The sequence below is a fragment of the Phragmites australis genome, chromosome 15, assembly GCF_958298935.1.
Source record: "Phragmites australis chromosome 15, lpPhrAust1.1, whole genome shotgun sequence".
Classification (NCBI taxonomy): domain Eukaryota; kingdom Viridiplantae; phylum Streptophyta; class Magnoliopsida; order Poales; family Poaceae; genus Phragmites; species Phragmites australis.
In genome coordinates, this window is record NC_084935.1 from 29,855,272 (window position 1) to 29,925,036 (window position 69,765).

The window sequence follows — 69,765 nt, forward strand, 5'->3', positions numbered from 1 at the left end:
CGCACGTACCCCGTGCTGTGCTGTGGTTCCATCGCCGGCGCCGCGATTGTGGCCTACGGTTTCTACGACAGCGCTTCCGTCTTCAGCGTCAGGAGCGCTGCCGGCCATCATGCTGTGGGGAGTCTACCATGCACTGGTCTCGGTGGTGCTGATGTACATGCATTGCCGTGCGGGAAGCTCTCGTCGACGTCGGTCGGACTTGGGTCGGCTTGCCTCTCTCGTGGTCGTGGGTAGCCGTTCTTGTCGCCTACTTTGGCAACATGTGGATGGCGATCGCCTTGGCCTGTGTTTTCGTCGTCCTCATCGCTGCCATCCTTACCCTCTCGGCGTGGCTTGTTCGCAAATACAGTACAGTGCCAACTGCTAATCATATAGATCAGATTACATCAGATTCCTGCTCGTTAATTAGGTTGATTGATCACTTAATTTGATCTTGATATATAGTGCCTACATGTTCATGTTCGTTGCATTGCATTGCATTGATACTATAATAATATATACTTGCCTACTGTGGAGCAGAGCCCATACACACACACATGGTTTCAGTTTGCTGCCCTCTAGTCTTGTACGTGCCTTAATTCTTGAATCCGTAATCAGCCTTAGCTTAGCCAATTGTCGAGCAGCCGTCAGGACCCCTGCACCGCACAGCAATGGGGTTCTTGTCACAACTCATACTCATTGCAAAAATTCGGTTCCTAAGTGCAAATGTGCTGCTCGTTGTTGCAAATGTTCAGTTTCAAAGAGCTTCTAGCTAGCTAGCTTGCATCGACAAAAGGCGGCCGGCATCGCAAGATTTCTCCTTTGGAATGCTGAAAGCCTCTGGCGATTTGCAGTTTTTTCGTTGATTTCCTACTTATTACCCATTTCGATTGGAGATTATTTGTATCTCAAAGCCTAAGATAAAAGTAGATGAAATGCAGTTCTATCTCGCATCTTTTGGTTCTGCCTCTCTGATTGGATGTTGAACAAGGGGAAGACACGTCATTTTTCCTTTCTCCTCCCTAGGACCCTACCCAAGGCGATTGCCACTGCCAATTTTAGAAGCGATTGATGATTGTTATTATTTGGTTCATGTGGATACTGAATATTCAATGTGATGTTTACCTCGGGATATTGAGAAAAGAATGATTTGTTTACGGTACATAGCAATGGTTTGATTAAGTTTTAGGCAACGCAAGTTGATGGGAGTAAGGTACATGGTCTGATAGAAATCAAATTAAAAGAGCACCTATCTATATATTTCTGCAAGACCATTGAGATGACCAGATTCATTGCTTTCATGTATACTTTCCGTTATTGCTTTCAATCAGCATTTGTTTATGCATCTGTTATCTTCTATTCATCTATCTTTTCTTTTTTGAGAAAAAAGAACAAGAAAGGTCATTTGCAAAAATGACACATCAAAGCCAGCACGATGATAAAGGAAAAAAAGTTCTGAAACTCTTAAACTTTGTAGAACAATATATTATATAAACAATATGTTATCATGTGGGTACTTTTTTTATCCGTGGTACCGCACGGGCATCTAACTAGTATGGAAAAAAAATTCAACAGAATGTTCCATTATAAGACCGAATTATTCCCGTCAAGATATTGACAAGTTCAGTAAGATAGATTTTGAAGCTCCAAAGATATAAGAATCCAATGTTCTAGTAGTAGCAGAAGATTAGAAAACAGTTACTGCTGATAAAAAAAACTATAAAATAAATACATACATACATAAACAGAAAGATAAACAAACTAAATAAAAGAGAGAAGCTTACCTGCCACAATTCTGACGTCATCCTGTGCGGAGGAGGGGTTAGTTGGTTTCCGATTATATATTTTCCTTGTTAACCGGATAGGATTATAGGAATTGTATCGTACCATATACTATCCATCTACCGCTGCCAGATCGATCTATCGTGTGCGAGGGCCGGCCATCGGCGACCGGACCGGAATCATGACGCCATCGGCGGCGGCGCCATTGACAGTTGGGGAAGTGAACTCGCGGTCGCTCTTACCCCGTGCTGTGCATTGGGTATTGGCTGTCTACTTGCCATCTGTTTGTCTCGCCATTGCGGCGGCTGCGGCCTACTGCATCTACGACCGCGATTCCGTCGTCTTCCCATGGTGCCTGCCGGTGCTCATGCTGTGGGGAGTCTACATGGCGCTGGTCATGGTGGTGGCGATGTACATGCACCTGTTCCTGCCGCGCGCGCCCTTCGCCGTGCGGGAAGATCTCGTCAATGTCGGTGTGTTTTGGTTCGGCCTTCCTCTCTCGTGGATAACCGCTCTTGTCGCGTGCCTTGCCCACGCCTGGATGGCCATCACCTTGTGTTGCCTTTTCGTCATCCTAATCGGTGGCGTCCTTGTCCTCTGGGTGCGGCTTGTTCGCGAATACAGTGATTAGATTACAATACTTAAATAGATTAATCGATCACTTGTTGTGATCTGGATCGTGCCTATAATATGTTAGTTGTTTATTCTTGAGATGACCAGTTCTTGAGACGCATCATCCATGGTTTTATCTCCTCTACTCTTGTACCTACGTACCCTAATTCTTCAGGAGTATGTAATATTTTCAGCCCTATCATTTTCGTGTTCTTCCATAAGATCATTGGCTGCTTGGATTTACATATCCAACATATATTATCCCAAAAAATGCTCACTAAATTTGGGGAACTCTTGTCTCGCCTTCGTTTTCTGCTGTGTCCATTTAATTTCTATGTCAATGTTCTGCTTGCACACTCCAATTTGATGAGACTGTTATACTTAATTTAGACCATCCTAATGAAGCCTGTTCTGTGCAATGCCTGCAATGTGCATGCAATTTAGAAAGTAAAAGGTTATCATATTTGTCTGGCAACCAAAAAAATTCCCATGAAAAGGAACAAAAAGAGCTCCCATCCATCCTAAAATAGTAAAATGAAAGCATCTGACTGGCTGCAATGCAGGCCACAGAAGAAATGGTAAACTCAACTCCTACGGTTGAGGCTCACACCTCTCTCTCTCTTTTTAGAATCCTGTCTCAAACTATTTAGGCTGACGAAAACAAGGATAAAAGGAGAACACAGGGCTCTAGTGAGAGGCAAGGGACGCAAGAAGTCGCCTAATTCTATAACTGAATTAGGCGCTTCTTCGTCCCACACTCATTTAATTCTTAATATAGTACTAATTTTTAATCCACAGGAACTAAGCAACATTTGATTCAATTATGGATGGATTGGTAGGCCTCTTGAAAGTACGGGTGGTTCGTGGGGTCAACCTTGCCTACCGCGATGCAAGAGGCAGTGATCCATATGTTGTCCTTAGACTAGGCAAGAAGGTATGTATGTGTCGTTTCTTTCTGTTTATCTATCCCGTATTTTTTGGCACCGTTCCGTAGTATTTGAATTTTGATTGGAGATAGTGTGTCCTCATCTAGCTGATGTTCTGTTTCGTTCTGCAGAAACTGAAGACAAGTGTGAAGAAGAGATCTGTCAACCCTATTTGGCATGAAGAGCTAACTTTGTCGGTCACAAATCCTAATGAACCAATTAAGCTTGTGAGTAGATTTTTCTTGCCATTCCATCTTGTCATTCCTTTTGTGAGTGCTCACATTTATCTCCATCTTTTCCTCCTTTCTTGAAACACATACAGGAGGTGTTTGACAAGGACACTTTCAGCAGAGATGACCCGATGGGTGACGCAGAGATCGACGTAGCACCCTTGATGGAAGTTCTGAACATGGACCCGGAGGACATTAGGAACGGCGCCATCATAAGATCGATCCGACGGGATATAAAAGGGGGAGTGCACCCTGGAGAAGAGGACGCACCCAGACAAGCAGACAAGTTTGACAATTAGCAAGTCACGACATACGAAGCACGAAGCCGAGCACAAGCTTAGTGAGATCGGCGCTTGAAGACCGAAGCTCTAGATTTAGACAAAAATCCTTATAGCACAAGAGATCCAGAGAAAGGCATTCCCAGAGCATTAATAGCATACACACAGGAGTAGGGTATTACGCTCCGTGCAGTTTGAACCTGTCTAAAATTCCTTGAGCATTTACTCCCTCTAGCATCTGATCATCCGCCCTGCCTACATCTCTCATACTCGCATTAATTTCACGTACGAGGTAAATTCAGAATCATCCTCCCGTTCGAATCTCAAAGGGGGTCTCTCAGGATCCCCGCTTGAGGAGTTCATCCTCCGACAGTACTCGTAATTGAAATATCTTGTGTGCTATTTTTTCCTTTGGGGAAGATAATAACACATTGGTTTCTCTATAGCTGAAAATAAAGAGATAGTGACAAGTAGAGGTGCAATATTAGAAGCAGAATGAGGATTATATTTTTGGCACACAAGAAATGCAGTCATCATTTTTCCATGGATTTTAACATGCGCACGGCGTGATACAAAAGAAGAAGAATGTGCAAGAGAATGGTTGCAGCAGCTGCTCAAAAAATGTTTTTTTGTTCTAAGAATGTCAAAACTCATGTTGAGTTATGTGTCGAATATGTGTACAATGTTAATTATAGATAGACCTGAGTTATAATTAGGTATGAATAGAAATAGAGTTGTAGTCAAACTTCTATTTCTGGACCTTTAAATAGAAAGCACCATTGTTGCAATCGCAGATTGATGAAAACAAAATATGAGGAGGAACATCTGTAGTCATGCCCCGAGAATGTACGCAAGATGACCGAACCTTATTAAAAACATCGTGTCTCGTGTGTTGATATTGTGTTTGGCTTCTCGATCTTGATGATGTTTTCGCTAAAACCCTAATAAGTGATATCAGAGCTATGAAGAAAGATTAAGGAAAGACACGATAAGATGTTTCACACCATGCAAGGCTTGCACGGGTCCAGGGAAGGACATGGCATAATGTGGAGCATGACAGCGATCGACAATTTAATCAGTAGATTTGGACACTTGGAGGTGGCAGCTCAAACCATCCGATGAGTTTCATCAACATGGATCCGTCCAGATGTGGAGATTGGGTTGATGATTGTTGGATGGAAGACGTCGCAGACAAGGCGGCAGCTTCGACTCGCGATCTGATTGATGAGTTATCAATCCAGATCGGAGCGGCTATTATGTGCTCAAGGTGAAGCAACGATGGTGATGGCGAAAGACATGTTGGACTTCGGAGGTTCAGTGTGTGGCCTGGTCGGGCGAGCTGGACGTGACCATGGGGGTGCACAGAGGGTGGCCAGGCGCAGCGGCAGGCGTGGCCCAGTCCAGATCGGACGAGGTGGCCTCGCGGCCCAGGCAAGGCAGCCTAGCGCGTGCCCTAGACGATGTGAAGGTAGGCATGACCCATGAGGAGCGCCTCGGTAGCTGAGGAACGAGCGTGGCCTGAGGTGCAGTCAGTGGCCCAAGCAAACACACTCGTGAGGCACTGGTGGGTAGGGATGAAAACGAAAATATACATCTCGTTATTTTGGTGTTCGTTTTCAAACTTTTTCAACCACAGTAATCGAAAATGATATATCGAAAAAACAAAAATGAAATGAGAAAGCTCTGCGTAAATGATTTAGGCCATTCCGATCTTTTTCGAGTTCTTCCGTTTTTGGCTGGGAATTACCGCTGAAAATTTCTGGTTCTCCTTCCTGCGGTCTACCTCAACTTGGGCACAACCCATGGCCTAATAGGTAATAGGCTTCCCAGCCCTAGGCTCGCACCCGCCTAGCCTCTCGTGTCCAGTTATCTATTCACCCGGGTAGCTGGGTTGATGATTGACGATTAGCCCCCATAGCACAAGCGGAGTCACTTCTAGAAGCGCGTCGATGACACGCTCGCTGTGCTGCACAAGCACGGTGTGGCTGGCAACCTCAACGGTGTCCTGACAGGGGTCCTCATAGAGTCGTGGCTTAGCCGCCTCTTCTTCAGCGATGACCCCCAGTACGTCGGCCTCATGTACACTATCAAGAACGATCGCGCCGATGTGGGGTTCTGGCATGTGGGCATGCAGCTGGCCGGGATCGCCTTCGTCATGGCGCTTAACGTCGCTGCGACAAGCATGATGTGCCTAGTCATCGGGATGGTCGTGCCGCTTTGGCTCAACAATGAGCAGCTAGTGGCCGACGATGACATGATATATGGGCTGGCTTAGAGCTATGGTTCAGTTATATGCAAATAAAAGTAAATTTTGCAGAACTATAGATAGATTTGCAAAACTACAGATTTAAGAATGTGTATCACAAAGCTACAGAGATTTAATGTACCAATGTTTAAGAACTTGTGTCGTAAAACTACAGATTTAGCGCATAATGTATCACAAAACTACATATTTAGTATGTCAATTTATCACCAAACTACAGATTTTAGCTGGGTGAAATACGTAGTTTTTGCTAAAGATTGATATATTAGATATGTAGTTTTGTGATACAACTTTTTAAATACGTAGTTTTGCGATAAAGGGCACACTAAATCTGTAATTCTATAGTTAAATTTTGTGATAGTTTTGCTAACTCACCCGTAGTTTGACGGAAGTTACTCATAGAGTAAAGTTGCACAAAACATTGGTACTCATAGTTTTGCTAACTCATCCGTAGTTTGACGAAAGTTACTCATAGTTTTACGGTTGGGGAAGTGAACTCCAAGCCGCACGTACCCCGTGCTGTGCTGTGGTTCCATCGCCGGCGCCGCGATTGTGGCCTACGGTTTCTACGACAGCGCTTCCGTCTTCAGCGTCAGGAGCGCTGCCGGCCATCATGCTGTGGGGAGTCTACCATGCACTGGTCTCGGTGGTGCTGATGTACATGCATTGCCGTGCGGGAAGCTCTCGTCGACGTCGGTCGGACTTGGGTCGGCTTGCCTCTCTCGTGGTCGTGGGTAGCCGTTCTTGTCGCCTACTTTGGCAACATGTGGATGGCGATCGCCTTGGCCTGTGTTTTCGTCGTCCTCATCGCTGCCATCCTTACCCTCTCGGCGTGGCTTGTTCGCAAATACAGTACAGTGCCAACTGCTAATCATATAGATCAGATTACATCAGATTCCTGCTCGTTAATTAGGTTGATTGATCACTTAATTTGATCTTGATATATAGTGCCTACATGTTCATGTTCGTTGCATTGCATTGCATTGATACTATAATAATATATACTTGCCTACTGTGGAGCAGAGCCCATACACACACACATGGTTTCAGTTTGCTGCCCTCTAGTCTTGTACGTGCCTTAATTCTTGAATCCGTAATCAGCCTTAGCTTAGCCAATTGTCGAGCAGCCGTCAGGACCCCTGCACCGCACAGCAATGGGGTTCTTGTCACAACTCATACTCATTGCAAAAATTCGGTTCCTAAGTGCAAATGTGCTGCTCGTTGTTGCAAATGTTCAGTTTCAAAGAGCTTCTAGCTAGCTAGCTTGCATCGACAAAAGGCGGCCGGCATCGCAAGATTTCTCCTTTGGAATGCTGAAAGCCTCTGGCGATTTGCAGTTTTTTCGTTGATTTCCTACTTATTACCCATTTCGGTTGGAGATTATTTGTATCTCAAAGCCTTTGATAAAAGTAGATGAAATGCAGTTCTCATCTCGCATCTTTTGGCTCTGCCTCTCTGATTGGATGTTGAACAAGAGGGAGACACGTCATTTTTCCTTTCTCCTCCCTAGGACCCTACCCAAGGCGATTGCCACTGCCAATTTTAGAAGCGATTGATGATTGTTATTATTTGGTTCATGTGGATACTGAATATTCAATGTGATGTTTACCTCGGGATATTGAGAAAAGAATGATTTGTTTACGGTACATAGCAATGGTTTGATTAAGTTTTAGGCAACGCAAGTTGATGGGAGTAAGGTACATGGTCTGATAGAAATCAAATTAAAAGAGCACCTATCTATATATTTCTGCAAGACCATTGAGACGACCAGATTCATTGCTTTCATGTATACTTTCCGTTATTGCTTTCAATCAGCATTTGTTTATGCATCTGTTATCTTCTATTCATCTATCTTTTCTTTTTTGAGAAAAAAGAACAAGAAAGGTCATTTGCAAAAATGACACATCAAAGCCAGCACGGTGATAAAGGAAAAAAGTCTGAAACTCTTAAACTTTGTAGAACAATATATTATATAAATAATATGTTATCATATAGGTACTTTTTTTTATCCGTGGTACCGCACGGGCATCTAATTAGTATGAAAAAAAATTCAACAGAATATTCCATTATAAGACCGAATTATTCCCGTCAAGATATTGACAAGTTCAGTAAGATAGATTTTGAAGCTCCGTAGATATAAGAACCCAATGTTCTAGTAGTAGTAGAAGATTAGAAAACAGTTACTGCTGATAAAAAAGAACTACAAAATACATACATATATAAAAAGAAAGATAAACAAACTAAATAAAAGAGAAGCTTACCTGCCACAATTCTGACGTCATCCTGTGCAGAGGAGAGGGAGAGGTCAGTTGGTTTCCGATTATATATTTTCCTTGTTAACCGGATAGGATTATAGGAATTGTATCGTACCATATACTATCCATCTACCGCTGCCAGATCGATCTATCGTGTGCGAGGGCCGGCCATCGGCGACCGGACCGGAATCATGACGCCATCGGCGGCGGCGCCATTGACAGTTGGGGAAGTGAACTCGCGGTCGCTCTTACCCCGTGCTGTGCATTGGGTATTGGCTGTCTACTTGCCATCTGTTTGTCTCGCCATTGCGGCGGCTGCGGCCTACTGCATCTACGACCGCGATTCCGTCGTCTTCCCATGGTGCCTGCCGGTGCTCATGCTGTGGGGAGTCTACATGGCGCTGGTCATGGTGGTGGCGATGTACATGCACCTGTTCCTGCCGCGCGCGCCCTTCGCCGTGCGGGAAGATCTCGTCAATGTCGGTGTGTTTTGGTTCGGCCTTCCTCTCTCGTGGATAACCGCTCTTGTCGCGTGCCTTGCCCACGCCTGGATGGCCATCACCTTGTGTTGCCTTTTCGTCATCCTAATCGGTGGCGTCCTTGTCCTCTGGGTGCGGCTTGTTCGCGAATACAGTGATTAGATTACAATACTTAAATAGATTAATCGATCACTTGTTGTGATCTGGATCGTGCCTATAATATGTTAGTTGTTTATTCTTGAGATGACCAGTTCTTGAGACGCATCATCCATGGTTTTATCTCCTCTACTCTTGTACCTACGTACCCTAATTCTTCAGGAGTATGTAATATTTTCAGCCCTATCATTTTCGTGTTCTTCCATAAGATCATTGGCTGCTTGGATTTACATATCCAACATATATTATCCCAAAAAATGCTCACTAAATTTGGGGAACTCTTGTCTCGCCTTCGTTTTCTGCTGTGTCCATTTAATTTCTATGTCAATGTTCTGCTTGCACACTCCAATTTGATGAGACTGTTATACTTAATTTAGACCATCCTAATGAAGCCTGTTCTGTGCAATGCCTGCAATGTGCATGCAATTTAGAAAGTAAAAGGTTATCATATTTGTCTGGCAACCAAAAAAATTCCCATGAAAAGGAACAAAAAGAGCTCCCATCCATCCTAAAATAGTAAAATGAAAGCATCTGACTGGCTGCAATGCAGGCCACAGAAGAAATGGTAAACTCAACTCCTACGGTTGAGGCTCACACCTCTCTCTCTCTTTTTAGAATCCTGTCTCAAACTATTTAGGCTGACGAAAACAAGGATAAAAGGAGAACACAGGGCTCTAGTGAGAGGCAAGGGACGCAAGAAGTCGCCTAATTCTATAACTGAATTAGGCGCTTCTTCGTCCCACACTCATTTAATTCTTAATATAGTACTAATTTTTAATCCACAGGAACTAAGCAACATTTGATTCAATTATGGATGGATTGGTAGGCCTCTTGAAAGTACGGGTGGTTCGTGGGGTCAACCTTGCCTACCGCGATGCAAGAGGCAGTGATCCATATGTTGTCCTTAGACTAGGCAAGAAGGTATGTATGTGTCGTTTCTTTCTGTTTATCTATCCCGTATTTTTTGGCACCGTTCCGTAGTATTTGAATTTTGATTGGAGATAGTGTGTCCTCATCTAGCTGATGTTCTGTTTCGTTCTGCAGAAACTGAAGACAAGTGTGAAGAAGAGATCTGTCAACCCTATTTGGCATGAAGAGCTAACTTTGTCGGTCACAAATCCTAATGAACCAATTAAGCTTGTGAGTAGATTTTTCTTGCCATTCCATCTTGCCATTCCTTTTGTGAGTGCTCACATTTATCTCCATCTTTTCCTCCTTTCTTGAAACACATACAGGAGGTGTTTGACAAGGACACTTTCAGCAGAGATGACCCGATGGGTGACGCAGAGATCGACGTAGCACCCTTGATGGAAGTTCTGAACATGGACCCGGAGGACATTAGGAACGGCGCCATCATAAGATCGATCCGACCAAGCAGCCGGAACTGCCTGGCAGACGAGAGCCACGTCTGCTGGAGAAACGGCAAGTTTGTCCAGGACATGATTCTCCGGCTGAGGAACGTCGAGAGCGGCGAGATTCAGTTGCAGCTGCAATGGGTGAGCATTCGTGGCGCCAACTAATCCATGAGATCCCTTTGGAGATCTTGGCTCTTCTTGCTATTGCTACGGCAATCGTGTGCAACTAATGAGAAGGAGAGAGGCTTCATTCGATGACATGTTGGGATGCTGTGCTGCACTGGGAAATGAAGCGTTTCCGTTTCAATCACATTTTCACCTGTTGTGGATGTCGGATTGTAGCCCAACCAGCAAAGGGGTCAGGGTAGTCAATCTTGGTAGGGAAAAGGAAGGAAAAATTGAATCCAGGACATGATTTGTAAAGTCTGGGACAACATAATTGGAAACAAGTGGTAGGAACCTGTTTGGCAGAAACATGTCTTTGTTTGGATTGGAACAGATGATTGTTACTATCATGTGGGACAATGGAATCGTAAATATTCCTCCAACAAACTCCTGAACTTTCTAATATAATCATGTGCCCATTTATAGTTCTTGTTGATATAGTGTTGCATTAACGTTTACTCTGATTCTTTCCTGTAGTATAGTATTTCTTGGACAATCTTGTTTTTATCGGTGCACTCAGTCCAGGCCCAGCTTGTTGCCGTGGCTCATGTAGTGGTGTGCTTGGTTCCAGGCATATCTATGGATGGGATATGTCAATTCAGTTTTCGGAGGTATTTAGTTCAAGTGCAGATATTGGTGGAGTGGTCAGCTTCCAGAAATATTTTTCTAGATGTTGGATGAGTTTATTTATAAAAAATGTTAGATGGAGTTATTCATGTTCTAGATTAGTTTTATTCTTACTGATATAGTATATTCTGGTTAGTTAGAGCAAATATATTTTTTATTATTATATTTTAAATGATATTATCTTATAAACTGTTTATCTGATTTGCGATCCGATTGTAACATTATATTCATTACAATTAATTTAACTAAATAATATCTCACATGATTATATTTTGATAAAAAAACTAAATATTAACAAGCGAGTCTCATAAAATTTTAACTAATCTTATCCAAATTCTATCCATCCAAACAAACTAGAAATTAGATCGTCTTATTTATACTTATAAAAAAGAAAATTAGATCGTTTTATTGAACAAAACCATAAATAATCTTATCTCATCCAAAGTTATCTTCTAACCAAACACACCTAGATTGAGGAGTCCGGTGCTGTTGTGATCCCTTGTGAAGTGAAAGAAAGGCTTGCACTGACGTTACCACTTTTGTGTGTATGATCTGGAGAGTGAAGCCGTACCAGGACACGAGGAGAAAGAAACTGTTTTGTTCTTGCATCATTGCGCGGAGGGCCGGGCGCAAGGGTCGTGGTTGGGGTCGCCGGTGCTGCCCAAGGGCCGGGCGCTCTCCACCGCAGGCGCGGCGATAACCAATCCAGTGGCCATTGATCCGCGTCTTCCCTTATCCTCCCCAGCTCGCAATTCCCTCCCCACCCAAATTCGCTATTCCTCCTCCTCGTGCCGAAAATAATCCATCCATTGCGGGGAACGAGAGGATGCCATCACGTTTCGACATTATCCGCTGATTAATCTGCGCCAGTGCACGGGCGCAATGCGACAATTCGATCGATATTCCGAAGTCCAAACCCCACCTCCCACCTGTGCACAAGAGTACAAATCCTCTCCTGCTCCCCTGTTTCTTGGTTTCCCTCCCCATCTTCTCCTCTTCCCCCATTCTCTACCCGTGAGCGATCGATTCCACCCGCGACCGGAGCGGCGGCGTCGGCGGGGTGACAGCAGCGAGACAAGATGGCGAGGAAGCCGCTGGACTATGAGGAGCTGAACGAGAACATCAAGAAGGTGCAGTACGCGGTGCGCGGAGAGCTCTACCTCCGTGCCTCGGAGCTCCAGAAGGAGGGCAAGAAGATCATCTTCACCAACGTCGGCAACCCGCACGCCCTCGGCCAAAAGCCGCTCACCTTCCCACGCCAGGTCACCCATCTCACTGTCTGACTACTCTTCCATCCACCCATCCCCACGGACGGAATTGGTTGTTTACCCCGTGCCCTGTGACTGCATGCGCAGGTGGTGGCGCTGTGCCAGGCTCCGTTCCTGCTCGATGATCCCAACGTCGGACTCATCTTCCCCGCCGATGCCATCGCGCGGGCCAAGCACTACCTCGCCATGGCGCCCGGCGGTCTAGGTAACATACCATACCGTGTTCTCGTCAAAGATTGCTTCTTTTGTTGATCCTGATTGAACTATCATATCCTGCGCAATATTGTAACCCTATTCTATTTTCGTCTGCCTGCACAAATTGATACTTGATAACATCATAACAAACCTAAAGTTTTGATTTTTAGACTTTAGTTGTGTTAATCGAAAAAGAAGCAACTTTTACTTGTATATGCTATAGGCATATGAAGAATGTTCTGACAGGTTTTATCTAATCAGGTGCTTACAGTGATTCTCGTGGTATCCCTGGAATTAGGAAGGAAGTTGCTGACTTCATCCAGAGGCGTGATGGATATCCGAGGTCAGATTGGATAAGGCTATTAATGAAACATTCATCAGAGCTATACACCATGTTTTTTTTTTCTGGTCACGCTTGTTTCTCACACTTGTACACTGCATACTGCAGTGATCCAGAGCTCATTTACCTAACAGACGGTGCCAGCAAAGGTGTGATGCAAATGTTGAACGCTCTTATCAGAAATGAGAGGGATGGGGTATGATTGTTCTTGGAAAGACATATCTTTAACCCCCAGATGTCTTGCTATCTATACCAAAGAGTCAAGGCCAATGTATGCCCTATGTGATTTGGATGTATCTTTCTTGGCAGATTTTGGTCCCTGTTCCACAATACCCACTTTATTCTGCTGCCATTTCCCTCTTTGGTGGTTCTCTGGTCCCCTATTACTTGGAAGAAGAGGCTAACTGGGGCCTTGACTTTTTCAATATCCGACAATCAGTGGCAGAGGCACGGTCAAAGGGAATCACTGTAAGTGTTTTGATTCATTCTGCTAGTCAAATTTCTCCTCTCATTATGTAATTCCTGCAATTCACGTATATGACTTGATGAGCTAGCCTGTGCCCATCCATAGTTCCATATAAATGCAGACAGATAGCAATACCAAGTAAAACAGCGACAACATATCGTTGATTAAATCTAATCTTGTCGACTCATTTCCAGTGTTGCGTTGGTTCAACAACTTATCAATGTTTTGTCCAATGGGCTTGAAAACATGCCCCTTGGTTTAACAACTTTTCATGCGAGTAAGGTTGACCAGATAACCTAACAACTAACAGTAGCATGTAGAATTTTTTTCTTAATGATTTGTATTGATTAATACACTTTGTTTCAGCTTCTCACAGTTCCTGTTTCTTTTTTGTTTTTTGGGATCACTGGTGCTGCTCATATAAAAATTTGGCATGTACCTTTTTTTGTGTATTCAGCTTTGATGATATCTTTTTCACACCTATGATGTTTTAGGTTCGAGCAATGGTGATTATAAATCCAGGAAATCCCACTGGCCAATGCCTTAGTGAAGCAAATATAAAGGAACTTCTGCAATTTTGCTATCAGGAAAACTTAGTTCTGCTTGCAGATGAAGTGTATCAGCAAAACATTTATCAGGATGAGCGCCCATTTATAAGCGCAAGAAAGGTAATTTTGATTTCTGACCGATGATGCTCTCTCATGAACTCATGATTACAGCTTGACCCAAGACTACAGTTTTCATCTGACAATCCTAAAATATCCAACGAGCACTTAAGTCTTTCTCAATTTATTAAGTACCACATGCAAACAATTTATTAAGAACTAATACATGAGATTATGTCTCTACCGTGGTACACAGAGATTGTTCGTCGTTCCTCAACTAGCAGCTGTGCTGACATGGCCTTTCTCAACTTGTTCCAGGTTTTGTTCGATTTGGGCCCACCATTAAGTAGGGAGGTTCAACTTGTTTCTTTCCACACCGTGTCCAAAGGGTACTGGGGTGAGTGTGGACAGCGTGGTGGATACTTTGAAATGACAAATCTTCCTCCCAAGGTAATATGTCACTACAGCATTTGTCATTATCTCAAGGAGTGTAGATAAGAAAAGATGTCATACATTCTTCATGCCCAGCTGCAAATACATTAGAAAACACGCAACATATTTACCTGTCCATGCTGCTGACTTTTGAGTTTATTTAGTGTTTACTTGTAGATACCTTGCAGAATGCAATTTAGCCCAAAGTCCATCCTACTGACTAGATTGTTGTTATTACAATTGTTGCACCAAGATATTCCTTTTACCAGAGTCGTCTTTGTCATATTTTGGAAACTGTAGGGTAGCAAATAACGTCTATTGGAGTTACATTTATGCCACTGCGACATTCATTTACAACTGCTAGCTTTGTCCAGTCTCGAAACTGTAGAATAGTGTTGAATAGATTCTGAAAACCTTTAAGCTTTAACAGTTAAGATTTAGCCTTTAAACAAACTAGGCACTTAAACAAGGCTTATGCTAGATTCTATAGTACAAAAATGCACTCTGAAGGTCATTTTCTAAATATGCTGGTCATGGTCTGATGGTAATCGCTCTTTTGATTCAATTTGAGCTAACAGACAGTAGACGAGATCTACAAGGTTGCATCGATAGCACTGAGTCCAAATGTTCCTGGTCAAATCTTTGTAAGTGAACACTCTTCATGGTTTCATTCTTTTTTCTTTTGATGTTCTTTAAAACTGTACTCTCTGTTCTGGGATGACATACATTTGCATCACTCCCGTGGCCTCAATTAGATGTTTCCAAACTCAAAATATCGTAATGACTGATTTAGTCCATGGAGCATCAAGCAAATTCTAAAATTTCTATGGATCGGAACTGTTATAAGAGTTAGAGTAGATAATAGATCAAAACAAATCTTTTCTTATTTTTTGTGGTCATATTTGACTGGTGACGAGTGCATTGGTTTACATTAGCCTGCAATGCTATACTTTGAGAAGCTATGCATGTCCTCTTTTGACTACATGTCTTGCAAAGATTAGTATATGTTCATTTTTCATTCTTTTAGACCTACGCATGATCATTAGTATTGTATTTCCTTCATTCAACCAGAATGGTTCTTAAAACTAATTCAGTTCCAGCTATACTGATCTGTTGAAGTTATGCTACTTCACTTTGCTAAGTTATAAAATGGTTCTGAATAAGTCTGATTTTTACAGATGGGAGTAATGGTTAACCCTCCTAAACCTGGAGATATCTCATACCTGAAGTATACTGCTGAAAGGTTAAGCATACTGTCCTTAAAAAAATTCCAGGCTTTATGAACAAATAAACCTATGCAAAATACTGAATATTTATTTCCATTATTGTACGTCCTTAAGTTTGATGTATGATGTGGTTTCAAATAATGTTGCAGCAAGTCCATCCTCGAGTCTCTGAGGAGGAGAGCGCGCATGATGACAGATGGTTTCAATAGTTGCCGAAATGTCGTGTGCAATTTTACAGAAGGTAACATTAAACCTCTTTTGTTGGTTTGCAGCAATGGGACTGCAATTATAGCTTAATTCTTCAATACTTTTGCAATTATGTTGCTGCAGGAGCTATGTACTCTTTCCCCCAAATACGCCTTCCACAAAGAGCTATTGAGGCAGCCAAAAGAGCCAGGAAAGCACCAGATGTTTTCTACTGCCTCAAGCTTCTGGAAGCAACAGGAATTTCCACTGTTCCAGGCTCTGGTTTTGGTCAGAAGGAAGGGTAAGTGTATGATGACTTGTCTGTGATGTATGAAGTTTCATAAATTTCTAAGAGATCTTAAGTCTGAACCAAACATGAAGCATGACTGACAAGGAATATAAAATCAGATCACGACATGAATGGCGTGGCATTCCTTTTTTTTCCTAAAAAAAAAGAATGAAGTGTAGTACAATGTGCTTCTCTTATCCTTCATCCATTCTGTTTACTTATTATTAGTAGGGATGCAAGTGGGTATACAATGGGTAGTCTTGGGTCAGCACTTAGTTCATTTTTTCCTTAATTTAATTGGGTGGAAGTGAATCTTTTGTTCAATTTTTTTGAGTTTTGGGTCGACCCAATGACCCAGAAAATACAAAACTTGCATCCCTACTTATCAGTAACTCTCTGGAACATCTTTCCTCAATTGTGATGTGATTAGTAAGTAACAGCAGAGTAGGAAATCTGAAAAGAAATTACTCAGTTGTGCATAACTGAACTGATGGATTGGGTTTGTTTCTGTTGGGTGGGTGGGCGCAGGGTGTTCCACCTGAGGACGACCATCCTTCCCGCGGAGGAAGACTTCCCGGCCATCATATTGAGCTTCAAGAAGTTCAACGATTCATTCATGGAGCAATACGAAGGCTACTCCAGGATGTGAAAAGAAAAGATGGGCTGTCAGATTCTTCCGTTCAGTCTCGGCGCCTGTGAGCCAGCAATTCTAAAAGGGGACATTATTAATTGAAAGTTAATTAGCTGTAATATGTAATTCTCTTAAAGAGAAAGAATTGCTGTCTTTGATATGTATAGGGATCAAAGTTTCTGAGGGAATTATTGAATAATCCATCCACCATTTATTACTATACTACACCGTCTTGTAACTGCCTGCTGGAAGATACATGTTGGACCATTATGTGATATACTACAAGAGAGATGTATGAAATTTTGTTTCTCCCTCCAGTCCAAAATCGTTGCTTTGGGAGGTTGGCTTTGTTTGGAGTCGGAGAGATGGGCAAGCCGTGTCAAAAACCAAGGATGAACTCATTGCGAATTCCTGTTCTGCGTGCATGTAGGTTAGACGATCAGTAGTTCTCTTCCTGGTGTCAATTGCTGCAGGGCAGGTAGATCAATAGAGTATTATTGTAGGTGAAAACACATACAGCTAACTGCATACATAGATGCTCACGCAGGCATTACATAGCTGAGAGTAGCTCATTTGCAGCGAAGGGCTTGTTCACTTCTGACTTCTGACTTCGCTGACAGGCCTCCATGTATATATATGTACCTGAATTGTCAACTCTCGACTCCTTGCAGTTCTGGGTCTTGAGTTTATCTACACATTTTTTAAGTATAATAAATCATGGCTGCTAAGACTTGGCCGACCTTAATTTTCTTTCGAAACTGTAGGAATCATTGCTGCCTGTTAAGTAGTACTGAAGTGACTAGTCTGAAAGAGGACATTTTGTTTTCTGAATGGGAACAAAGCTAGCCTCGTTTGACAAGAACGAGTCCGCAGGCCCAAAAGACCGGCATATGCCAATGTTAGCCAGCCAGTCGATCAGTCAGTTGGTCAGGAAATGAGCTCACTCCCAAGAAGAAGAAATTAACAATATCTATATGCCACTCTTGACACAAGCTAGACCCGTTCCAGCCCGAACAAGTGAGAAATTTTGACCATTCACATATGAGTAGCAACGGCTATATATACATAGGCAGTAAACTAGTAAAAAGAATATACATGAATGCAGCTCAAAAGGAAAAAAAGAATATACATGCATGAATGCAATATATATTACACTTTGAGAGTAGTTAATAATAATAATAATAATCTAGATTGCACGGTCAAACATGTGAAAATACGTACGTACACACATATATACATACACATAGACACACATCCATTGGTGCATTGCTGTTTGCATTGCAATAGCAAGTCTAACGTGTCCCTGTCTGTTCATCATAAATAATTAAAGAAGAGCCAGCAAGCAACCAAAAGAAAGGAAAAGGAAAAAGGAAAAAAATTAAACAAATGCAGTGGCGAGTGCCCGTTGTGCTGGTTCCGTCGATCGGTTCGGTTGCCTTTATACGCATACCGTCGGGTTCGGTGGTAACAGACGCTACGATACCATCCAGCTAGCTTAAAGTGATTTAACAAAGCTAGAGAGAGAGCAGCGTCACATCGCATTTCTTGGAACAGGTAGCTAGCAATGGGTGAGGAGGCAGCTGCTGCGCCGTCGCTAGGCGATCTCCACCTCCCTCTCCTCCACGACGGAGGCAAGCAGGAGCAGATCACGACAAGGAAGAGGTGGTGGTGCGGGTGGCTGGAATGGGACTCCGAGGAGGCGGCTGGGCAGCTGGCCTTCGCGGCGCCCATGGTGGCCACCGGCATGGCCTACTACGCCATCCCGCTCGTCTCCGTCATGTACGCCGGCCGCCTCGGCGACCTCCAGCTCGCCGCCGCCACGCTCGCCAACTCGTGGGGCACCGTCACAGGCATCGCGCTCATGGTACGTAATGAATTAAAAGCGCCTCCTCCTCAACTCAACCAGCATCTATCGATTCTTAATATAGCTAGATTGCATTTGAAGTATCAAGCATGTCCTCTTCGTCATTCGGCCGGAGACAAGATATATACCTGCCTGATTTGCTTGTCCGGTCCGATGCTATGTCAATTATTAGCACCTCGATTTCCCTGGTAATTAACTAGACTGAGTACTTCCAAATTCCAGAAGAAAAGAAAAGAGAGGCGTTGTTGCTGCATGCTCCACTGAATCGGCGCCATAACAAGCCAGCCTGCAGTGTTGTTGCCTTCCTCCTTGTACTTGTCTCCTTTCTCTCCGGCCCCGGCCCTAGCTTATTCTCGTGCAGCTGCACTATAGAGAGAGATGGGTGGGCCCACCATCCAGCATGTACTTGTCTGAACATGCTCACCACAAATGATGCTGGCTTCTTAATCCATCTTCCTTGTTGGCAAATCCCAAGCTTATTAGACTGACAGGTTGTTGCTTAATTTCAAGCTAGCTTTTCACAATGCAAGTAGAGCGGCGAAAGGCGAGAGAACCACATGCAATTATGCATTGGAAAGAAATTACAATTCGGTTACACAAGTTTCATGTAGCATTAGGAGATAGATAGATATATATAGTTGAAGGAACAGCGCATCTCGAAAAGAGATATCGATACATTATTAGTACTTGGGCTAGTAGCATTTTTCCTATGTTTTTCCAGCTGGAGTACCGTACACATTATTATAGGATTGAAGAGCTGATCATAGCTAGTCACAGATAATGTTTGTAATAGACAAAGGAGCTGGTAAAATGTTTAGTCTTGAAAAAGATTACTCATAAACTAAACTTTTATTGTTTGGTCAGCAGCAACATAAAATTATTTGTACCATGAGTGCAACTAACCGTGTTTAACCTACCACTGAAAACCTGGTTATATAGCTAATCTTTAAGGTTTCAAGATTCTTTTAAAACATGAACAAAAGATGGAAGTTCTACTAATTTTATCTGAGAAGAATGTTTCAAAGAGTAGACTTTGTTTTAAATTTTTGACAAACATTCAAAGTGGACTTATGAGTCTCTTAGACCAAACAAAATATAAAATTTTGACAAAAATTCGAAGGAGACTTTAGAGTCTTAGACCAGACAAAATATAAATATAAATCCCCTTCTAAGTTCCGTGTTGGCCCCTGAAAAACTAAAAAATGTCGCTGTAGTCCTTATGCCATTGCCTGGCTAAAAGCTGACCAACTTGCTAATATTAAATGGATGGAAGGAGAAACACAAGCAACTTTAGCGTGCCATTTGGCTTCAAAATACAATTTGCAAAGACTTCGTGTAAAAACAATATGACATGCACAAGATGCTGCAAGATAAGTCATAATCATGATGCTCCTATCGTTGGCACTTGGCATACAATTTTTCTGCTTAGCACCGGACCACCGCATGCACTTCCTCTTCACTTCTTAGCTCTTCTTCATCCCTCGCTGCCATTTTCAGATGAGCTTAAGGCCAATTCAAGGAGGTGGCTGCGCTGCAGGAGCTCTTCACTTCTTAGGCGGCCTTGCTACGGGATGAGTTTCGCAACATGTTGAGAGGTCATGTTCGCAAACAAGTGCATGCAACTGCTATCTCACCTCTCCTCTCTAGTCTCCAGGGCTTGCAGGAGGTTACCGTCAAGTCGATGTGTGACGCCAAGGATGACTTCCTTAAGGCGTCCTGCCTGGCTAACACATGGCGCATCCTTGATGCCCCCATGATGCCGGCGATCGACTCAGTCGTTGGCCTTTGCACCCTCCAGGGGTTGAGGCCTTGTCTGCCTTCCAAGCACATGACAGGTCTTTGAGTAGTGCGTGTGACTTGGGCCTGAATGTGCTAGTAGCCACAGATGGTTAAATGGGTCATTCGGGTTGGTCCGGTAAGGACCCGACTCGGTACGGTCCGAACGGCCCAGCTACTGTAACAGGTTGTGCCGTACCAGCCTGCGTGCCTTCCCTTGGCCCACGGTACGGCCCGTCGGTCACCGTGCCGTGCCGGGCCGATCCGGGTACGATTTCGGCCCGGTGGCACGGTCGGCCCGGCGGGTACGGTGCTATCGGCGGCCTGTTGGCACAGTCAGCCCGAAAATATAAAAAATAGCTACAAAATTTTAAAAATATATAGAAAATAGATAAAAATATAAAAAATAGCTACAAAATTAAATATATATATATATATAATAGAAAATAACGGGCCTATGCGTGCCGGATCGGATCGTGCCGAACGCGTGCTAGCCCGACTCGACCAGGCCGTGCTGACCCGACTCGGTCGGGCCGTGCCTTACCGGCACGCCGTGCGCTCGACCTAGGCACGGCATGTGGCCTCGTACCGTTAGCCTCGTACCGTGCCAGCCTGACTCATCTCAACTCGGACCGTAACTACAGTATCATGCCTCAGGCTGGTCCAATAAACACGACCTATTTAGACATTTTTACTAAGTAGTCACAAGGCTGGCTTCAAGGGTGCTGCCAGCACCTCAGGCTACGTGCCTTGCCACAACTGCCTCCACACTCCTCGCAGCTAGCGGAGGATCATATCTCTCACTGATGAAGGCTATGACGTATATGTGAGGAACCGACCACACACGATGTTGTCGCAACGGCCCTTGATGCGCTAGAGGCCGTAGGGTGCTCCCACATGCCGGTAGGCTTGGAGGAGGGTGCAACCACCCCTTAGCCCGACTCCCCTTTAATTTGTGCTCTTGCTGCTGACTTGTTCGGGTTCAACATAGATATTCTAGCAGCGAGCACCGTCGGAGATGACGATGCGCATGTTGATGATGTCGAGGCTGAAGCTCGGCTAGCCACACCACCAGTGTCCATAGCCACAGATTATGGGAAGCCGACAACAGCATGCATCCCCCCTTGGCACGACGGAATCGTCCCTCCCTCCTTTGGAACCAGAGACTCTAGACCTATGTTCGTTGTGCCGCTCTTGCTCCTGTGCCAGTACGTATCTGGTGAAGCTTCCCGGACTTCAGCTTCCACGGGGGTTAACCACCTACTGTCGGAGGCCGTGTCTCCCACAATTTTGAGTAATTTATATAAACTTCACTGCAGATCTTAAGACATTATTACAAGGTTGCAATAATCTGATGTTTCTGTTCAGTTTATACTACATCTTCTTGGTTTCAGTTCAAATTTTGTTACAGCTACCAAGATGAACTGTGTTCGCTAAGCATCTATACTGATCATCAGCTGCTGTATCTTCATCTTCCCAATGTGCAGACTGGACTGAGCGGGTCACTGGAGACGCTATGCGGGCAGAGCTATGGCGCGAAGGCGTACCGCATGATGGGCGTCTACCTGCAGGCGTCCGTCATCACGTCGGCGCTCTTCTCAGTGCTCGTCTCCCTCCTGTGGCTCTACTCGGAGGCTTTCCTCGTCTTCCTCCGGCAGGACCCCGAGGTCTCGAGGCTGGCCGCCGTCTTCCTCCGCTACATGATCCCGGCGCAGTTCGCCTACGGCTTCATCCAGTGCACGCTCAGGTTCCTGCAGACGCAGTCCGTAGTCATGCCGCTCGTGGCGTTCTCGCTCCTGCCCCTGGCGGTCCACGTCGGGATCACCCACGCGTTCGTGCACCACCTGGGGCTCGGCTTCGCCGGCGCCGCCATGTCGACGTCGGTGTCGCTGTGGCTGTCCTTCCTCATGCTTGCGGCCTACGTGAGGTTCTCGGATATGTTCAAGGACACCTGGGGGGGCTTCACCGCCGAGGCGTTCCGGCACGTCCTGCCTGGCATGAAGTTGGCCATTCCCTCTGCAGTGATGGTGTGGTTAGTACACAACACAAATGATCATCCAAATAATGCATCGATTAATGGCCTCTCAGAATTTTCAATATTGAGTGATCATGGTGATGAGAATTACTGATGTTTTGTTGACTAAAAATGGCAGCTTCGAGTACTGGTCGTTCGAGATACTGGTGCTATTTGCCGGGCTGATGCCGCAATCGCAACTGAGTACTTCCATCATTGCAATGTGGTAAGTATATCTCCCTCCTTCCATCTTCGATTATTTGATCTGATATTCTTCATGTCTTTGTAATTCTAACCTCTAACCTCAGTGCAATGCCTATTTGACAGCGAAAACACTGAAGCGATATCATTCATGATCACCTATGGGTTCGCTGCCGTTATCAGGTGATGCATGCTATGATAACAGTCATGCCATTTTCCTTCAGGCATCAGCTGAGAATCGAATGCTGCTGACAAGATTCTTGACGTTTCTTTCAACAGCACGAGGGTGTCAAATGAGCTGGGGGCAGGGAACATCCACAAGGCGAAGAAGGCGCTCACCGTGTCGCTCGCTCTCTCCCTGCTGCTGGGGGTCACATTCCTTGTGCTCCTAGGCCTCGGCCATGATCTGTGGGCGAGGCTGTTCAGCAACAGCGAGACGGTGGTGAGCGCATTTGCTTCAATGACGCCGCTGCTCATCGGGTCAGTGGTGCTGGACTCCACACAGGGGGTCTTGTCAGGTTAGTAGCTCAGAGCATCTCTCTGCAAATCACAGACAGGTAGTTCAATTGAAGGCCATTGCAGTAACTGGTGTGCAAAACAAAACTGCAGGGGTTTCAAGAGGTTGTGGGTGGCAGCACTTAGCAGCCTGGGCTAACCTGGTGGCCTTCTACATAGTAGGCTTGCCCCTCTCTCTCCTCTTTGGATTTAAGCTTGGGTTTGAAACCAAGGTACATGAAGATCTTTGATTCTGAAACTTTGCATCTCATGTTTGTTAGATGCGAACGGAATCGATACTTTTGAATTGATGTTGTACTCACCAGTCATGTATCATTGCCTGTTCCAGGGCATGTGGATGGGTCAGATATGCGGCTTCCTTTGCCAGAACTGTGTTCTGCTCTTCATCACCCTGAGAATCAAGTGGGAAAGATTAGACCTGACGATGATCCACAAGGAGAACGATTTTGTCTGTTGAGAATCGAAAAGGCATGATGGTTTCGTACCATGTAATTTTGCTTGCGATGTGGTTGACCAGAACATTGAGCTAGAAGTTTGAGAGACTAACCAGATTTTGTCTGGTGTGCATGCCATTATAATGTAACTATTGATAGTGTATACAGAAACTTACCCTGAGTAGCTGAATAAATCTTGGGCGTAGCAAGTAGCAACTAGGAGCTAGTTGAATCAATCTTGCAGAAGTTATATGGACGCAAAATTCTGAAAAATTCGTCAGTCTCTGAAACACTGGGGTCACTTCACTCACTTGTATGAAGTAAAACAGCAAAAGAGTTGAAGGAAGTTGTGGATTGTGCAAAATTCAGATGGTACTGCAATGCTGTATTCCTCTAACTGATAGATATGCACAGCATTGTATTCACACAAAAGCATTGAATTGTACGAGACAACATGACAAAACATATGGTTGCACTACGGTCTATTGTCCTATGGAAAACCTGGTTCCTAGCTAGACAGGTGACCCATCCATCTATCACAAAAAGGAAACAGCATGGCTTCTCCTTGGTAACGATGACTTCCAAAGATGATCTTCTTCAGTGGCTCCAGCAACACCAGTTTACTCAGGAAATCATGGCAGCTTGAGCGCAAATTTCTTCAAATTCCTTCATGCAACACCAGAGTTCAATTTTCTCGGATTCTTCTCTGAGAATACAGCCACCATTTCCTCCACGGCTCCAAGTCAGCACAAATACACAACCACTTAAGTACCATGCATATAGAACAGACCGTCACGTGATCCCAACCAAGCTCCCCAGCTGTGGTTTAGATCAAACAGCAAAGGGCCGTGCAAGTCGCGGTTGCTTTCGGGCCAGCAAAGTGCAGTGAAGAGAGTATCATCCAAGCTCTCTAAAAATATCAGCTCGCCTGTTTTGATGCTCCGAGTTCGAACAGTGCAGTCCTCCCCCACCTGACAATGAATAAGGATGTATTGTGAATGACAATTTGATGCCCCTGAAATACACATGTCACAGGCCCTGTGCTAGCAGCAGAGGGAGCGCAGGCAGTAGACGTGGGAGATGGGAGGCCGCGGTTGGCTATTGAGTCGTGATCGGCTACCGCACCGGCGAGGCAGGAATAAGAGAAGAGGAGAGGAAAACTAGGAGATTGATTCTGCTAGCTTTATTCCAACAGCCTTAATAAATTGTCTAACAATCAAATCCAAATCCTAACAAGAATGGATTAACATAGCTTATCCCTTAAACAAAGCGCAAGCAGCTCAGTAGGCCCTGGTGTCGACTTCTGCTCAGCCACGATACCACCTGTAGGTTCGGCCCACCATGACATCTCTCCCCTCCTCTGCAAACAGCTCGTCCTCAAGCTTGTACTCTGGATACTGCTTCTAAAACGCATCTAGAGGCTCCCATGAGGCTGTCCCAACGAACCAACAGCTCCTTGCGTCCCCTTGCAAGACAGGCTTTGATGATCTTGGCTGGTTTAGGCAGTACACGTCCATGAAGCAGAGGCGGCAATGCAGCTGGTGACGACGGTGGAGTCCTGTGGAACGGCTTGAGCATGCCGACGTGAAAGACATCACGAATACAAGTGTGAGAAGGAAGACGGAGCCTGTAAGCCACCTCATTGACGTGTTCCACCACCTAGAAGGGCCTGAAGTAGCGCGAGTCCAACTTGGAACAACCTTGTGCGGACAGGGACAATGCCTGTCGGCGATGAACTTGTCACGGTCCGTAAGCAATTGATTCACGTAGCGACAATAAACCCCCTGTTCCATATAATGTTTGTCAGCATATATAACCTCCATGCCGGGTCCTATGCTAATAGTGCTTCACAACTACAATTATTTAAAAAATAGATTTTGTATCCTCCCAATATTATTTCACTAAAAAAATTACTCACACAATTTTACATCGAATAAATAAACAAATGTCAATAAATTTACATCGAACCAAAATTTCCAAAACAATAACCATCGTTGATAACTATTTGCATAACTAATATTTCCCGCCGAATGAATATGCACTATTTTTTAAATTACTGTATAAAAAAAGTTAAATTAAAAAATAAAATTCTATATATACACATATCGCCTGTTCAGTGGGTGAGTACAACATGTCGCTCGCTGAACAAGCGACATGAATGTCTCGTCCGTTTAGCAGGTAAGAACTTGATCTCACCCGCTAAACGAGCGAGATCTTACTCTCTCCAATTATTTAATTCGCTGACCGTCAGGACCCACAAGATCTCGTCCGTTGAACGGACGAGATCTTCTTCTCATCCGTTGAACGGGCGACAGTAGGTTAGACATACGATTTTTTTAAACCAACGTGTATTCTTAAAAATATTAAAGAAATAAAATATATAAAAAATCTTGCGAAACTACAGCTACTGATACAAAAGTTTCTAAAAAAACTACTGATACAAAAAAGAAAAAAAGACCCATCAGCTTTCCTTAGGCACAGCATGCAGCCAGTAGATCTCTATTAGTAGTAAAATGTAAGAATTGTCTCAAATGAATTTGTATGCTTGTTGTACCCAACATCTGGACGGAACAAAGATTTGTTCACAAAAACAACGAAAGAGAAACGGTTAAGCAAACTTGAGGCTCATGCAAATGCAAAACGCCAGTTAGGGCATGATTATGACTAGATGATTAAGGAAAGGAAGTGTTAAATATCTACATAAAAATTATAACTTTCAATACAAACAAAGACGGTCGGTACTTAAACATAATAATTATTTTATTAGTATTAATACAAACAACGGTGTTTAAGTAAGCACACTACTCTCTATCTAAGCACATTATATCAGTGCAGTTGAAGAAAATATCAGGGTTTTTTTTCTATAAGCACCTCCTCTAAACACCCATTGTACATACTGTTATGTGGCATTTCCTATGGTTATGTTTCAGTCTTGTAAACTTGTTTTGTCCACCAACATTTCTTCCAGGAGGCCTGCCTAGACAGCTACCAACCAGCTAATTAGGTAAAAGAAACAAAAACCATCAGATGCTCCTATGTTTTGGATACAAATAAATAGCTCCGGTGTTCAGTGCGCGCGCACAAACAACAACAAAAGAGAAGAAATAAAGGGAAAATTTTAACACATCCCAAAGTACAATTGTTCATAACTCTAGAAACTCGTATTCGGCCATCATTTCAAGTACAAAAGGCGCAAGCCAATGCTTGGAAATATTTGTCCAACAGCTCCTTGCAACAGCCCACTGATGTGGAAACACTATGCAGCAACAACGATAGAAGAAGACAACAGACTATATCAGGATTCAACGGCAACTTTGCTGATTACAAGGATCAATCCCAAGAAATTAACTGCTCAAAATGTTGATTTGGCAGAGCAGAGCACAACCGCTTAGTCAGTTGAACAACAAATATGTCATGTTTTAACAAGTATCAAGGCTTCTAACGAGCACCAAAACTGCAAGTCGTGGCGATTTCAGTGTGGGAAAAGATATCCAGAAGACATGTACTTTGGACTTGTGCTAGAAGAAAATAGGTATATCCAGCTAAAAACTAAGTGTAGACAGTAAGACTAAATGAGAACTAGATGATAATCTTGACATTTTCAGCGCTGAAATTTCCTCCTTGCAAGGGCCGGGGTTTTCTTTGGTATGTAGACTTTGTAGCTGACCTAGAAATTGCAAGAAAGTCAACAGTAAGGTTCAATGAGTATAGTTCAAGTATCATAATTCAAGTACCTGAAGCAACAGCGAAGGTCTATTGCTCACCTCCACTGTCTCTCCGTCATGCATTCTAGAGAAAGTCTTCTTCTGAAACTGAGAACCATCTTTATCCTCAATCCTAGCCTGGCTCTTGCCCACGGCAGGTGACAGAATAGAACCATTAGAAGCTGAAGCTTCACTTGCCTTTCTATCATCTCCATTAGTTCCTTCAGCTTTGTTAATGTCTATAAGAGGGCACCCAACTTCGCTACTGCTTTCAAAAGGGGCAGAATTCTCACAGGTTCTAGGGGGAGTAGAATATGTACTACCATCAAGCCCTTCCCTGGCGGGTACCCTCACAACTGATCTAACCCTGGGAGTTCCATTCATCCCTGCATTGCTTCCTAACCTTTGCTTTACACTAGCTGAACTCCCTGGAATGCTCACCAACCTATGCATTACACTATGATCATTCCTACTATACTGTGGTGAAATAATCTGAGAAGTCGAATGAGTTGCTTCTACCGTGCTTCCCTTCTGTTGAGTTGGGCCACAAGTATCACCAGCCTCAAGTATTCCAGGTGATCCATCCCCACGACTCATGCCAGCACTGCTTTCCTGCTTCCAAGAATGGGTCATTCCATACTCGTGATCCTCTGATCTAGGTGATCCAGCAGAATGTCTCACACCAAGACTGCTTCCCTGCCTCTGAAAAGGGGTACCAGCAGCAGACCTTGCTTCAGCAATTTTCGTGCTGGTGTTCTGTGGGCTATCCATTAATGCTTCCTTCCCTGTAGCTCCATTATCTGTTTTGACTGCCATGACCGCTGCTGCCCTGAACTTTCTGAAGTTCTCAAGAGCTTTCTGCCTCAAAATCAGCTCAAGATCCTCGGCATCTGAATTTCCACCACCAGCAGGTAAGATCTCTTCTGTTTCATTGGCATTCTTGGAAGGCAGACTCTCCATCTTCTCCAAGACCCCACTCTTCTCATATATGTCAATATCATTGTCTCCCTTCTTGGCACTAGGATCTTCAACCCTATCATCATCATCAATCATGCTCTTCTCAGACCGGGAAGTGTGGCGACTGTTGTAATCTTTTTCAATCTTATCGCTACCAGCGCCCTCCTTTGTGTCACCAACCCTCCGCTTTCTGCTCTTACTCTTGCTCCCACTCCTACTCCTGCTCCGGCTACTGCCACAACTTGGTTCACTGCTTGAGTCGCTGCTTGACCTCCGGGCCTTCCTCCTCTTTCGGTCCCTCTCTCTGTCCCTGCCCCTCCCCCTTTTCTTCCTAACATCTCTGGACCGGCTCCTTGGCGGCAGGCTCACCGACCTCTCAGAGGCACTGCTGTTGCTGCTGCACGTCGAGCAGCTGCGGTGGGCTACTGAGGAAGGGTTGCTGCTACTGAGGCTACGGCTAGGACTAAGACTACGGCGACGACGTCGGTGGCTGCTGCTGCTAACCTTGCTCCTTTTGCTCTTCTTGTGAGGGATCCTCTTACTGTGCTTCTTGGAGCGTTTGCGGGGTGGAGATTCAGAACCGGAGGGGGAGCGGCTACGGCGGTGCTTGCTGCGTGAGGACCGGATCTTCTTGGGCTTGGCCTCATCCTATCAAGGAAAAAAAACTCAATTCGTAGGGTTTTCGAACAACAAACAGGGTTCAAGAATCGGCGCCTCAAATTGTCGGTCCAAAAAACGTTTTTTTTCTTTTGTGTGTGTAGCTTCTCTAATTTATCAATCCAAGAAATAATCTGCATCCTAAACGAGGTGGAAAATTAGAGATCCTTGGAGAAGAATTGGGAATCTGGAATACAGCACAACAATCCTCACGAACCCGTAGGTTGGTAACCTAATTCTCAGGAAACGGAGTGTGTGTGTGTGTGTGTGTGTGTGTGTGTGTGTGAGAGAGAGAGAGAGAGAGAGAGAGAGAGAGAGAGAGAGAGAGAGAGATGGAGATGCGGGTTGGTAGGGTTACCTCGTCGGCGGTGGCCTTGTTGTTGTTGGCGGCTTTGGTCTTCATCAGGCTCCGGCTCCGGCGGCGGCACCTGGAGAAGAGACGAGGGCGGACCTCAGTAGCAAGGGGATCGACTACCCGAACAAGGGGGAGGACATGGCGGATTCGGTTCGCCCCTTCCCTTCCCTTCCCTCCCTGGCCGGACTTCTTGGTCCCTTCCCTCCCTGGTCGTATGCAGTTGTGCGCGTGTGGGGTTGGTTACTCTGTCTTTTTTCTTTCCTCTGCATTGGGATAGGACGGATTCGACATACTGTACTTTGCTTTGATTAATTTTTTTTTATTAAGATTCGATCAAACTTTTAAATATCATCTTTAATAATCTTTAAAATATTTAGTTTAACTACATATAAATTTATCTTAAAAAATATTTTCATAATATTATATATTTATTATATATTATAACTATATTCTAATAAAAAATAGTTGTGAAAGTTACACATCGAAGATTGTAAAAAAAAAAACATCATATTTTTTTTTACTGGAGGGAGTATGTTTCTAGAGCTTTTTTATTTATATATTTTTATTTTTCAATATTTACAAAAATATACGTTCATTTTAAAATATTACACATCTAGATTATCGTAATCTATTAAAAAGATGATAACAAGATGTCGCCTATCTAACAGCGACACCTTATAAACCTATGTTCAGGAATTAAATATTTTAATTGACGTGTCGTCTTCCTGTTATGACTCATTGAACGGACGATACTTTTTTAGCTTGCAGAGATGTTGTATGCATGGCCATAAACTTTCACATGCATGCATACAAAGCTAGCCCAGTTCTAATATCATCTCCAAAGGATTCCCGTCGGCAACCAAAATTTCTTTACGAAAGAATTTTCGTTCTTTTCAGCGCTCTAACGATTTACTTTTACTATTTCCGTCATAAAGGGATTCCTAAAGTCATTCATTTCAGGACGGAATTATCTCTCTTTTCCTTTCACAAATCCCTTCAAAGTGAAACTGTTAGAGATGAGAGAAAATAAAGGAATGAGAACGGAGAAGAGAATCGAAAAGGGAACGAAATGAAGAAAAAATAGCTGAAAATGGTCTAATAAAGTCACATGCGTACATGCAACATGAATCCCCAAAAAGCTAGCACATGCCTTTTTCTGCACCTTCAAGAGCAGGTAAAAATCGCATGCATGCATGTAACAGCCCTTGCAAGCCGGTAGAGCTGCGTTGCTCTTTCAACAGGCGATAGTGAAAGTGTCGTCTGTTAGTTGGATGATATGTTGGCGTGGACTCCACGTCAGCTATGGTATTTAATTTATGATCACTATATCGTAGGTTCCACAAGAATCGCACGTTGGATGAACAATATCTTGTTGTCACCCTTCCATCAGACGACGATAATTTAGATGTGCAATATATTGAAATCATTGTGTATTTTGCAAATATTAAAAAATAAAAAATTCTATGTTTCCATGCAAATTCCCAACTTTGTATATTCTCTCAAAAAAATGTTTGCTTTGCCATTTGTGTGGCACGCAACTAAAGATGTCAAAGCATTGCTGGGGTCACATCACATTCACAGCATTGTCTCCACTTATGAAACAGTAGAATCCAAAATAAGATGAAATTCAGTCCGAAATATGTGTGGTTTTAAACATCGATACGATCTCTAAAATACAAATTTGACTACTATTTTTTTAATATATTAATAAAATATAGAACAAGTATACTATTATGAAAGTATTTTTTGAGACAAATCTCCTCATGTTATTTTCAAGTATCCAAACTCAATATATAAGTAATTTATGACCAAAGTTTAAAATAGTTGACTACGTGTAACCTAAAATGACACTTATTTTAGGCTAGAGGGAGAACATCCTATGAACATGCATGATTCCTTCTCGTTCACTTGCATGGATTTTCTTAAGGTATTTTTCAGATAGGCAAAACCTCTGAAACTCATTGAAAATGTCATCTTATACCGATGTCAATTGAAACGGAAGAATAGCTTGTAGCCTTGTAGCACCGGATGGGTCGAAGAAGATTGTATTTCTGAAATAAAGTTTAGCGGCATACAAACTTGTCAGGGAAATTTGCATCGGTAAAATAGAAGCATCACTGTCATGAAATTTGGTTTCATGGGACAAACCACAAGCAACAACAACAAACATCACTCTTTGGCTCGTCACCGGCCTACTATCAGCTTCATGTGCTTGGATGTCTTTGCTACCCAAATCTATCTGCAACTGCTGCCCATAAACTTGTGCCTCGATCTGCGATGTGTGTGCTTCTTAGGTATCTGTCCAAGCATCACGGATACAGGTGCTTTAATCTTTCCACTTGCTGGGTTACTATTTCACGTCATGTTGTTTTCGATGAGCACACCTTTCTCTTTCGGCCTCCCAGCGTCCCTCCTTAATGGCCACCACTGACAGACAGTGCCACTGATGATGTTCTGCTGCCACTACTTCTGCAGACTACTCCATGGGACCCTGCTACTTCCTGTGCCAAAGCCATGATCCCGGACCATAAACACGACGTGTCCCCGCACCCTGTTGTCTCCACGTTGTGTCATGGCATCAGTACCATCACGGAGTGGCGTTTGTCCACTATCTACACCAACATATAGTGGTCCCTCCGTTTGTGACCCAGACACATCGCTAACTATGGCTTCCACCTCTTCACTAGCTTCAGTGCCTCCTCCAGTTCCCTCTGGCACCCGACACCCCATGATCACTCATGGTCATGCCAGAATCACCATGCCTAACCCGCGGTATGCGCATCTGGCGAATACGGCTACGGTGTCGCTCATCCCAACTTCGGTGCGCGCTGTTGTCCGCGATCCCCATTGGCGTGCCGCTATGCAGGAGAAATTTGATGCTCTTCTTGCAAATGGCACTTGGTCACTTGTCCCTCATCCCCGTGGCACGTACATCGTCTCTGGCAAGTGGGTCTTCCAGCACAAACACAAACTAGATGGTTCCCTGGAACAGTACTAGGCACGATGGGTGGCCCGTGAATTCTCCCAACGCGTTGGTGTTGATTTCGCCAATACCTTCTCTCCGGTGGTCAAGCATGCCTCCATTCGAACAGTTCTCACCATCGCCGCTTCATGTTACTGGCTTGTTCACCAACTTGATGTAAAGAACGTATTTCTACACGGGAACCTCTCGAGGTTGTCTATTGCCAACAGCTCGCTGGGTTCGTCGACGAGAACCATCCTGAACATGCATGTCTTTTCTCCAAATTCTTATATGGATTGAAGCAGGTTCCTCGGGCATGGTACACTCATTTTGCGACTTTTCTTCGTTCCGTTGGCTTCTTTGCGGCATGCTCAGACACATCGTTGTTCATTCTACGACGAGGCAATGATCTCGGCTACCTATTGCTTTGTGTCGACGACATTGTGCTCATCGACAACTCTACATCACTTCTTCGTCACATCATCACTCAATTGCAAGTAGAATTAGCCATGAAAGACATGGGTCCGTTGAATTATTTCCTCGGCATCCAAGTTCAGCAATCCTCCAACAACTTCTTCCTTTCACAAGAAAAATACGTCGGCGAGCTCCTGGAACAGGCAGGCATGGCCAATTGCAAAGCTACCATTACTCCTATTGATGTGAAACCGAAGCTTTCGTCTTCTGCAGCGAAAAAGTCTCTGATCCCACCCTGTACCGCAGTATTGCCGGAGGATTGCAATACCTGACGGTGATGCGACCCGATATAGCCAACATCGTCCAGCAGATTTGCCTCCACATGCATGATCCATGTGAAGGTCATATGGCCCTCGTTAAGTGCGTTCTGCGCTACATCAAGGGGACTACTTCTTTCGGACTTCACCTTCATTGATCGCCTTCCTTTGATTTGGTGGCATACTCCGATGCAGATTGGGCCGACTGCTCGGATACGCATTGGTCGACATCCGGCTTCTGCATCTTTCTCGGCAATTCTCTTGTCTCTTGGTCATCCAAGCATCAATCTATGGTGTCCCGATTGAGTGCTAAGGCGGAATACCGAGCCACTGCAAACGCAGTCGCAGAATGTTGTGCAATTGCTTGCTGAGCTACAGTGCTCCGTGCCTAAAGCGACAATTATGTACTACGACAATGTCTCGGCGGTATACATGGCTACCAATCTGGTTCACCATCATCTCACGAAGCACACCGAGTTGGATATTCACTTCGTTTGCGAGAAGGTCACCGTCGGAGAAGTACACTTCTTTCATGTTCCGACTAACAGGCAATTTGCTGATGTTATGACTAAGGGATTGCCAATGTTGATCTTCGAGGATTTTCATTTCAGTCTCTTCATTGGCTCACGTGACGCATCAACTGCAGTGGGGTGTTAGCGATAGCTGCTGCCCCCTCGCCTGTCCAACACCTCGACGGTTCTCCTGGTCTTACTGATAGGCTCATCTGTTAGTTCAGATCATGGCCGAGTCCTTTGGCTACTGGCGTATGATTCGGTCTAGGCCGTTGGTAGTTCAGGTCACGAGTGCACACTCAGCTGCTTGTATAAATACACACCGAATACAGTGAATACAATGTGTGTTGGATCCTCTTCTTCGTGTTTACTCCTTTCACTGATCAAATCACCAGTAGACAGCAGTAACACAGGAACTGGAATTCCAGTGACACTTTTCTGGGACGTTGAGTTTCAGAAAACAAAAGCAGGCCCAAGTTATTTCCTGGTTCGCTATATAATGAAAGGATACTACGGTTATATACACCAGATAGACTGTATCATCTTAATATACTAAGACTGCTTCTCTACTCTGTTTATCTCTCATCTCAGGACCTCCTAGCCTTTGATCGGAAATGAAGAAGTGGGTCGGGCAAAATGCTCATACGCTGCCGAGCCATTGGACACCTTGTTCGATCGAGGGCCGCTGCCTTGGATCAGTGCTGATGCACTTGCATGCCGCCTCAAGGACCGACAACAGCTGCTTCTAATGCGCCTTGCTCCGTATCGTCCTCTCCATCTGCCTTGGTTCCATGAGGGAGGTAGGCCTTGTAAACCAGACCAAATCTGCCGCATCCTACTATGTTGGCTTGATCAAAGTTGTTTGCCGATCTCACAAGGTCATTAACAATTAGCTCCTTCACCGTAGAATTCTGAAAGAATAGCACCAGCTTCGAGTAAGGATCATACAATTCGTGACAGGAGCCCTCAGTATCTTCATAACCAATAGCGCTGACCTCCCTCATTGACATGTTAACCAAAACAACTAAATATACTGCGAGGGCCAGTCCAATGCAGATCACCACCCCAAGTATTTTGTTTTTCCTGTTCTTGATACTTGCTGCAGGCTCTATATCCTTGTCAGTAGGAGTTTCCCTAGATTGATTTAGGTTGCAAGAGCTTGACCTCAATAAACCAGGGTTACCCTCAAAACTTGAGTTGGAGAAGGTGAAGAACTGCCCTCCATTTGGGATCTTCCCTACCAAGTGACTGTGAGCCACACTGAACTTTGACAAGAAGGTGATCTCCATCAGGGATGATGGAATATCATCCACTGAGATTATTGGATGATAGATCCAGAACCTCCAAATTCTCCATTCTGGATAGTGCATCAGGAATGCTCCCAGATATGGCATTGATGCTAAAATCCAACACATGTAGCTCCCTGAGGTTTCCAAACTCAAGCTAGATAGTCCTGTTCAGGCTGTTGTCGTTCATGAACAATGACGGCCGAAAGTTTGAGAGCTGGTTGTATTGCCGGGCGCTTGTGCTTCTGTTATGCTTCACATACAGTGGCATGCTAGTAAACACTATACCAGGTGACTGCCTGGCAGTGACAAGGCTCTTCAATTGTGTGAAGCTCTTCGTTATCTCGCTGACCAAGGAATTGTTTGAGAGATCCAAGTAGCTCAAGTACTCAAACTCTCCAATCCACGACGGGATGGTGCCAACCAGTTGGTTCCAGGACAGATCAAGCACTTCCAATTTCTTGCACTTAGTGAGCCATTCAAGAACCCTTCCCCTGAGAATAGGTTACTGGTGCATTCCATCTCTTCCTTCCCAAAATAGGTGCAGTAAAAATCACTCGCAGTTTAAAATCTGACATGATTTTATTTGTTTAGTGGTAATCTGACTGTTGGAACCTACTACTGATGGAGATGGAGTAATGAATCGATGGGTTGTTGTTTCATCACATGCGAAGCAGCAGAGAGAGGAAAGGAGATTCATGTTGAGATATTTCCTTTCCCCTCGCTACAGTAGGGAGAGGCGGAAAACCGGCTCATTCGTTTTCGACGGCTAGTCCGGCCCCTCCCCTGCCGTCTCCGGCTTGCCGGCGGCGTGTATAGGGTGAGGGGCTGTCCTTTATACCTATAAGTAGGTTTTTCCTCTGTTTCTTGTTCTAGCTGTAGCTCTTCTACCCTGTTCGGCCGCCATAGTTGTCGATACGGTGGTGATTTGTTCTTCCTGGTGGCATCGCGTCCTTCATCGGCTTCTGCCTCCTGCTGCTGTGGCTCGTGGTGCTAGGCTGCTGCCTGGCGCGGCTCTGGCGGCAGACACAGCTCCTCGGCGAGTGTGGGTGGAGTCGCCGGCATCTGGGCCTGTGCCGTCCGTGTGTTGGAGACGCCCGCCGATCGTCATGGTTCTTCGGCTCGTCGTTTCGCTCAGGGGTTGTCGAGCGCCTCCGCGTCAAGGTTTCACTTACCGAATGGGCTTCGGTTACCGAGCCTGTCCGGTAACCGAAAATGCGCGGTTATCGTGATAACGGCTCGAAATTTGATTGAAATTCGCACAAAATTCATTTGCTAAAATTTAAAATTTGGACAAAAAATGACAGATTCTCCGTTCCGTAACCGGTCGAATCAGATTGGTTACCGAGCGATTTTCTCGATTTATCGAGCGGTTTTCTCGAATTTTCTGCATTGTCGGTAACCGCTCGGTTTTCTCGATTTTTAGTGAAGTTAAAAAAAAACCCAAAAATTAGCTCAATCTTATAAAATCAATAACTAATTCATCTGAGCTCCAAATCAAATGAAACAAATTTTGTTGGTTTCCTTGTAACATGATCTACATGTTAAAAGTAAAAAAGTTGAAAATTTTCTGTGAGAAAATGTATTTGTTAAACCAAATTAAATGCATAGTTTACTCTTTGCTAATCCAAAAATCATGAAAATAATTTTATTAGTCTTATTACATGATCTTATGTCTTTTAAAAATACATGAAGTCATGAATTAGTTGTTGTAACATGCAGGATTGTGTAAATGTGTTGCGACTAGATTAATTCATAACTGATCCATCACACCTCCAAAATTAGTGAAACCACTTTTAGAGTTTATTTATACTATGCTTTATGTAAGAAAAATAATGGTAGACATGAAAAAGTTAATTACAGTGTTGTTTCTTAACATAAACACTTTATGCTTGTGAACTTTGTAAAAATTATGGAGAAATTAACAAAACTCTAAATGAAGTGAAATCAATTTTAAAGATCCTCTTAAGATATGTTCTACACAAGAAAAATATGTGTTTGCATGTTAAGTTTTTCCCTAACATGAGTTAATAACTAAGCCGCACGCTTCAACTTTCTTCATTTTTTTTCAAACTTCCTCCCTATAGAATATGATACAAACGATATTATTTTTGAACTTTTTTTTCACAGAAGATCTTAGAATTGTCTTTAGTTTTTTAGGATTTTTTTTGTTTTTTTCGAATTTTTTAATTCAAATTCGGTTACCATTCGGTTTTTGAAATTGAACCGAAGTAGTAAGCTCGGTGACCACAAATTTCGATCGGTTATCATCGATAAATTAAACCCTGCTCCGCGCCCGTCTCGCATGTAGAAAATGAAGGTTTGTCTTAGACCAACCACCGGGCGACAATACCATCGGGCCTGTCGCGAGGGCTGTGGGCCATGTAGTATGTAGCGTATTTTATTTTCCTTGTTTGGCAAGTACTTTGGATTTTATACTAGCGTTCAGGGCGGGTCTAAAAAAAAAAAGAGCGATGATGTAATAGTGATTAAATCTTTGTAACTTCAAGAAAAAAAGTTAAGTCTATTAAAATCCATTGAAAAATAAAAATTTAAGCGGGGTAGGTGCCATTGCTCTCTCTATGCTGGGTCCGACCCTGCTAGCGTACGTGAGGATTGATGACGGGTTATAGCGAGAATAAGTAGAGTAGATTATTGATGATAGATCTCCACTAGCTTGTTTGTGTTGTGAGTTGACGGTGCAGCGCCTCGATCTTTGGCAGCCCATTCGGCCCTCGTACATACGAAAGAAGAAAAGCTGGCGTGCGTGACCAAATTTCACAGTATGGCTCCATCATCATATCTCCAAGACCAGGCCAGGCGAAAACAACGAGAGTACGTACTACATAATAATGATGATGCTCTTGACCTCTTAAAAAGGAGGAGGAAAAGAAGAATATATAAAAGCACGAGATGAAAGGTAAAGGTGAGAAGCAGACGATGCTCTTGCCTGATGGATGGGGATGGAGCAAGGAATGCAAGCACATGTCATGTCATGTCATGATGCCAATGTGCTTGCCCGGACCCGGACTGCACTGCGCTGCACGCATCACCTTACATTGCACTTGATCGTGTTGAGAGCGAACATTAGAAAGTCGAGAGAATTACAAATCCAAGAGACCTCGAGATCGTAGCAGGTGAGGTCGTCCTTTCGTTCGTTAATCTTGCATGCATCTGCTGCTGTCTATTCACTGAGTCCTAGTCAGTCATTTTCGTACAACAACCAAGTGGGGGTAGTACAATTATGGATGTGTAAGTTGCTTTGCAGCAATGCAAACACTTGACCTGCCTTAGCTTACATCACCTAGTGGATCGATCGAGTTGAGTATCTATCTAATCTACTACCTCCTGCAGTTGCAGTTGCAGTTGCAGCTGCAGCTCCGCTCCGCTCGTTATAAGATTTTAATTTCTCCACCACCCCGCATCATCAATCAATCGGCCCAACTCCATCCATCCAATATGGCGATGCCTCTCCTGGCGCTCCTCCTCATGGCGGCGCTCTCGTCGGCCCTGGCGGCGGACGACGGCACCACGCACCTCAACTTCTTCATGCACGACATCGTGGCCGGCAGCAACCCGACAGCGGTGCAGGTCATCAAGGGCCCGGCGGGCTCCGCCTCCACCTTCGGCATGTCCTTCGGCGACACCAGCGTCATCGACGACCCGCTCACCGAGACCTCCGCCGCCACCTCCGCCGCGGTAGGCCGCATGCAGGGCTTCTACATGCTCTCGTCCCAGTCGAGCCTCGTCCTCATGGTGTGCGCCAACCTGCTGCTCACCTCCGGGGACTACAACGGCAGCACCATCGCCGTCATGGGCCGCGACGACATCGCCGCCGACGTCAGGGAGCTCGCCGTCGTGGGCGGCACGGGTAAGTTCAGGATGGCGAACGGGTACGTGCTCTGGAAGACCACCAGCATGAGCGGGCCCGACGCCACCATCGAGCTCGACGTGTACGTGTCAACGTCGACCAATGGCACCACCATCGACGCCTCCGCGCCCGTCTCGCCCGTCGACGGCGGCGGCTCCTCCTCCGGGTCCGGGTCCAAGGCGAGCTCGGGCGCCGCGAAGAAGGTCTACGGCGGCGGGTGGATCAATGCGTGCGTCGTCGCCGTTGTCGTTGCGGTGGTTGGCTCCTACCGCGTTTGGTGAGCTGAGCTGATGATGATTGGTGGAGACGGGAAGATTCTGATGCTCATTGGACAGCAGTGCAGTGCGTGGAAAGTTTGGTGAGATGTCAGCGTAGTGGTGTTTGGTGGAGATGATGGCTGCTTCATTTCCCTTTTTTTTTCTTTTTCCCGAGGCTTTTGATATCTTTGCTTGTCATACAAACATCCATTGTTAATCACGACTGTCAGCTATGGTGCCTTTCTTACTGTATTCAATAATGATGGGGCTATCTAGTGCTTAACATCCTGCTAGTACTGTTCTTGCTCAAAAAGCATGCATGTTTTTAACAAACTTCTACATCCAAATTAAACTAGAGAAGAAGGGCGAACAGGTGTCTTTGTTTTTTTTTTAAAAGTCACCGCGATGCCAAATGAAGTCTATCTCATTCGTTTGTCGAAATAAGGAAATGGATGTTCCACGAGTGGTGGTTCATCAGCAATGGCATAATTAGGATTTAATTAGGTGGCAAATGCTGATGCAGAGGTGTCATGTTTCTTAGGATTTCTAGAAGGGGGCCAGGATCAAATCGACTGAAGATGCAAGCAGACAGGCACCTGCAAGTTGCACGAACTACTGTAGCACGTGGAGTAGTTGGAGAAAATTTCTGTGCTGAGCGGGACAGAGATCGAGACTCTCGGATATACATATGCTGTAAGAAATGCTCGACAAAAAGATCATGTCGTGCTCAGATGCTCACCAGATCGAATTCTTATCGATGTAATTGTTTACAAGCATTCAGATAGTCAGCAGTCATAGGCGTGTGCCGTGGTCTGTCGTGCCACCAAGCTCCTCTGCTCAATATGACTCCGGAAGACCCAGTGGCGGACCCAGAAATTTTTTAAGCCTAGGCGAGCCTAACTATTAATAACAAATTCATACAATCATTACGACACTAAAATTACATGTACGTTGATAATTTGTTGCCAAAAGTCTAATAATATATCTCCAAAAGTCTAATAATATATCTCCAAATGAGACACTATGCAAGCATATGGCTACGAGGTAACTGCATTTTCCGAGTCTTAATGTTTTGAAACCGTCGAAGAATAGTAGCTTCATCAAGTGATTTGAATAGTTCCCGCTCAATGTAGCAAACCATCAAGTTGCTGAACCAATCATCTGCGATCTTGTTGCGCAGTTTAGACTTGATAATCTTCATTGCCGAGAAGGATCTCTCAACGGTTGCCGTTGACACCGGCACTAACAATGCCAATTCAATGAACTTATAGACCAATAGAAAAACCAAATGCTTTTCAGTTTCAATCATCTTTGTGGCCAAACTTGCAATATTTGTACAAGAAGCAAAGGCAGCATGCCTCCTCACATGAAGAATGTAGGTTTGAAGCTGTTCCCTTACTATATCACGATCATGATCACAGAAATCCTCATCATAAATTTCAGCAAGCCGAGCAAGCTTGTTGACATCAAACTTGGAGAAAGAGTTCTTTGGATCAAGACACGAGAAGCATGTCAGTAACTCCGTAGTCGCTTCACCAAACCGATGATTCATTTCAGCACATATTTTATCAACAACAACATAGAAAATCTCGGTACGATAATAATGAAGATTGGTAATAGTAAATTCATCTCGCCTTGAACGACCCCTCACCGGTATCTCTTCAGACATATTTGGAATAGGAATACCCTTCATAGCACAAAATTGTCTCACCTCATCAAACAAGTCACCCCAGCCACTTTCTCTCAGGGTGCTCAGGCGAGCTTTTACATCATTAATAAGCTGTACATGCAATAAATAAAAAGAGTTGGATTAAAAGGAACAATGGGATAATGAGAAATGAAATAGTGGACCAAGTACTAACCTCAAGAGCATTAACAATGTTAAGATCCTTTCTCTGTAGGAGATGTGAGAGCTCATTTGTGATACCAAGCAACCTTAGCATAAACTTTAAAATGAAAACAAACTGAAAACACTCCATTTTCTCTATCAAACCAGCCACTTGACTTGGCACTCGTGCATCTTCATGAATCATACGAAGCACCTCTACCACTGAGTCCCACATTTGAGACAAACGTACCAACGTAATATGATGTGAACCCCATCTAGTATCCCCAGGTCTAGCAAGGATGATTTCTTGATTCAAGCCTCTTCCTGTAGATGCCTCACCATTTTCAAGCCTATATAAAATATTTTGATGATGGCTTTCAATCAGTGCGTCCCTCCTCTTGCAAGATGCACTTGTTGTGGTCACAATCAATGAGACATACTCGAAGAAATCATGAATAGAAGAGCAACAATTTGCGATGAAAACAACAACCAGTTGCAACTGATGGGCAAAGCAATGGACATAGAATGCATATGGGTTTTCATCTAGAATCTTTTTTTGTAGGCCATTAAATTCACCTCTCATATTTGAAGCTCCATCATATCCTTGCCCTCTTATCCTGGAAATAGATAACTTATGCCTATCGAGAACACCAAATAATGCTTTCTTCAATGCATCAGATGTAGTGTCGGTGACATGTACGAGAGCAAGAAATCGTTCGACAACATTCCCTTGAGAGTTCCCATACCTACAACGGTATAACAGGAAAACAAAACAAGAATAAAATAAAATAGAGTAACAATGGAGTAATGACAAAGGGCACAATGAACTGGCTACTAACCTTATAATTATTGCTATTTGCTCTTTTATTGATATATCGTGTGATTCATCAATAAGCACAGAGAATTGTCTATCACCAATCTCTCCCATAATCGCTTCAGTTATTTCTTCTGCACAACATCTTGCAAGATCCTTTTGAATTTTATGGGAAGTTATCTTGCAATTTAACCCACCACGGTCATAGGCAACTCTCACTTCTTCATTGTTATCTTTCAGAAAATCTATCAACTCCAGAAGATTACCTTTGTTCAAAGAGGTAGAAGACTCATCATGCCCATGAAAAGCCATGCCTTGCTTTAAGAGATATCTTGAACAACGTAGAGTAGAAGTTGGTACAATTCTTCCAAATGTTGACTAGCTTTAGAGAATACATTTGACACGCTTTGTCTCTGATTTTTAAAATCATCACATTTCTTAACACAATTGTTATGAGCGCTACCTACACCACCAACGTGATCAGGTAGTGATTTATATGCATGCTTCCAATCCCTCCACCCTGTCTTATTGAAAACATCATAACCAAAGTGTTCTGCCCTTCCTGACTGTTTAAAAAGGAAGCAATAAAAGCAAAATCCAGCATCTTTGGACTCACTATATTCTAACCAATCATATTTCTTATACCACGATGTCGAAAAGGCTCTTGAATCACCATGCCCATATTGTTTGCGAGGAAAAATCATATTAGTTGGTTGTGTCGGACCCTTCAGAATGTATGCTCTCCTTACTTGTTCTTGAATTTCAGGGGCATACTCATAGATTTGTTTCCTGAGAGCTGGGTCACATAGGATTTCATTCGGATCAAACTCAGTTATAGCATTACCCAAATTTGGTTGTGGATGCAGATGATCTAGTACTTCCCGTGACTCATCTACATTTGAGTCTCCTTGAGTTCCATGACTTCTACCAGGGTCATCACAATTCCTTGTATCAACCAAGAAACGCCTCATTCCTGATTCCTGAATCAATTTTGAAACTGTTCCAAGAAAGAACCATAGATAAGTATTGCAGGAATAAGCAAAAATCAAGTTAGAGTGCAGAACTGCAGATGTACGTTGGTGCTTGCCCTTTGCTCTGTCTGTTCGTCAGGTCTTCTTCCTGGAATCCTGGTTCAGGCCTTCAGGCTTCAGGGCGTTGGCGCCTTGCTTGTAATACCGAATTTTTTTAGGGGAAAAAAGAGAGAGATTTGACCAAAAATTTGACTTTTTGATCCGTTGCTTGTATGGACAATCGGAGACCGGGGTTGCGTTCATCTCGTCGAGACGAACCCATTTTGCTATTTATATGTCCGTTCCGGGCACTTTGTGACCCGTAGCAAGTCCAATAAATTTAGACCGTTCGTTGTTTTTAAAATAAAAAAAGAAGATAAGTGTCGGATGGATCGGCTCTCAACCCGATCCATCCAGACACTTCGAGCAGCTAGCATTCGTCGCCCTCTCTCTCTCTCTCTCTCTCTCTCTCTGTATCGTTGCTGTGCGCTGCGCCGCTGCTGCTGCTCGCCGACGCGTGCGCGTGTGCGTGCACTGCTAGCTGCTGCGCGCCGCCGCCGCGCCGCTGCTGCTGCTCGCCGACGCGCCTGCGAGCCGCTGCCGTCGCGCCGGGCCGCCGCCGTCGCGCCGTGCTTTGTGCTGGCTGCCGTGAGAGAAGAAAGAAGCAAGCCAGGAAGAGGGAAGCAAGAAAGAAAAAAAAAAGAAGAAGAAGCAAGGAAGGAGAAGACAGGAAGAAAGAAGGAAAGAAAAGAAAAGAAAAAAGGGGAAAATGGAGAAAAGTTGGAAATTTCATAATTTTGTCGGATTCGTCGTCAATCCTTCGAAGGTGATTCCTCAGTAATTTCTAGACGTTTGTGGTTTGATTAAATCAAATCAATCAATTTCTGTCGTATCATTTCATGTGATCAATAGTCTGATTCGTTTCGATAATCATTATTGATTCGAAGATACGACATCCGAGTCGAAGTATTCTTTTCGTTCATCGGAGCAAAGTCTAATTAGTGAGAATTTTTAGTTCGGCTCTGAATTGGAAATAGTGTATCATTTCATGTGATATAGTTTTCTGCTCGGTTTTTCGAAAATATAGGCGTACCGATGGCGTGGATGTTATTCTTTTTCGGTGGTGCGACCTCACGTCACGTCTAGTGCCTGGCTTCATCGTCGGTAAAGGCAAGTGAATGTATTGTATGACTACGCTTTAATCTATTATTGAGTTGCCTACATTCTTTAATTACAATGCATTCATCTGATCTGAATAACTGATTATGAGCTGGTTACTATGTTGTTTACTTTTTCAGAAGTTTACTCGATGATTGATTTATGAAGTACAGTAAGTACGATATGCCATTCTGCAGTTGTTCATTATTATTTTATGCAATGCTTTTTTAAGTCTCAAGCATTTTTCGGGAATTATGTTGGTTATGCTTGAAGCACGTCATACATATATATTTCATGCATTGGAAGTTTGTCGTCGTCTTCTGGCCGCGACCGTACCGGTACAGTACCGTATGTCACCCGAGGAGGGGTACGGTGCACACCCTTACGTTACCCGAGGAGGGGTAAGGGTGAGGAGAGCATATCATGTGTATGGTTATGTCTTCTTATGAAATTCAATGAATTACTCGCATCAAATCTTATTTCCTTTAGTTAGCTTGTATATAGATATATATGCGGTTCTGAAGGCTTATACCAACCGAATGTTAAAATGTTTAATGTTATCGTTGGACTTGCTTAGTCATAATTGTTTCTCCTAGTGTTGGCGGTCTGTTTCATTACTAGTTTCTATTTAGAATTGTTAGCACATTCAACTGTGGCTAAATAGCTTTTTGTTAAAGTACCTTTCACTTGCTGAGATTTTCGAATCTCACCCGTGCTTTCTTTCCAGGTTCCTTTTGAGGTGTCAATCGCTTGCGGGATGGGTAGCTACACGTCGCCTGCGCGTTCACCTTTTTTTTTTGGCTAAACTTGATGCCCTGTCAGATATTGTCTTTTGCCCTGTAATGTATATATAGTGAGTTTGATGGTGGTTCAGTGGTTTGGTCGAGGCTTGTATCTCGTTTGCTAGGATCTTATTTTTGCTAGTGTGATATTCTATATCTATTCTGTCTGGTTTGTTGTTGCCTGTTATACCTCCACTTTCAGGGGAGGTGCTGCTGAAATTTTTCCTCAGCTTTCGGCAGATTTTGTAGGTTGGCCTAAGTGACCTTCCGGGTTTGTTTTGGTCCCCGGGGTGTCACATTGCTGGCTTGCTGCCGCGAGCCTGCGACCACGCGATGCCACAGTAGGAGGCCGTGCCGGCTTTGAGCCTGCACACGCGGACTGCGGACACGCCCTCAATCGAGCTGGTGCCGGGCCGCCGCCGATCACCACTCGAGCTCCTCCGCTTCCGCGCAAGCCGCGCTCCTCCACCTCCGCGCAAGCCGCGAGTGGAATTGGGAACGTCACGTCTCTCGGTCGTGGGCTCGTAGCTGAAGTGTCTTCGGCTGATCGGCTCTATGTATTGGGCTGCAAGTTTGCGAGTTGGGCTGTCCATTCGTGACTTCGTCTGTACTGCGAATTTACTGGCCGTTGACCCGTGGCATTTAGTCTCCTGGCTGAGCCGTGCGGCTCGACTTCCACTCGCCAAGGAGCCCGGGCAGGCGCCCACGGTCGTCGGGCTGTGGGTCCGCCAATGGGAAGACCCAACACTGCTGCTCATTCTTACAAGTTTACTGAGCATTTGCCTCGGACGACCTCTACGTTAGATGACTGGAAATTAGGAAAAATTAAGTCGCTTTTGAACGGCTTCCATTGCTCAACGATTGGTGCTGCTGCCTAATCCTAGACCATTCTTTCCATCGCTGATCCAAGAGCTAGTAGTTTGTTTATGGTGATTCTTTTTATTTATTGAGATGAAGGAAACGAGTTAGATGAAAAAACTGCACCAAATTACCTCGCCAAAAAGAAGAATTAACTCCACCAAATCATAGTCCCAAACCATAAGAGCACCTACCACAAGCATTGCGGAGGTCGGCCACACTGCCATAGTGAGCAGCAGCTAAAAGTCGCCCATGGGGCATGAAAAATCGATTTTTCGTTCTCCTGTCGAGACTGAGCTTGGTCGTTGCTCCTGCCGCCATTGGAATGAAGGATGGGGAAGGAGCGGCTCCAGGGAGCATGAGGCAGGGAAAGGTGTCGTTGATGGGCCGTGCCACTAGTCGAGGTCGCCGGAGCAGGGTGGTCCGCAGCCCGATGGGATGGCCCCAACTCGCGCAAGATTGGGGAGGGTCACCGTCGGACCCGACCGCAACGAGCTCAGTGAATGGCCGTGTCAGATCCGGCAGCCAAGAGCTCAACACATGCGCCGCATGCCTCTCCCAACACCGGCGCCGGCGGGGTTGCTCGCCGTCGTCGCGAGATCTCGTTGGTGCGCCATGGGGTCCGCGGAGAAACCGAGCCATATCCTCTGGTTCTTCACCTTTTCGCCAGATCTGCTGGTGGTGGGTGCCACCCTTATTGGTAGGAACGGCAATGTGCTCCGTTTTCTGGTACCCTGAGGGAAACTTCTCTATTATCTATTAGATGATAAGGCATGAGAAAATTTGATGGACGCGAATTTATACGGATACGGACGGAAATATATATATATATGGGGTATGGGGTAGTATATAAATGTATAAATATATATTACGTAGGAGAACTAATAAATTACTTTTATATTTTCTATCTAACCTATTAATATATAGAAATAATTAATTATGATTTAATTTTACAACCTCAATGAGGATCCGATTTTTATAAAATTCTCAATAGAAATAAAAATAAGAAAAAACTTACCAACAGCTAAACGGGGATACGAGGGTAATCATTCTCGGTGGACATTGACTTGTTGCCATCCCTATTTATTGCCCGCATAAAACCTTACACACGGTGGTAATTGTAACACTTAGATTCAAGTAGAATTGCATAAGTGTAGTTTGATTATGGTTTCGAGCTATTCGGGTTAATCCCGAAACTTCCAGGTAAGGTCGAAAGTTTTGGATTGAATCTGGAGTTTTCGGATTCTGTTTAATCCGCTGTGAAGTTTTAATTTTCAGAAACATCTATTCACTCTCTCTTTAGGCAACATCTCGATCTTTCAGGTAGGTTGTTTGTGTTTCTCTCTAACCCATAAATAATTTACATGGTTTATTAGTTATAGATTTTTTCATATCATTTTTTCAAGTATTTATTTATGTGACATGAGTCCAATCTATATAATAAATTCTTCATTATTATCAATGACCAAGTGTATGTCTCTCACAAGTATTTGACACTTCTATGCACACATTTAGGGGGGACATATCATATGTGTTGTGATTTGAGACTAATATGTGTTGTAAATCGTATCTTTCGTAGTCTCATGGAATAATCTACAAGGTTTCAATTGGTATCATTATCAAATCATTTATACATTTAAGCTGCCTTCATGCATAATATGACTTAAACTTCTCAACTTGATATATTGTTTAGTCTACAAGTATTGTCTTATATCTACAAGTGGTTCATTATAAGTAGGTCTAATCATATGCACACACATAGGAGAGTTTAGACCATATTATATGAGTTTCATGAATTGCGATCTATATCCATTCCTACAAGTGGTATCATCTTATTAGATCATGATTTATGAAACTCTCTCCCATTTGCTCTAATATTTTTCCTTAGAATCAACAGGAGTTTGTAGCATTTTTGAGATTGTTAATAAAATGGGAGAATTTTAGCGACCAAAGCAAGATAGCATGCCTAGGGAAAGAACAAGAAAAAAAAGCAAAATACCTAGGGGTGCCAAGGTTGACAAAAGGGGAGAAGAAGATGCAAGAAACACGCAAGGAACACGCAAGGATTTGAAGACATCCACAAGTGGTATCAAGGTTACAAGTAGTATCAAGAGTGCGCAAAGTAAATAGCTCTTGCATTGGTCGATCAAAGGAGATAGTGGCAATAGGGGGAGAATTGTCTCTATAGCGACCACAATAAAAGGGAGACAAAATAGAGGTAAGAACAAGGTATGATAAAGATGTGATCTTTTCTTTACAATTGCTATAATTATTTGTTATTACCATGCATCCAAGTAAATAGGTAAGGTCTTGTGCCATTTACATTTGGTTTTCAATTGTTATGTTTTAGTATTTGCTTCTTGCTTTAGTTGTGTTATCATCAATCAACAAAAACAGAAAGATTGTAGCGAGCATGGGCATCTGAGGGCATATATGTGATTTTGGTGATTAAAGATAATATAGTCAATGAGACTAATATATTTTTCAAGTATATATTTTAGTAGGTTTCATGGATATAACAAAAGAAAAGTTACCGAAGTTAGGACAAAGAGTTGAATGAATTGAACTTGTTCCATGAATTTTGATGTGATCAAATGAGATGGATTTATATACAATCATGTAGAGCTCTTCTCAAGCTTTTCATGGAGTCTAAGAACATCAAAATCAGAGCTCAGAGCTAAAAGTTATACGCAAAATACATATTATTGATCTGCTAAAATTATACCCGACAGATAATCCGGTGCTCACAGATAAAAAGCTCCAGTGTTCGCAAAAAATTCTCCGGTGTTATAAAAAAATACTCCGATGTTCCAAAATTTTTTTGCAGTGGAGTCAAATACACGTCGGATGTTCATGTGTTCACAAAATGAACACACCAGACTATTTTCCAGAGGGGCTACAAAATGGCTCGGTTGGCACCGTATGTATGCCAAATGTTTCAGTGTTCACAAAAATGAACTCAGAGGACCATCCGGTATTAAAAAATGAAAGTGGAGTTCCAACGGCTAGTTTTTAGATATTACACACCAGATAGTTCGATTCTTGTAATATTGCACACGGTAGATCATCCGGTGAGTACATTAAAATGTGACTGTAGTTCATGGGGTTGAGGCTATGTATACCCCACTTAGTCATTTGAGTGTGCTGAAGTCCAGAGAAGTTCATAGACACTTGAGAAGATATTCAAGCCACCAAAATATTTAAAGTGATCATCTAAGTTAATTAAGTACATGATTAGAAATTAATTAGTGCTAATAGGCCTAGAGAGAGTTGTTGCTAGGTGTTACTACCTAGAGAGATCAAGGAGTGATCCTAACTTATACTAAGTGGTACGCCAGCACATTGGCATATTGGAGTCTTGCTGACTCGTCAGCACCTTGAAACTTGGTGGCTCAAGTTTGTTGACCCTCTAATTTGGTATAGAGCGGCAGCAAGACTCTTTGTACGGGGACGTGGAGATCTTGTCTTGGTGGCTCAAGCTCCGAAGTGAAGAAAAAGGTAAGTGATCAGAAGAGAGGCTTATGGTAAGATCTTGTTTTGGTAGTTTGACGGCTCAACCTACTTGAGGCATAGGTGGCTCAATGGTCGTGATCGGATGTTGTCTAGGAGTTATAGTCTAGGTGGCTACTTCAACGTGAATTAGGGGTGGCGTTTATACCATTGATACTATAGGATAAAAATCTCTTGTGTCGAGTTAGTTATCTCTATCTTATTTACATTTTCACATTTACTTCTTAAAATCTATTCTTACAAGTTTATAATTATAAAATAGGTTGCTAGGATTAGCTATAGATTGTAAATCTTTTGAATGGTAGAGTAGATATATTAGATAAACTTAAAACATATTTAGATAGAAATTTGTATAGATTTATCTTATAAATTTTTTAGAGCTAAATAATTTTAAATATTCTAATTCACCCCTTTATAATATCACCTATCATTTCATCATCGCCGGTCCGATCATCATCCTAGCCTCCTTCTGACTCCTAGAGTCACGGGTGACCCGGACTCTAACCCCTAAACCTGTCGGCATTCATACGGATGCTGAAATCAAGCGCGCAATTTGAAGCGCTGAAGATTAGGAAGCGTGCAAAAGAAAACTCGATAAATTCAAATGAACGCCGTTCATTTCATTTCATTTCATATGAATAGAGGCGTTGACAGCCAACATTTCATTACCGATGATACGACTGAGCAAGTAGCTAGTAAGTAGCTAGGAATCACTCGGAACTGACAAACGCATGACCCCCACGAGCAGGAGCAGCGTCGCTCGGCACCGGCACGGACGCGTGCACGTCCAGCTCCAGCACGGCGTGCAGCACCGACTCCACCTTGGCCATGCTCCACAGCACGTGCCCGGCGGCCCGGCGTAGCCTTCCCGTCCCGCCGACCACCGCGAGCTCCCTGACCGCCTCGGAGGTGTCGTCGTGGCCGGCCACGATGAGCGTGCTCCCGTTATATGGCCCTGCGGTGAGCAGCAACGTCACGCTGACCACGAACACCGGGTCGCGCATGGAGCCCACCATGTAGGTGCCCTGTGCCCGGCCTACGGCCTTGGAGTCGACGGCGAGGCCCTCCGTGAGGAGGTCGTCGACCGCCACCGTGTCGCCGAAGTAGTTGCCCGGGTGCATGGACGGGTTCTCCGGGCCAGCGCCCTTCACAAGCAGCACCGCCGTCTGCCCCGGCCCGCCCACGATGTCGTGCATGTACAGGCGCAGCCGCACCGGGCGCCGGCGCGCCGAGGCCGCAGCGAAGGTCAGAGCGACGGCGGCGGCGAGGAGCAGGAACAGGAGGCGCTTATTTGCAGCCGAGCCGGCCATTTTATTGACTGGTTGTATGTACTGTTGTCTGTCTGTGGAACAAATTTGAGGAAGCAGAGGAGGAGATTAGGCTAGCTACTGATGAGTTATAGGTTTATAGCTGAGATGTGTCAATCAACTAGTGCAAGGACGGATCAGCTGTAACTTTCAGGCTCATTGCACAGGACAGAAAAGTTGATTTGTCGCTGTCATGAAAATAAACAAAACACGTCCTAACTGTGTGGTCTCAGTTTTTAGTTTTTTACCTAACTGTGTTTGTTTACTTAATACCCCGGCACCATAAACCCGGAGCGCTACTGCTGGCTGCTGGCTAAAGGAGTGCGGAAGTGATTTTGAGGTGTTGTACCAGCTAGGTACTGCTCCACTCAGATGTTTTTATTTTTTGCAAAGGAATATAAAATCGGCAACTTTTTCTTGAGATAATTCCCATTCCAAACAGCATAGCAAAGAAGAACCTGGAGTGCCAGAGGCAATTCCTAAAATGGTCACAATATTTTATAAGGTCCCTCCACCGAAAAGATCCTCTAGCCAGTACAATGTGAGGGATAAGATCCTCATTGTAATATGACTTCCAAATCAAATGCAGCCAGGGGGTGTCCATCTTGTTGTACAAATTGTGCAGATGCTTTACTATTAGTGCCTTATTCTGAATTTGCAGAGACTTTCATTTGGTATGAACATCAGATCCTCACCAGAGGCGATGCCTTCTAGCTCTGTCAATGATATCTATGACCTTTTTGGAATCTGTAGGGTGCACCTTGTGTATGTGGTGAGGGAGGAGAGGATTGAATTGACCAAGGTTAACCTTCCAGCCATCCCCAGAAGGGAGAAATTGTAATTCTTCTTTTAAGTTTATTCATCAATAGGGTGTGATCTTCTCTTGGTCTAGTTGCTCCCAGCGGTAATCTGAAGTAGGTGAATGGCAAAGAACCAACTGCACATCCAAAAACACTCGCTAGTTGTGTGATCTTGTCAGAGGAGACACTGATAGGCACCATATGAAAGTTGACTTTGAGTCCTGTGTATTAGGTAAAGCTCTGCAATAAACCTTTGAGATAGAAAATTTCTCTCCGAGATGTTTTCATGATTAAAATAGCATCATCAGCATATTGAACAATGAGAAAATCAGTCAAATGAGGATGATTCAACGGTGGACTGAAAAGTCCTCTGTCTTTGGCTTTGCTCACAATGTGTTGAAGTAGATCGGCTGCAATTACAAATAACAAGATCTGCCTCCACGTTTACATTGGAAAGATTTCGCTGGTACTCCATTCAGTAGAACAGAAGATGTTCCACATTCCAAAATAGAAGCAATGCATCCAATCCTTTTTTCAGGCTACAATCCATCTAATTTGGTTCATCATTATCGGTCACTTTGCATGCATCAGCTACAATTTGCAGGCTCTTAATTCTACCTGATTGTTCATCATTGTTGGCAAGCTGATGCTAAAGCTAGCTCTATATGACTGGCTGCATGCGGTCCCAATTCAATGCAGTTAGCTTCATTGTACAGTGTACTACTTACTACCTAGCTACGTATATAAGTAATGATGCTCTTGAAACGAACGAAATCATAAAAACGAATAATATAAGCAACCAACTAATATTCGCTAATCATGGTACTTGTAAGTAGTCTGTCAGTCTCGATCTCGATCTCTCCATCACACAGTACGTACGTAGGAGGTCAGCAGTCATTCGTAACAACAGAAAAAAAAATCCAAAAATAGACAACAAACATCACTATATTTTCTAAAATAGATAATATATCAACGTATTTGCAAATCTAGCACATGTATTCGGCACCTCAAATACAGAAAAATCGATTTCGATACCTGAGGCATCGAGAAACGATAGGCCCGGTCTATATTCGGCACCTTAGATACTGTTCCCTATATTCGACACCTCAGTTACCAAAAACTCCCTGCATTCGGTATCTAGAGTGCTAAATACGATGCACAGTGTTATATTTAGCAACTCAGGTGCCTAATACAGGCCGATGTGATGATGTCGTCCCTTCACGTCGCGTCATGTCGCCGCTTTCGATGCGTTGTCCGTTTTCGCTTTTGTCAGTTTTGACAGCACCCCACACGATATTGTCCCCATGTGCTTACATGTCTAAGCCCCCGCGCTGCCATGTTTCGCTATAAGAAGACGCAGGCTGGTAAGGAGATGCAGCATTGTGAGAAGAGAGGAGACAGGTAGCACAAACAAAGCAGGAGAGGAGAAGCAGTAGCGCGAGGAGAGTAGCAGTACGAGGAGAGGAGTAGTTGTAGCTCAAGGCGAGGAGGAGCAGCAGCGCAAGTTACAATAAGTACTTAAATTATGTATTTAATTAATACTTATAGTAATAATAGTAAGTAGAGTAAGTAGATTACTTAATCCGTTCAATTACATTTGTATAATTATTTTCTTAGTTTGATTATATGAATTTGATTATTTACTTAGTTATTGTAATAGTAATTAGTGTGAATTTATATAATAGTAATTAGCATGAATTTGTTTAATAGTAATTATTTGTCTAGTCAGAGCAAGTAGATTGTATAATAGTAATTAGTGTGAATTTGATTATATTATTTTATTAGTTTAATAACATGATGGTCTAGTTGTGGCACTTTGTGCTAGTGGTGGTGTATGGTGATGGTCTAGTGTATGCATGATCTTTATAGGTGTAAGTAGAGTATCGGTGACATGAGAGAAAAGAGAGAAAAAGAAAGAAAAAAGAAATGAAAAATAAAAAAAAATAAATTTCAGAAAGATTAAAAAACTTACGTTGGACAGAAAGATTCAATTAAAACCACAATGCACCGAAAATTATCAAATTAAAATTTTTAATTGATAGTGGTGTGTGCCTATTTAATTAGTATTTTAATTCAATCTATTAAAATAATGGTGTGCACCAAACAGCTGTATGGCCAGAGAAGTGGTTAGGGGTGGATGTGATGAAAATGATGGATGGATAGTGGTGTAAGCATGTTTAATTATTTCATTTGAATTCAAAATTGATGATTTAATTAGCATTGTTAATTACTTAAATATTTATCATTTTTAAGTATTGTACTATTTAATTTGCATTGTTAATATATTTATTATTTATTGAGAGGTGTAATTAGTTGTGTATCATACATACATCTAAGTCGTTATTTTATTAGATGTGTCTTTATTTAGCAGATACAATATGACTTTATATATTTATTATGAAGAACGTCCTGAGGTTTTGCACAAGAAACTCGTAACAATTCAGAACTATCAACACATAGAGAGTTTGATTGAGGTACCTAATGACCTAGATGGCCTAAAATCACATGTTATGAGCCTTTTACGTGTGAACCAGCAATCTCATACTGTTGTCTTAAGGGTGTCTGGCCACGGCTTGTTCCAAATAGCTCAGTCGTTGTCCATACGTTGTTTGAGATGAGAATAAACAACGTATGTGATTTGTACTCACTCACGCAAGGTATTAGAGGAGAACTTTTTATAGGGTATACGTAAACATAGTGTCACGGCTAGAAGGATCAGGCTAGCAGGTGATGTATGAAGAGGATAGAGGGCATGTCAGGGAGGGCAGTTCTGGTAGAGAGGGAGCTAGAGTGGACTCTTTAGAGGTAGATGTAGGATGCATGGATGATGATGGTATTGGTATCACATATGATGTTTTTTTTATTTAACCATGAAGCTTGTTATTCACCTATTTATTGAACCATGATGCTTGTAATATATTTTAATTTGTTATTCACATACTTATTGAACCATGAAGCATGTAATATATTCTAATTTGTTATTCATCCACTTATTGAACCATGCAGCTTGAAATCATTATCATAGTTTATGGTGGTCTTTATGAGCTTTTTCAGCAACGGTATGACGAAAATCATAGGGGACAGATGATTTTCACAGGGCAGTAGGTACCACGATTATATGTGCTTTTTAATTGTTATGATAATTTTCTACTAAATCAGTACATATATTGGATACCTTTTGCAGTTGCTTCCGTTGTAAGCCCGGAGTGTCCACATAATTAAGGAGTTAGATCCTCGATTCCATGAGTCACTCGCATAGGCAGAACTACTACCTTTCACTCTAATGATGGCCGAAGCTCTCATGGCGGATGGTGGTAGGACACTTCTACTGTCAATTGAGGAGCCACTGCTGATAGGTCTCGTCGACTGGTGGCGTCCTAAAACGTACATGTTCCACTTTTCTTTTGGCGAGATGGCCGTAACATTGAGGAACGTGGTCATGTTGACCGGGTTGCCACTCAGGAGTGCCCTGTTAGTAGTTTCGCAAACAGCAAAAGAGCAGTGAAAGGGTTATATCGAGGACACGCAATTATTTGTTATGTAATGCACTTCAATTATTGTAGTGCTATTCAAGCTTTATTGACCATCTGTATCTTATAGGTTTGGTGTGCAATATGAGAAGAAGGATGTTGGCATTTCCATGTATTGGATTCATAGGCTTCCACAGTTCCATCCATGCCCGTCGGATATGGACGAGGCTACAGTTATAAATCACTATAAGGTGTACTTGCACGTCCTGCTGGGAGGCATCATGTACTACAACACGGTAGACGATTATGTCATCCCCCATATTATATAGTTAGCGAGTCAGCTCGTGTCACATCCTTATGAGCCGATATCTTACATTTAGGGATCTACTATGCTAGTTACCACCTACAGAGGATTATGTGATGCAACTCAGCGATCAAATAAGAAGGGATTTGTTATAGGCTGCCTACACCTCTTACAGCTATGGAGCTGAGAGTACCTCTCGGTTTGTCAGCCTTGGGTGCTCAAGAACTACTATTCCATCTTCAATGGCATTGCAGATGATATGAGATCCACGATGGGGTATTGGTGAATACATGTCAGGCTAAGATGGAGTCAGCCTGAAGACCATGGTAGCTGCTCCTGGGTGATTAGTGATTTGGAAGTCCTTAGCGCCGATCTCGTGGAGTGGGATCCATGGCGTATGGCACGAGTAACCGAAATTACGACTAGACATATTATTGGCGTGACTCAGACTTATTGATTAACATATGCTTCTTATTGTATATGAACAATGTGAAAGTATATTCTCCTAAGCGTGTACAAAGACAGTTCGGATACCGACAGGTGATGCCAGTACCTCTCCCATGAGACGTCTCTCGGGCGCACGAGTAAGTGTGTTTTTATAGTTAACATTAGTACCTTAGGTGATCAATGTTAATAAATTATAATCACTTATATCACGTACAGGATGAGCGCACAGAGGGTTAGAGGCATGCGGGACTGGGCATCCATGAATGTCGAGTACCTACAGAGGTGGACGAAGTCAGCCATAGTGGATGTCATCATTCCTGCTGGACAATACGATGACGCTACATAATGGGAGTATCTTTTGTGATACCGTCTACGCACGTATGCCACCTTACTCAGCAAACTTGTAGAGCCGACCCCCAGACCCTTCCCGAGGATCGTGCCCGCCTTCTTCATGTTGTGGTAAGTGATGTCGTACTTATAATGATTTTTATTAGTTAAACATTTATATTACTGACTAGCCCTTATCTTATACAGATCAAAGAGACGTACGAGATGCATACGAAAGCGGAGCAAGCTTGTGGGAAAGCAAGTGGGTCATCAATACCGAGGGATCGAAACCCTCTTCGGGACTACATGAGAACGAGGGTTCCGCTTCTTGTCCACTATACGTGATCTAGGTGATTGTGCCCCATGCTGGAGGGGGTATGACCTACCAACCATGGACCCATCTCATGCCTCCCACAGCAGGCACCCGTCCAGTGCCTGTGACGAACCCGTTCGGGCAAAGTCGCGAAAGGCACCTTCAGCTTCGGAGCATCGTGAGGTGTGAACGCAGGCTCCTGCGCCCGAGCAGTATACACTAGGTTCACATGCTCCGTAGTGGACGCGGTCTCCACAGACTACGCTGACACCTCCGCCTATAACATTGACTCGTCACAAGGACGTTGTTGACTGCACGCAGCAGACACGTGACTGGAGTGGCACGCATGATTTTGACTAGGTTGTTGCAACTCCTCAGCGCACAGTACCCCTAATACCCTGATGCACTTGGGGGTCCCGTTGAAGCACTTTCTAGGGGTGTTCACACTGCCGCATGAGGATCCTTCTTCATGGTACTTGTAGGGCAGAGTCAGCGGGGCGGGATACACGTTTGGTGGAGTCCCATAGGGTAGGACGATGATAATGACGAGCAAGGGAACACGTGGTAGGGGCCAACGAAGGCTGCTGGGATGAGGGCCACACATCCACTAGACGCGTACACTCCTGAGGATTGCATGCTGCGAAGTCGTCGTTGAGTATCCAGTGCAATTGTTTGGTGCAATTGTACTTGTTAATAACACATGTAATATTGATTTTATTGTCGTAGTTATTCCTATTATGTAATATTCACTGTATTATTAATTTAATTATTTTTAATTTAAGTAATGGTTGTCAAATAATTTTGGCATATAACTTTATTTGTTAGTTATTTATTAAGCTTTGTTACATGTTAATTATGATATTTAATACTTATTTAATGTTTCTTAAATAATCAGGTATTCGTGCTTTAGTGCAGCGTCATAACATTGCAGTGAAGGATCAGTAAATCTATGACGGGATCTTCGAGTACAGGCTTTCCACAAACACCTACAATAATCTATATAGCACTCAATACCTCCTTGCAGGTTGTACGTGAAGGAAATGATGATCCCTTTAAGGAGAACAACCTAATCCAAGCCGTGGCCAAATTGCATTCAAGACCCTTCTGTTCTGCGTTAACCACTCCGCTCTAACATGTAACCACCGAGTATCTTAGGGCCATCTTGCATGAGCAGCGTCAAACGTATCTCAAGGTGTGCGAACTAGCCGAACATCCTTCTGTTCTAGATTTCTCTAGAAGGCAAATAACGATAGTGATGTTGTTCAATCAGTATGCATCCCATATTCAGGTTTGTAATTTTCTACGTACTCACCCTACTTATCTTTTTTCCATTGATTCAAATGCTACTCTTTTGCGTTAGGCGTTCCTAGAAGACGTACAGTTGAGCAACAAAGGCATTACAAACTTCTTGGTGATGTATATGCTCTTTGGTTGGGGTGTCATGCCTGGTTCACATAGAAGACGATAACGGTTAGAGAATCTAAGGTGTACGATGAGGATGATGATTTCATATCCCTAATGCCTCAATGTTCTAGTAGCAATACAGGTGAATAGTCAATGATCACTGCAGGAAGATGTTCATGCACCACATCGAGATGGCGTACAACCGACAAGGAAATAGGACATGCTACTATTGTGATAGCTCAAGATGACAACGATTTCATACTACAACGACCCCTCCCTCTAAGACCTCCATCTCTGAAGGATATTGATGACCCTGAAAATGGTAGTGAATTTGCTGGTATCCATCCTTATAACTTCCTATTACCACCTCAGAGACGACAATCATCTTACCATAATAACATTGACTGGCACAACTAGCATTCTTCCGCTAATTTGCGTCATCACTTTCCTTCGCCATCTTGAGATGAACTAGGTATTCAACATATATACACTATGAACTATGCAAATGCCAGGTATGACTATTTATTTTATTTACCTTTCCATTTCATTAGTTTAGTTTGATGGGTATATGATTAGTGTCTTACATGAACATATTATGTTATGAACTATTTATGAACTTCTGTCTAATCAATATGATGGTAAGTTTATTATATTAACGTACTATCTAAACACAATTCTTTCCAACATATAAGAAGTATTTGTGAACTCAGGCTTTAGACACACCAATGCTTATACTAGTGTCCTCTTATGACTAATGTTGTAGCACGAACACCTTGGAGACTATCATAGACTGAGGTTGTATCACCAACACCTCGTGGACTAACATTAATTGCAGCTCTAGCATCAACCATATGATTGTACGAACCGTTCAACCTCATATTGTGCTTGCTTTAGGATGAATGCTTAAAGCAGGCTTTGACTTTAGATTAAGATGAAATTGATAGATGTTACTTCTACACCCACTCAAAATCAACAGCTTTCATAGAGAATACTTTCATAGGATTATATGCCTCTATGTAGAGGAAACAATAACGCATTGTTAAACTTTTGTAGAATAAAGTGGCCACACCAAGCAACAGTTTTCACAGGGAATCTCTGCCAAACATCAATGCCACAACTTTTTTTTGCTTTGAAAGGGAATCCTATGCTCGAACCCCCAGCCAAGCTCATGCATCAATCCATGCACCAGCCCCCAGTCACCATAAATAACCCCACCCCCATCCATGGATAGACCACTCATTGCTCAGCTCTCTCAATTGTAATATCTTCCTTAGCTCCATCAAGCCTGCCTAAGAAATATTAGGGGATTTTTATCCCCCAGGAGGTCGAACCGCCGATGTGCTTCTGTAGCGACCCTTGTAAGCTTCGCAAGTTGCAGGACATCTCCTACACATATGACCTACGCTTCTTTATATGTGCCAACTACTAGTACGATAAGCTTCGATATAGACCATACGTGTATCCACCGGTATAGCAACGTATATCACTAATGTGGCACTTTTCGTACAATTTCATGCATTGTCTTACTAATATCCCCTCTTGTTTTATGTGTCCAGTCCCCTTCACCTCTATGTGACTTCATGGAATGGATGGATATGGAGCAAAATGCGTACCAGAAGCAGAAGTGGTGGGTCGACATGAGCATGCGATGGAAGAGGAAAGCGTACGAACGCCGGGAGTACAAGCAACAGTAGCAGGAACTACGGCTCAAGCATCCAGAGGAGGAGAATATGAGGAAGGCGGCAAAGAAGCACGCCACGGCTAAGGCACGCGAAGCAGAGAGGGAAAGGAAGTGGGAGATGGCCCATCGCGCCAAAGCGGAGGGCCCTGATGCCTTGCGAAAGAGAAAATATCCTAGATGCACTCAATAGAGAGCATATATTATAACCCGATCTATTTTCATTCTCTAAGCTAAGTTTGGTTTAGCAATGGCACGCTATTAAGTTAGTCTTTAGACATATTGTGCATGCCAATATTTGTTATCATCTCTTTATAGTTAAGATCCATTAGCGCAGCGATGAAAAAACACATATCTCATATAATATTTATCAGCATATATAACCGGTTATATGATAATTGTACTTCACAAATATTATTGTTTAACAAATTATAATTTATATCCTCCTAATGTTACTTCACTAAAAAATTACCTACACAAATACATTAAAGAAATAATAAAATGCTAACAAAATACGTTGAAATAAATTCACACACGACAAGACATGATGCGAGCGATGGAACGTGTCGGCCTGTACCGAATACAACACTGTACACTATCATGCTAAATACAAAAAGTTTTCGACACCGAAAATACCAAATATGGTAAACAATAATGTATTTGGTAATAAGTCGGGTCTATCGTTTTTCGGTGTCTAAAGTACCGGAATCGATTTTTTATATTTGAGAAACTGAATACATATGATAGATTTATAAATACGTCAATATATTTTCTATTTTAACAAATACGATAACTTATCTATTTTTGAATTTTAACCCAGCACATGCACCAGCTCACCTGGCAAGCTTACACGTCATATCATTGATCGATTAAACTGAACCACGACCTGCAGGGCAGAGCAGGTACCTCCGCCGGCAGCGGCCTCTGCTCACGGCCGGGGAGGCGGAGACTACAACAGCACCATCGCCGTGATAGTTAGGCCGCGACGATCGTCGGCGGCACGGGAAAGCTCAGGAGAGTATGAGAGCGACTGTGACGAGAAGCAACTGGTGATTTACGGTGAAGCTGACCATTGTGTGTTATTGTGTTGGACTGTTGGTGTTGCGGTCGCAGCTGGAGTCCTCCCGATGTTTATAGCCGGCCGGGAGGAATCAACAGTCAGTTCCAGAAGAAACACGAGGACAAATCAAACAATTTGGTCCATCATTATCCCCTAGGAGCCTAGGGAGGCAGGCAGTCGCACAAACATTATCAGTTCGGGCTATTTGCCCCCAAGACTTGCTAATGGAATCCAAAGCGAACAAACAAAAAGAAACCAAAATTTTGCTGCATCAACTTGTTGACTTAGATATGCTTGTAAAAAATTGAATCCAATAAAAAATGATATTACATGCTACAGAGGTCGCACACTGCTAGTTCCCGGGAGTGGCCAGGGCAGTGGAGTCATCGAGCACCTTACGAGCACGCCAGTATACAGCGTTCACAGTTTCGGAAGTTCCCACCTGGATATGATGCGAAAGTAATGTCAGTGACCACCATCAGTCATTAGTCATTACAAAGGGAAAGCATTTTAAGAAACAAATATTAGTAATGTATAATCTCACCTTCAATTCCAAGTTGTAGTAGTTTCTCCATAGTTCTCTTTCCTGGGGATAGAAGTCGATTGCTGAATCATAAAGCTTTCGAGCATTTGCACGGGCGTCATGGTCTCCCATCGATGCAAGGTTAGCTTCCAGCTCTATGCAGTACTGGAAGAACTTGAGGCTCGGACGGGGTAAAGCCAGAAACCTGTATTGGATGCAGAAGCCTGAGTAACATGCCTGCTGTATATTCCAAAAGTGATAACCCAATGTATTGGTACCAACCAATGCAAACACCCAAGAGGCAATATCAACTGCAGTTATCTCTTTTATAACTTCAGTGCATGAACAATCATGATAAAAAGGACCATGAGGGCAGAAAAAAAGACAATAATTTTCTGAACATTACCCAAACTAGCGACCACCTAGTGCACTCATGAAGTTACATTAATAAACAAATCACGATCCTAGCACAGAATATTCAATCCAGGCAGAATTAGTTCTTGAACAATGAAAAGTATTCCATTTAAGGACAACAAGTTGCATACCTCTTATACATCTTCCTAGCTTGCTTCATACCATCTCTTTGCAAATACCATCCGATGATAGCAGAAGAAACCGAAGCGCCACAATCACCCCCACCAGCCGAACTTAATGATAGCATTGCACACCTCACCAGCTTCTCTAAATAGATCTTCTCATGAGAAAACAATTTCATGGCCTGAAATGCATTATGCACAATTTCACACAAAGTAGAAATAGCAGGGTAAAACCAAATTTTGTCAATACTAGTTCAGCATTGTGCAAGGGGAATATATCTTGTAAACTATCATAATTGGAAATGACTGAGGCAAGTCTGAGGAACTTACCATATGCCACAATCCCTCAGCCTCAGTTATGGGTACCTTCGAAAGTACAGTATTAAATAGATCAAATAGAGAGCTCAAGTTCTCCTTGCTGAATGAAGAGCTGCCAGTGGCAGTAGCCAACGAATTTATCTCCATAGAAGCTCTCAGGCTCCACAAATTTGCAGCATTTGAAAGAGGACCATTGCAAAGCTTTTCTGCAAGATTCTTAGCTTCCTCCAATCTTTCAAGTTTCAAGCAAAGAGATACATATTGGCAAGCAAGATCCTCAGTAAGACACCCACACGATTCAGCATTTTCATATACTTTTAGTATAGATGAAGTGAACTCTGAAGCATCAAATTCAGCATCCTGGAATAATGCAATGGACTCTTCTCTATCGGGGTATAGAACATCCATCCAAAACTTTGCATACAGGGAGTACATTTTGGAAGTTGGCAGCCTTCTGACAGCTTCATCATACACCTATAATCCACAGACAATGTATATTTAGAAGATTCAGAAAGGTGTATCAAAACCAGGGTGCACTATAGCTGAACGTATCTTGGTTGAGAAATAGGGAAGGGACCATTGCCGGTCCTTTAAATATAAGGACATACCTACAAGGCTAATACAAAAGGATAGTTTTAAAGGGCACACAATTTACTGTATGGATTAGTCAAGCTCTAAGATTATACCTGAGAATGGCATTGAAAATAAAAGCTTTCATAACAGGCATACATTAACAATTGCCACGTCGATCTATTATATGTAATAATAGTCACGGACAAAGGTACTGTTCAATGCAGCTTTATGATTGCATAAACTCATAAAAAAGTAACAGATACCAAGCATGAACATCACAATAAAAATCACTCATCTCCTTAATATCATTTTTCTAAGGTAAATTAACATTGACAACATTTGATTATTGCAAGACATGGCCAGGGTGCATTCATCTACATGCTTTCTCTCTCTCCCGAAATAGCAAGCAAGGTTTAAGTTGCACTGATAATCCATGATGGAGATTTCTAGTAATAAAGAAGTTGTGACATAATGTTTTTACCTGAATTGATTTGTTCAACTTATTCATTAAAGGATCCTTTCTATTTGAATTACTGGGATTAGTTAATCCACTAAGCTGAAGCCTAGCAAACCAATCCCAGTAGTCCTCACTATGAGAGAAATCTTTCTTCAAGTCATCCATGACCTCTAGCTTCAACTCATCAGAATGCGCCAAGTCAACACTGTTTAATATCTCCAAGAATTTCTTCCTTAAGGTTAAGCTTGATGGAAGAGCTTCCAGCGCACCATGATATATGGTCTGAATGATTAATAATCCTTGCTGCCAAAACAGGTCTTCCTTCTCCTCCAGAGCAACTCCAGCTGAGCCAGACTCCTCAGGGCCTTCACCTTGTTCATTAAGTGACATGAACAGTTCTTTGTTTTCCTCTTTCCACTGATCTGCATCATTATCGTTGTTTTGCAGCGTCTTCACATCCTCCCCAAGAGCTACCTTTCGTGCCTTAAGCTTGTTAAGATAGGTAAGCTCCATGCGAAGATACTCAATCCACATATCCTCTGATTCTGGACAAGATCTGAGACCACTCTGCATAAGTGCACGTGCTGCAGCAACATTCAGGTTCTGATCAAATTCCCATGCTGCTGCATAGATCCAAAGGCCGGGAACCTTGGGATGGTAGCGAATAGCTTGCGCCAGAACCTGCAAATAATAAAACACACATGATGACGACAACCTGTAAATTACTTTCCACTATAGCTTGTTAGTCTTTTCTCTCAACAGGTGAATGCATACCAAAAATCCACATAATAAAATGGACACATGCAATAGCTGAATGCTCTCAAAAGCTGGATTGGTGAACAGTAACACCTTCCATCCTCTCCCCATTCTCGCCACTCGTCCCTGCCTCCACCCTAGCAACCACTATCAAAGGCAGATACCAGTGCGAGCACTGGTGGTGTCTGCCTTTGTGCCACATAGACCAGAGGATTACCCACAGCCACCATGTAACCAAAGCACCGCCACTGCCACGTATCCCAGTCGACCTGGCTACCACCCTTTGCCAATGCAATCGCTTTCTTCTCTGAACTAAACTCCCCCACCAGCCGCTGACTCTCATACCAACAGTAAGACAACCTAGCGGAGAAGCATTAATCAATCAGGTGTGCTGCCACCATTGGCATGCATGCGCGCCGTGCATGTGTGATAGATAGAGAGAGAAGACAAACAACAAGAAAATGGTATTTTATCCATTTAAAACCAGCAATATTGTAACTTTATTATTTATTACCTTTCGAACACAATATTGACAGCTTGGCAAATTTTAATGTACAGACAGAACTCCCAAGACATGAACACACAATGCAGTTTACTTTGCCAACTTCTTGGCCGAATTGCAATGCATAACACAAAATATTGCAAAAATCTAACTGAAATAGTACACAGACACCGCAAAAAGACACAACTTTCCCAAAGTTTAGTACACCAAAAGGACTCAACTTTCCCAAATATCTGAGCATCAATGCCATTGTAGAGTCCAAAACGAGAACAAATTTTCAAATCGTGCATTGGTAGCAACCAACAAAGGTGGAATTTTTAACTTCAACAACCTGTGCATGAGCTGATGAATGTTAGCTGCTCATATCCCTCGCCATAGGTAACACTGATGCTAAGCAAAAATCCTCACACCAGAACAATGCCTACTAGTAAGATCATTGCCACATCAAGAGCTGTTGAAACAAAAGCTGGTAAATTTACTTATTGCTCTGATAAATGAACTCAACTAACTAACCAATCAATCGAAGTAGCAAGGGAATGCGAGGGTGTGGATAGAAGTAACTAGTTAGGGATTCGACAGGGGCGTGGTCGGGGCGTACCTGCTTCATCCTGCCGTGGCGCTTGTCGCGGCAGAACTCGAGGTACCGGAACCAGAGGTCGAGGTCCCCCTTGAACCTGACGGTGGCCATCCGGTAGATGTCGAGCACGCGGAGGACCCCCGCGACGTCGGAGATGGACTTCTTCCACTTGTTCGATTTCTTGTTTTTCCTCTTTTTCCCGCCCTTGTCGCCGTCGTCTTGCTCGTCGTCGTCTTCGGATGTGGCGGCGCGTATGATTGCGCGCTTGCGCAGGTTGCGCAGCGCGTCGAGGCGGAGCTCGTATGCGATGTAGTCGAGGAAGTCGGCGCGGAGCGGTGAGTGACGGCGGAGGCGGAACTCGAAGTCGCGGCGGCGGCGGACGACGTCGGCGAGCTCGGCGCGGGTGAAGAGGCCCCGGCGCTCGAGGTCGTCGAGCTCGTCGGTCATCCGCTCCAGGCGGTACTGCACAGTGTCCGCCATCCCGGCCCTCTCTCGCCGGGAAAGGTGGCTGTGGTGGTGGAGGCGGGGGCCAGGGATAGGGGAGAGGAGACGGGGGTGGTAGTGTTTAGGGTTTTGGTGTTGCAAGCGGCGCAGGGAAGAGGGCAGAGGAGGATGCCGCGCCGCCGCCGCTGTGAGGCGCTGGCGCGGCTTGTTAAGCGGGCCGGGTTCCGAGACAAGCGCACGGCCCAAAACTTACTCGGTCGCGACCAAATATCGAGGGCTTTCAATGCTTGGAGCCCATCCCAGTCCAGCCCATATGCTGCTGTGAGCCACCTCTAGGAGTAGGAGCATCAAGGCCCATGAGCCACACACTGACCGACTGACTTCCTCCTCCTGGAAGCTCCAACCTGTGTCAGTCGAAATCAGCAGCGACGCCCCCACACAGGCCACGGGCACACCTTGTTAGTGGTATGATAATATTAAGGTGGATGCGGCGCCTGTTTTATTCTTTTTTTAAGTAATGAATCTAAGCTATTCAATCTTAATCCGATAATCTACATCTCTTTCTCTACCTTTCATCTCCAACGTACTGTTCTTCTTGCTTTGCTCTAACCGTTTTGCCCTGGTGCCACCCACCTTCTCTTGTCTCTATCGCCCGCTGACTAACCAATCCATTTTCGAGCTTCTTGGCTGCCCACCCCACCCACCGCTCGCGGCGTCACCGCCATCTCACCGCACCACTACGCTATAGCCCATCGCCAGTCCGATCGTCACCCTAGCCTCCCTCTAACCTCCGGAATCACCGGTGAATTATGAAACTCCGAACCTTAGTCCCTCATCTAAACTCGCTGGTGTTTACCCGGTCGTATGAAATTAAGCGCGTGATTTTATACGCTCAAGATTAGAAAGCGTGTAATAGTAGTAAAGGTTCATTTACGCGTATTACATTATCATAGTACAGCAAGTAAAGGAATCATAGGAAATCATGGTGGACGTACAACGTGGTGCAGATGAAGACCATGAAGACCAGACCAGACCAGACCAGATCAGAGCAGCAGGCGGGATGATTGCTTACCTGCTTGCAATATACTGTAATGTGTGAATATATACCATTGGAGGACGACTCATCTCGACCCATGGGAAAAAGGAAAAAGGACAAGCGACGTGATGTGGTAGCCAATGCAAGGAGATGACCTGGGAGAGATCGTTGACCTGCAACTTGTTGCTCCCTGGCTATACATTACATACAGACAGATTGCGATATACATGGAGGAGTCACATATGGAGTAAGTAGTATTATTCACATTGTCAGATACACACCACGGTCTGAAAATGTGTGCATCTGCCAAAGGTGATGCTCTGCTCTGCTGTACGTAGCTTCAACGCATGCAACCAACTCGATCTGTAGTCAGTCCATCATGCCGGACCAGAACAGTGGCCGGCGAGACTTGACCGCCGTCGCGTATGCATGTTCAGATCATCGTCGCCGCGCGCGTGCGTCTGACTGCAGACTTTTATTTATAATATAATGACGCACAACTGATCTCTCGAGCATGTAATATAAATTCAGAGTTCCTTTTTGTAAGGTCGGTCATGGAGATTTTCAGACTTTTTATTTACTGCTGCATCAGCAGTAGCCTAACTAACGGTTATCATCGGTCTGTATTATATTCTGTTAAACTGAACGATCCTTCAGGATTACAGGAGCTACACGCGATCTACTGAGCCTATTCTTCAGGCTGGTTGTTCCATTGTAACTCAGTGCGCAGGAGCACTCTTGTACTCTCTAAATGTATGCACCATCAATGAATATAACACACCTTCAGCTATATACTTACGTATGGTATCAGTATCCCAGGTTATCTCCATCATCAACGCCATGAGTGACTCTAGCTCCACGGCCTCTAGCTCCCCGTCCTCGTCGGCCACGGCTACCACCTCCACCGTCATTCCCATATCACAGGCTATCTACAGTGTCAATATCAAGTCTCTCCTTTCCTTCAACCTCGACATCCATGCAAACAACTACACCAAATGGTGCACGCTGTTTCTCGTTGTTCTTGGTTGGTTCAACCTCTGTTCCCATGTCACCGATGAGGCCTCTCATCAAGATGACCCCGACTGGGTTCGTGAGAACCTCACTGTCCTCATGTGGATCTAAGCCATCATCTCAAATGAGCTTCTCTACATGGTCATGATCCCCAATGCCATAGCCCACCACGTCTGGACGCATCTCCACTCCATTTTCACCGGCAATAAGCTTAGCCGTGTGGTTCACCTTGAGGCCAAATTCCACAATCTCACTTAGGGCGCTCTTTCTATCTCTATCTATTGCCACAAACTTCAGATAGCCGGTCTCTGACCATGCTCTCATCCACCAGCTCATCTGAGGGCTCAATGACAAGTTTGACGTTCTTCGAACCATGTTGTCGCCTCTCCCCAGCTTTCCTACATCCCTCCAGGAATGAGACATCCTCACCCTTCAGGATATCTCTCAGTCTGGCACCTCAAAGCCAACGTCCGACTCTGAGCTTGTGTCATCTGGAACCAGCGCCAAGGACTCCACCTCCCATCGTCAAGACTCTGGTGGGCGCTTCTCCAACAACTTGGATCGTGCTCGCGGCCGTAATGACTGTGGACATGGTCGTGGCTGCGGTGGTCGTCACAGCTCCAACAACGGGAGGGATGCTTCCTCCCAGACCCCGCTGATGTCCTACCCCTACGTCTATCCCTAGGGTGCTCCCTAGCGCGCACCATGGACTGGTGCCACAGGACCCGATGTCCTTGGTGCACGCCCTCCATCCTCGGCTCTTGGTCACGCCTTCTCGGCCACATATCAGCCTTCCACTATGCTGGGTCCCTCCACTCCTTCCTCCTGGGATGTCAATGGCTTGATCCAGGCTCTCCACACTATGTCTCTTGGATAGCTGTCGGCCGTCGGTGAATGGTTCATGGACATAGGGGCTAGCTCCCACATGGCTGCCAACTCTGGTAAATTCTCCTCTTACAATCGCCGCATTTCTCCCTTTTAGTCCAGAGTCATCATTGGCAATGGCACCTCTTTGCCGATTCTTGGGACTGGCTCCACTCACCTCTGCTCACCCACTGCGCATTTTCTTCTTCGCAATATACCCCATACTCCTCACATTGTCAAGAATCTTATCTTTGTTCGACAATTTACTCGTGATAACAACTGCACTATTGAATTTGATCCATATGGTTTCTCTGTGAAGGATCTCAAAACCAAGAATGTGATCATGCGGTACAGTAGCACTGGATCTCTCTACCCCTTCAGCTCGTGCTCCAGTGCCTCCCACCATCAGCCCTAGCAGCCTCCTTCACTTCAGTAGATCTCTGGCATCGGCGTTTGGGGCATCTCGGGTGCAACTCCATGCAGCATTTACGTTCACTTTTTCCTTCCAGTCCAAATAATGTATGTTCCAGTCACGTCTGCACGGCTTGCCAATTGGGACGTCATGTACGCTTACCCTTTTCTTCTAGCTCCTCGGTCACATACTTTCCCTTTCAAATAATACATTGTGATCTTTGGACTTCTTCTACTCCAAGTTTCACTGGCTTCAAGTATTTTCTTGTTGTTGTTGATGACTATACTCATTATGTATGGACATTCCCTCTACGAAATAAGTCTAATACTTGCATCATGCTTCAAAATTTCCACCACCTTATCCTTAACCAATTCCATATGTCCATACAATGCATACAATGTGATAACGTGAAGGGATTTGACAATGCCACTCTATGTGCCTTCCTTTCATCCAAAGGCATCACCTTCCGCTTCTCTTGCCCCTACACATCGTCCCAAAATGGGAAGGCGGAACAAGCCATTCGCACTGTTACTGACATCGTCCGCACGCTACTTTTTAATGCTCACATGTTGTCCACTTTCTGGGTGGAGGCTCTCCCCATGGCCACCTGTTTGCTGAACCGCCGTCCATCCTCTCTCATACACTTTCATACGCCATATTTCCTTCTCTATCGTCAAACACGCAAATATGATCACATGAAAGTGTTTGGATGCCTTTGCTATCTCAAAAAACCCCAGTGCATACTCCTCATTTGTTTACATCTTTCCTCTCTACCCTTGGTTTTGTTTAGTTCAAACCTGGCACATCATTACTTGTCTATAAAAATTCTATAACATTAACCTATCTTCTTCTATATGTAGATGACATTGTTTTTACATCAAACACCTCTGGTTTCCTTAATCATCTTATCTCCAAGCTCAAGGGGGAGTTTTCCATGTCGGATTTAGGGCCATTACACCACTTTCTTGGCATTACTGTTCAACAAAATTCAAAGGGTATGTTCCTTTGCCAAGAACAGTACGCATTTGAGCTTCTTGAACGTGCCAATCTTGCCAAGTGCAACCATTGTTCCACTCCCATTGACACAAAGTGCAAACTCTCGGGACAGGATGGCCTACCCGTCTCTAATCTTATTGAATTTTGAAGTTTTGCTAGTGCCTTACAATATCTCACTTCCACTCAGCCGAATATCAGTCACGCTCTGCAATATCTATCCCTGTTTATGCACAATCCCAGGGAGCCTCATTTCCAGCTATTGAAACGTGTTCTTCAATATGTGAAAGGCATAGCTCACTTTGGGCTTCAGCTCTTTCGGTAGACAAGGGCTGATTTGGTCGCATATTTTGACTCGGATTGGGCATTGACCTCTGACTTTTGCATCTTCATGGGCTCCAATTTGATTTCCTGGTCTTCTAAAAGCATTGGCAGACCTCATTAGATTCAAGGGCATTCAACTGAATGCCCAAATTTGTTGGCAAAAAATTGAGTGTGTGTGTGTGTGTGTGTGTGTGTGTGTGTGTGTGTGTGTGTTTAGCATATGTTCATGTATATGTCACACCCAAAAATTCAAATTTTTGCAATAATTTAAAACTTTCTTAGAATTAACTCAGGTGTTGCAACTTAGCTCAATAGGAAATCAATTTCTAAAATTAACATGGCCTAGGATAATTGTTTGGTTGCATTCATGCCGTTGTAGATGCAATAAGGTTTTATTGGGTTGAAAAAGTTTGCAAAATTTCGCTAGGTTTCGCCGCTTTAAAACCCCATTGGAAAATTTGTTGAAATTCAATTGGAAAAAGTTTTGGAAAATCAGAAAGCGCTCTCGGGCCGAATCCTCCTTCTCC

General features: G+C 43.8%; 7 protein-coding genes, 2 long non-coding RNA genes and 2 pseudogenes across 9 annotated transcripts; 5 read left to right on the forward strand and 6 right to left on the reverse strand.

Moving 5' to 3' along the window:
- The first annotated feature begins 3,145 nt into the window (after positions 1–3,145).
- On the forward strand, positions 3,146–10,876 carry LOC133892303 (uncharacterized). Its single transcript, XM_062332987.1, has 7 exons — positions 3,146–3,307; positions 3,431–3,526; positions 3,622–3,815; positions 8,468–8,804; positions 9,753–9,881; positions 10,005–10,100; positions 10,196–10,876. Exons 1-7 carry the CDS (start codon positions 3,197–3,199, stop codon positions 10,478–10,480), a joined length of 1,248 nt encoding a protein of 415 aa, XP_062188971.1. The 5' UTR covers positions 3,146–3,196; the 3' UTR covers positions 10,481–10,876.
- A 921-nt stretch (positions 10,877–11,797) lies between these two features.
- Positions 11,798–16,967, forward strand: LOC133892060 (glutamate--glyoxylate aminotransferase 2-like). Its single transcript, XM_062332808.1, has 12 exons — positions 11,798–12,369; positions 12,463–12,580; positions 12,832–12,913; positions 13,019–13,106; positions 13,220–13,378; positions 13,871–14,044; positions 14,300–14,431; positions 14,992–15,057; positions 15,592–15,656; positions 15,789–15,880; positions 15,970–16,126; positions 16,643–16,967. Exons 1-12 carry the CDS (start codon positions 12,187–12,189, stop codon positions 16,761–16,763), a joined length of 1,437 nt encoding a protein of 478 aa, XP_062188792.1. The 5' UTR covers positions 11,798–12,186; the 3' UTR covers positions 16,764–16,967.
- Positions 16,968–18,267: 1,300 nt separating this feature from the next.
- LOC133892075 (protein DETOXIFICATION 18-like) lies at positions 18,268–23,852 on the forward strand. The gene is made up of 7 exons (XM_062332824.1): positions 18,268–18,609; positions 21,873–22,417; positions 22,539–22,625; positions 22,727–22,783; positions 22,880–23,118; positions 23,210–23,328; positions 23,445–23,852. The coding sequence occupies exons 1-7, from the start codon at positions 18,310–18,312 to the stop codon at positions 23,571–23,573; spliced, it is 1,476 nt and encodes a 491-aa protein (XP_062188808.1). The 5' UTR covers positions 18,268–18,309; the 3' UTR covers positions 23,574–23,852.
- Positions 22,268–23,605, reverse strand: LOC133892077 (uncharacterized). The gene is made up of 3 exons (XR_009904354.1): positions 23,257–23,605; positions 22,512–23,140; positions 22,268–22,401 (listed from the first exon to the last, which is right to left on the reverse strand). It is a non-coding gene; the product is annotated as an uncharacterized LOC133892077 (long non-coding RNA).
- Positions 23,853–26,763: 2,911 nt separating the features above from the next.
- LOC133892823 (uncharacterized) lies at positions 26,764–29,452 on the reverse strand. Its single transcript, XM_062333787.1, has 3 exons — positions 29,227–29,452; positions 27,315–28,859; positions 26,764–27,217 (listed from the first exon to the last, which is right to left on the reverse strand). Exons 1-3 carry the CDS (start codon positions 29,269–29,271, stop codon positions 27,152–27,154), a joined length of 1,656 nt encoding a protein of 551 aa, XP_062189771.1. The 5' UTR covers positions 29,272–29,452; the 3' UTR covers positions 26,764–27,151.
- Positions 29,453–34,150: 4,698 nt separating this feature from the next.
- LOC133892304 (phytosulfokine receptor 2-like) lies at positions 34,151–35,673 on the reverse strand (annotated as a pseudogene).
- Positions 35,674–37,979: 2,306 nt separating this feature from the next.
- On the forward strand, positions 37,980–39,125 carry LOC133893637 (dirigent protein 1-like). The gene has a single exon (XM_062334718.1). It carries the CDS (start codon positions 38,174–38,176, stop codon positions 38,864–38,866), a length of 693 nt encoding a protein of 230 aa, XP_062190702.1. The 5' UTR covers positions 37,980–38,173; the 3' UTR covers positions 38,867–39,125.
- A 717-nt stretch (positions 39,126–39,842) lies between these two features.
- On the reverse strand, positions 39,843–42,459 carry LOC133893515 (uncharacterized; annotated as a pseudogene).
- A 497-nt stretch (positions 42,460–42,956) lies between these two features.
- On the forward strand, positions 42,957–44,250 carry LOC133893084 (uncharacterized). The gene is made up of 2 exons (XR_009904441.1): positions 42,957–43,320; positions 43,582–44,250. It is a non-coding gene; the product is annotated as an uncharacterized LOC133893084 (long non-coding RNA).
- Positions 44,251–49,397: 5,147 nt separating this feature from the next.
- On the reverse strand, positions 49,398–50,209 carry LOC133892802 (dirigent protein 1-like). Its single transcript, XM_062333755.1, has one exon. The coding sequence runs from the start codon at positions 50,110–50,112 to the stop codon at positions 49,513–49,515; it is 600 nt and encodes a 199-aa protein (XP_062189739.1). The 5' UTR covers positions 50,113–50,209; the 3' UTR covers positions 49,398–49,512.
- Positions 50,210–60,036: 9,827 nt separating this feature from the next.
- Positions 60,037–64,796, reverse strand: LOC133892975 (uncharacterized). Its single transcript, XM_062333958.1, has 6 exons — positions 64,176–64,796; positions 62,344–63,000; positions 61,302–61,763; positions 60,981–61,153; positions 60,457–60,640; positions 60,037–60,354 (listed from the first exon to the last, which is right to left on the reverse strand). The coding sequence occupies exons 1-6, from the start codon at positions 64,632–64,634 to the stop codon at positions 60,265–60,267; spliced, it is 2,025 nt and encodes a 674-aa protein (XP_062189942.1). The 5' UTR covers positions 64,635–64,796; the 3' UTR covers positions 60,037–60,264.
- Between the last annotated feature and the right edge of the window lie 4,969 nt (positions 64,797–69,765).

Bases quoted from the DNA above. Each gene is read 5' to 3' on its own strand.
- LOC133892303 (XM_062332987.1), top strand. From the start codon at position 3,197: ATGGATGGATTGGTAGGCCTCTTGAAAGTACGGGTGGTTCGTGGGGTC. The intron at 3,527-3,621 runs GTGAGTAGATTT...AAACACATACAG, and splicing joins CTAATGAACCAATTAAGCTT to GAGGTGTTTGACAAGGACAC. The intron at 9,882-10,004 runs GTATGTATGTGT...TTCGTTCTGCAG, and splicing joins TCCTTAGACTAGGCAAGAAG to AAACTGAAGACAAGTGTGAA.
- LOC133892060 (XM_062332808.1), top strand. From the start codon at position 12,187: ATGGCGAGGAAGCCGCTGGACTATGAGGAGCTGAACGAGAACATCAAG. The intron at 15,881-15,969 runs GTAACATTAAAC...ATGTTGCTGCAG, and splicing joins CGTGTGCAATTTTACAGAAG to GAGCTATGTACTCTTTCCCC. The intron at 16,127-16,642 runs GTAAGTGTATGA...GGGTGGGCGCAG, and splicing joins GGTTTTGGTCAGAAGGAAGG to GGTGTTCCACCTGAGGACGA.
- LOC133892075 (XM_062332824.1), top strand. From the start codon at position 18,310: ATGGGTGAGGAGGCAGCTGCTGCGCCGTCGCTAGGCGATCTCCACCTC. The intron at 22,784-22,879 runs GTGATGCATGCT...TTCTTTCAACAG, and splicing joins GGGTTCGCTGCCGTTATCAG to CACGAGGGTGTCAAATGAGC. The intron at 23,119-23,209 runs GTTAGTAGCTCA...ACAAAACTGCAG, and splicing joins CACACAGGGGGTCTTGTCAG to GGGTTTCAAGAGGTTGTGGG.
- LOC133892823 (XM_062333787.1), bottom strand. From the start codon at position 29,271: ATGAAGACCAAAGCCGCCAACAACAACAAGGCCACCGCCGACGAG. The intron at 28,860-29,226 runs GTAACCCTACCA...TTTCCTTGATAG, and splicing joins ACAAGGCCACCGCCGACGAG to GATGAGGCCAAGCCCAAGAA. The intron at 27,218-27,314 runs GTGAGCAATAGA...TGCAATTTCTAG, and splicing joins ATGACGGAGAGACAGTGGAG to GTCAGCTACAAAGTCTACAT.
- LOC133893637 (XM_062334718.1), top strand. From the start codon at position 38,174: ATGGCGATGCCTCTCCTGGCGCTCCTCCTCATGGCGGCGCTCTCGTCG.
- LOC133892802 (XM_062333755.1), bottom strand. From the start codon at position 50,112: ATGGCCGGCTCGGCTGCAAATAAGCGCCTCCTGTTCCTGCTCCTCGCC.
- LOC133892975 (XM_062333958.1), bottom strand. From the start codon at position 64,634: ATGGCGGACACTGTGCAGTACCGCCTGGAGCGGATGACCGACGAGCTC. The intron at 61,764-62,343 runs GTAAAAACATTA...TGTGGATTATAG, and splicing joins AGTTGAACAAATCAATTCAG to GTGTATGATGAAGCTGTCAG. The intron at 60,641-60,980 runs GTATGCAACTTG...CATCCAATACAG, and splicing joins GCTAGGAAGATGTATAAGAG to GTTTCTGGCTTTACCCCGTC.